General features: G+C 41.6%; 1 protein-coding gene across 1 annotated transcript; it reads left to right on the forward strand.

Annotated features, from left to right (window-relative positions):
• The first annotated feature begins 2319 nt into the window (after positions 1-2319).
• rhd (Rh blood group, D antigen) lies at positions 2320-58966 on the forward strand. The gene is made up of 10 exons (XM_072548346.1): positions 2320-2532; positions 6694-6880; positions 17551-17701; positions 22377-22524; positions 26541-26701; positions 31717-31854; positions 33656-33789; positions 35921-36003; positions 45835-45908; positions 55975-58966. The coding sequence occupies exons 1-10, from the start codon at positions 2391-2393 to the stop codon at positions 55999-56001; spliced, it is 1245 nt and encodes a 414-aa protein (XP_072404447.1). The 5' UTR covers positions 2320-2390; the 3' UTR covers positions 56002-58966.
• Positions 58967-60123: the final 1157 nt, after the last annotated feature.

Below are 60123 nucleotides of genomic sequence, written 5' to 3' on the forward strand. Positions count from 1 at the left end.
GTGGAGTTCTCGCACGGAAAAGAACATCCTCCTCCCGTGGCAGCCCCCCTCCTCCTCCCCAGTGCCCCCCCTCCCTCCCAGTCCTTCTCCTCCTCCTCCCCAGTGCCTTCTCCTCCCCACTGTCCCTCTCCTCCTCCTTCCCAGTCCCTCTCCTCCTCCTCCCCAGTGCCCCCTCATCCTCCCCAGTGCCCCCTCCTCCTCACCACTGTTCCTCTCCTCCTCCTCTCATTCCCCCTCCTCCTCCCCCCACTGTCCCCTCCTCCTCCTCCCCAGTCCCCCCTCCTCCCAGTGCCCCCGCCTCCTCCTCCCCACTGTCCCCCTCCTCCTCCCCAGTGCCCCCCCTCCTCCTGTCATTCCTCCCTCCTCCTCCTCCTCCCCACTGTCCCCCCTCCTCCTCCCCACTGTCCCCCCTCCTCCTCCCCAGTCCCCCCTCCTCCCAGTGCCCCCGCCTCCTCCTCCCCACTGTCCCCCTCCTCCTCCCCAGTGCCCCCCCTCCTCCTGTCATTCCTCCCTCCTCCTCCTCCTCCCCACTGTCCCTCCTCCTCCTCCCCACTGTCCCCCCTCCTCCTCCCCACTGTCCCCCCTCCTCCTCCCCAGTCCCCCTCCTCCTCCCAGTGCCCCCGCCTCCTCCTCCCCACTGTCCCCTCCTCCTCCCCAGTGCCCCCCCTCCTCCTGTCATTCCTCCCTCCTCCTCCTCCTCCCCACTGTCCCCCCTCCTCCTCTCCACTGTCCCCGTCTCCTCCTCCCCACTGTCCCCCCTCCTCCTCCCCAGTGCCCCCTCCTCCTCCTCCCCACTGTCCCCCTCCTCCTCCCCACTGTCTCCTCCTCCTCCTCCTCCCCACTGTCCCCCCTTCCCATTGTCCCCCTCCTCCTCCCAACAGTCCCCCTCCTCCTCCCAAGTGCCCCCTCCTACTCCTCCCCACTGTCCCCCTCCTAATCCTCCCCAGTTCCCCCTCCTCCTCTTCCCCATTGTCCCCCTCCTACTCCTCCACAGTGCCCCCTCCTCTCCACTGTCCCCCTCCTCCTCCCAACAGTCCCCCTCCTACTCCTCCCCACTGTCCCCCTCCTAGTCCTCCCCATTGTCCCCCTCCTACTCCTCCCCAGTGCCCCACTCCTCCTCCCTACTGTCCGCTTCCCCCTCCTACCCAGTGCTCTCCTCCTCCTCCTCCTCCTAGAAGACTGCTCCTCTTTCCCAAGTGCCTCAGCATCCAGCTGTTGCCTGCTCTAATTGTGCAGCAATACAGAGCAGACCAAGATCACCTGGCATATTCTGTTAGGAGCAACATTCCCACAAATAGGTTTTCATCAGCATGAACCTCCATGGTGTGTGCATAGCAGTGACTTCCAAGACCGGAGGTTAATGCAGTGAAAGTGCCGGAATGCTGATCTCCATGCATGAACCCTCAAAGTAGCTGCAGGGAATGTTGGTCCAGACTGTATTGGAGGGCCCCTCCCTTGACCGGCCCAAGTAACAGAACGGTAAATTCAGCAGCCCTATTGTTGGCTCCACCACACCCTGGTCAAAGCATTAAATCTGTGCTCTGCATCAGTTAATGGAAAGTGTAGCCTGCCATGTTGCCATGAGCCATGGTCTCAGCAGGTAAAGCACCCAGTTCTCCAAAAGCATCAGGTACCTGAGAGTGCTCCAGAGAGAGGTGTCCGTTACTAGGGTAATGAGCACAAACCTTGAGGAAGTGGAAATAGTGAGCAAAGATGATGTGTCCTTTAATCGAATGGAATTTCTTCCTAATGATGAATTTGGCAATGTTGTGATACGAGCCTCTCAGTGCCACATATGTGCACTCGATGGTCTGAAATACAGTTGTATTGATTTTGAAATATAACTCTGTTTCCTTCACCACAGAGAAGCTGCTGTTGAGTTCCTCAAACAGTTTCTGTGTTTGTTTCATATTTCTAGCTTCCACAGTATTTTGCTCTTATTTGTTCTCCCTAAGCTGAACCCTAAGCACCTTAATTTGTTCCTGGTGGATGATCAGAAAGGTACATAATGTCCATTATCCATGTAGCAATTATCAAAGTCAATAAAATGTAACAACAAATGGATTTGCAGTTTAAGATCCTAAATACAAACTTGTATCAAGAGATATTAAAGGAGATGACAAATATTAAGTATGATTTGATTAAAAACATAAATGGGGCAACAAACATATTTTACATGATAGTTAATTTGTTCAATGTGCTCATAACTTTGCATCTGAAAAGTCACAGCCCCTTGAAGATATAGGTGTGGCTAATAAACTTATCTAAAAGCAGCTTTCGCTCATGACTACGTAATAATAAACGGGCAAAATACGAGGACGTTACACATATTCATTTTATTGACATTTAATCGAAAGGAAAAAGTGGCTCAAATATTTAGAAAATCCACAATGTCTCCAAAATTAGGTCCAAACATTGGGATTAGCTTTGCTTTGCTGGCTCTGAGTTTACAATGTATAATCATAGTATTATTTGTATTATATTTGGATTACCCTGAATATAGCTCAAAGAAATACATTGCGACATATGCAGGTAAGTGTACTTTAAACTATTTTCTTTGCAGTTAAACTCTTAAGTGTATGTATTTTGTAATGATTAGTGCTATGAATTCCTATCCAATAGAAAATGGATTATGATTAACAAAACTTAGCTCATGCGGGAACCATCCTAACTGTCAGATATAGGAAATCTACAACCACACTATTTGGGTTAGATTTGGAATTTAATTTAAGAAGGAAGTGCTCTAACATTCTCCAGCACCATCATTGACTACTAGCAGGCTTTCGATACAGTTAATTAAGCCCCCTTTATGTGAAGGTCCTCTACATCTGAAGCTGTATTGGATTATTATTGCAAATTATGCAGTCAAGAACAAGTATAAATTTTGAGGTAAAGATCGGGATGCATGCATCAAAAATACTTGAATTAACAAAGGAATCAGTTCATATTGCTCAGAACAAAAATAAGTAGCTGTAAATATAAAATGTTGTTCCCTGTTTGTACACATGGCCACTTCTTTAATATTAATTAGTTAATGAAGAAAAAAATATAGCTTTGGAATAAAGGCAATAAGATGAGAACACAGAGATCAAGACTAATGTTTCCTGAACTTTAAAGTTGTTGTTAAAGAGATGACAGTGGCAGACCTTGACATCAAGGCTGTATTCGACCGCATATGGCTTCAAGGAACCCTAACAAAATTGGAATCAATGGATATCAGGATGCAAATTCTTCACTGCTTGGTGTCACATGTGGCACATAGGAAGTTGGTTGTGTTTGTTGGAGGTCAGACATCTCAGTTCCAGGACATCTCTGCAGGAGTTTCTCAGTGTAGTGTCTGAAGCCTAACCATCTCCAGCTGCTTCATCAGTGGTCTTCAGCCCCCATAAGGCCAGAAGTGGGGATGTTCATCAATGATTGCACGGTGTTCAACACCATTCACAGCTTCTCAGATACTGAAGATGTCCGTGTTCAAATGCAACAAGATCTGGACAATATCTTGGGTTGAGAAGTGACAAGTACCATTCACAACACACAAATGCCAGGCTATTTCCAATAAGAGCTGAAAATGTGTTGCTGGAAAAGCGCAGCAGGTCAGGCAGCATCCAAGGAACAGGAGAATCGACGTTTCGGGCATAAGCCCTTATTCCAGCAACACATTTTCAGCTCTGATCGCCAGCAACTGCAGTCCTCACTTTCTCCTATTTCCAATAAGAGACAATCTAACCACCACCGCTTGACATTCAAAGGTGTTACCATCAATGAATCTCCCACTATCGACATTCTTGGGGTAACCATTGACCAGAAACTCAACAGGCTTTGCCACATAAACACAATGGCTATAAGTGCAGGTCAGGGGCTAGGAAAGAGTTCCCCTCATGCCTGGATGGTTGCAGCTCCAACAAAACTTAAGAAGCTTGACACCATTCAGGAAAAAGCAGCCCACTTGATTGGCACTACATCCCCAAGCATCCACTCCCTCCACCACTAACGCTCAATAGCAGCAGTTCGTACCATTTATAAGATGCACTGCAGAAATTCACCAAATATCCTTAGACAGCACCTTCCAAACCCATGACCTCTTCCATCTAGAATGACAAGGGGACAGATACATGAGAACACCACCACCATCAAGTTCCCACTCACCATGCTGATTTGGAAATATATCAGCAATCTTAGAATTCCCTCCCTAAGGGCACTGTGGGCCAATCTACAGCACATGGACTGCAGCAGTTCAAAAAGGTTGCTCACCACCACCTTCTTAAGGACAACTAGGGATGGGTAATAAATGTTGGCCAGCCAGTGAATATAAAAGAAAATACCACTCATTGAAGTATTTAATGTGCTGATGCTTATGCTTATGTTTATGTAACATTAGCCCAATACAACATTTGGCTTTTCTTACTTCCACATTTTCTTCATTTTTGTGTTAAAGTTCTCTTCTCCTTTCTGTACATCTCTTTGCTCTTCATATCTTCTTTGACTGACATTTGTTAAGTAGGAATGTATATGGCTCACTCTCAAACTTCTTGCTATGTGCAATGGGGAATAACCCAACATCAATCTTTCCCTGATGCACAGCTAACATCATGAATTTTTTATGCTTATGCTCTGAATTATAAGTGAAAACTTTGTTTATTGTTGTTAGTTGGAAGAACTCATTGGAACAATACTTCTTGCACCACCACTATGTTCTTTAGGTGTCAAGCTTCAAAAAGTAGTTATATATCCTATTCCAGCATTATTTCTTAATTCATAACATTAATACAGAAAGGAAATTGCACTTAGAAATATGTTATGAACTAAAATGTTACATCTGTAGAGTGCCTTGGGCTGTTTCCTTACGTTAATTATTTAATTACCTTTCATATAGTCAAAGAAAACAACAGTGTGTATATAATTAAATAGATTGAATAGCAATCTCCAGTGATTGGAATTATTTATAAACTAGAAAACAAATTTTAATTACTATAGATTAAAGCACAGGACCAATGCCATATTGTTTAAATTACTGGGCAATACAAGTCATTTGAGTTAAAGTATATATTTTATGGTATGTTCTATAAGGCAACATATGAATAACAAGCCAGATCATTATGGGATGTGGATTTTCTCCCAGTTATATTCAAAAAGCAATTGGAACTAAAATCATAGGAATTCAAGCAGGTTTTAATATGCTCATGTGTTTAAAAAATAAATTAAATCATCTCCAAACCCAAATGTAATGTCAGCAGGTTGGTGAGCTGGTTTGGCTAGTTTATGGCTTGCTGTGCACCTCATGACTTTAAAACTATATTCCATACTGTTTTAAACATTATCCTGTCAATATCATGTTACTCGTAGCTGAAAGCAGCAAAAGTAAGGCACAGAAATGAAAATGTTTCAAATCTAGGATATAAATGGAGATGTTTGAGCGTTATGTACTGACTTCTGACAGAATATGTTTGGGCGAGACTACTAAGATCAGTAGCTCACAGCAGTGACTTCCAAGATATGATAAAACCAACCCACTAGGTCTAGTATCAAAATAATTGGGCGTTAAAATCTGGAAGTTCTGATAAGAGAAATCCACAACTGCTTCCTTTTTAAACTCATGTTTTTATTTTAATTAGTTAGATTTTAATATTTAAACAGGAAGTATCAGAAATGGAAATTAGAATAGCATGAGAAGAATTAGAAATCATGAAGTAGTTTTTAGCCATATCGATTTACATAATTATGTATTATTATTGCAAAAGTTTCACAGTTACATATCACCAAGTCAAGTTTGGAAGCATTTCTGAGGAGTTCATGGGCAGGCAAACATGACAGCCAATTTGAACAAGCAAAATCCAACAATATGGGTGAATGAGCATGAGCTTTGGTGGTATTGCTTGAGGGGCAGAATGTTAGTCAGGGCTTTGGGAGAACTATTTTCTCCACTTCAAACACTGACCTTGAGATCTTCAGTGTCCACCTGATCCATAGATTTGTGGACGATTAAGAACACAAGTTAATTGCCATTGCAACAATAAACATTGGTACATAGAGCATGTTCACAATGGAATCCAGGTTCAGCATTAACTGCTGTAGACTTTAGGCAGATTCCTCTTTCCTGAAGGTGTTGAGCTTGGAGGGGGGAGTGACAAACACAAACCTCACCACCATTTTGCCTCTAATGGAATTATGTTTGCCATGGGAAGGTACACGGTCAACTTTCTCAGCTCACTGTCAATAGTCACCCTTAATTGACCAATTGAGAGTCTCTGCTTGATGTTGGAATTCACTCAGCTGTGGCCAGTCTTGCCTGCCTTGTGGTGTGCATAACCCAGAGTGAAACTGTGAGAATAGCTTGTCAGTTAGTGAGGGAATTTCCTCAATCAGTGCCTATTTCTGGGTATCCTACCAATGTCAACCATGATTTCCATTGTGCAAGAGCTACAAGCATTTGACAAACGGACAGCTCTTCCTGGGCAGGTGAAGGGTGGCCAGTGGTGCCATTAATGGTATTAGATTTGGTGAGTCTTCCCTGGCTCTCCAACTGGATGACAAAACTCTCAGTCCATCAAGTTTCTATTCGAGCGAATCTTCAGAATTTTATAATATAGATATGAAGATAATTTTGGTTCACACAGACACACACACACAAAACTATGATGATCTCAAAAAACTCAAAGTACTGCATTTCCCTCTTCCTCCTTTTTACAACAACAGTATTTCAAGATGTCAATACAATGGTCTTTCTTGGCTTTGGCTTCATGACTACGTTCCTGAAGAGATACGCACGGAGTGGCATTGCTTTTACCATGCTTCTTGCAGCCTTTGCACTTCAGTGGGCCACAATCCTAGAAAGTTTGTTCTTTGACTCTAAGAACTCGAAGATACGAATAAACATGACCAGGTAAAAGTTTCTTTGTACCTCATTATTAGAACAGACTTTAAACTAATACTTTGTTCGGAATGTGAAAATTCTCAGTAAATCTACGTTTTATATTTTTGTTTCGTTACACCTGTAGCCTAAAGTAAATTGCATTGGAATAGTAAATAATTCTATCTGTAATGGGATTATTTGAGAATGCAGCCATTTTGAGAAGCTCTAAGACAGCACGCTTGAGCTTCTCTTGATCAGGTCTTTGTTTTCCAAGGAGATCACCTGTATTTAAGCTCGACAGGACTAACTACATTGATATCTCCTGCTGGGCAGAAAATGTTGACTTGTAAAAACCGAAAGCACTGGAGAAACTCAGCAGTGAGTTTTGAGAAGGTTTGTAGCTCAGGTTTACGTTCTGAATGTAGGTTTGTTTGCTGAGCTGGAAGGTTCATTTCCAGACGTTTTGACACTCTATTAGGTAACATCTTCAGTGGGCCTCAGGCAAAGCACTGTACATGATTCTTGCTTTCTATTTATATGTTTGGGTTTCTTTGGGTTGGTGATGTCATTTCCTGTTCGTTTTCTTGGGGGTGGTAGATGGGGTCTAACTCGATGTGTTTGTTGATAGAGTTCTAGTTGGAATGCCATGCATTTAGGAAATCTCATGCCCTAAGATGGATGTGGTGTCCCAATTGAAGTAGTGTCCTTCCTTCTCTCTATGTAAGGATACCAGTGATAGAGGGTCATGCCGTTTTGTCGCTAGTTGGTGTTCATGTATCCTGGTGGGTAGTTTTCTGCCTGTTTGTCCAATGTAGTGTTTTTCACAAAACGACATGACCCCCCCCCCCCCTCGCCACTAGTATCCTTACATACAGATAAGGAAGGACACCCCTTCGACTGGGACACCCTATCCATCTTAGGGCAAGCCAAATAGAGACATGCACAAGAATTCCTAGAAGCATGGCTTTCCAACCAGAACTCTATCAACAAACACATCGAGGTAGACCCCATCTACCACCCCCTGAGAAAAAGAACAGGAAATGGCACCACCAACCCAAAGAAACCCAAACATAAATAGAAAGCAGGAATCATGTACAGTGCTTCGCCTGAGGCCCACTGAAGATGTTATCTAGGAGGGTGATGAAAAGTCTGGAAATGAACCTTCCAGCTCGGCGAGCAAACCTATATCCAAAAACTCAGCAGTTCCGGCAGCATCGGTGGAGAGAGAATCAAATTTGATGTATTATTGTTCTGAAGAGGAGTCATATCGGATTTGAAACATTAACTTTGTTATATGCTGTCAGATCTGCAGCATTTTTCCAGCATTTTGTTTTTATTTCAGATCATCAATATTTTATTTTTATGTTATGTTCACTTAATACTTGATAGTTGGAAGGTTCAATAAGATTGCTTATGATTCTTGACATTGAACAGATTCATATGCTGGATCAACTGTGACCAATATGTAATGAAATTCCTATTAAAATGTCTGAAACAATTCCTCTTCTGACAGGTTTCTTCCTTAGCATAATTCCCAGTACACTGGGAAAACATTGCTGAACCATGGGTGAATATTTGTTCATAGCATAGAATCCCTACAGTGTGGAAACAGGCTATTCAGCCCAACAAGTACACACTGATCCTCTGAAGAATATCGCACCCAGACCCATTCGTATATATTATTACTCCACATTTTCCCTAATACACCTAACCTACACATCCCTGATAACTATGGGCAATTTAGCATTGCCAGTTCACCTAAACTGCACATCTTTATACTGTGGGAGAAACCAGAGCACCTGGCAAAACCCATGCAGACATGGGAAGAATGTACAAACCCCTCACAGACAGTTGCCCAAGGCTAGGATCAAACCCGTGTCCCTGGGACTGTGAGGCAGCAGTGCTAACCACTGAGCCACAATGCCACCATTATGTTTGATGAAGAAGGATAAAATATATTATTACCACTTTTTAGCATGATTACAATTGAAATGTTGCATACGTACGTCTTAATTTATCTGGTATATTAATGACATTGCTAACTGCATTTCCCATTATTACAGGGTAATACAGATAGCAATTAGTGGAAGCTGTATGCACTCAGTAAACACAGAGTTGGCATGAAATAAGATTAAGCACAATATTGGAGATACCCTGCATCTCTAGAGGTTCTGCTGTTTTTGTTTTAGCCAATAAAATCTGTACACTAGTGATGGGAATTTAGAAAAATTGTCCATGGTTTTGTAAAGACTAATCGACAGCCTTTCTGGTCTTGAAAAATTTATGGGTGGAATTTTTCCAGCCCCTGAATGATGTGGACAATAGCAAGTTCGTTGGGAAAAAATTAGATTTTCAACTTAGAGAAATGAAGTTGGATTTTCCACCCAATGTTTGAACGGTGAGGCAAGAATCTTGCTAGTGAGTGACAAAGACTCATTCGCACGAATTAACATCTCATTGTCACCTTTATATGCACTTTGCACATGCAGCAGAGAGAAACTAAATGCCAACAATTCCTCAAATGAAAGTCAGAACAGGTACCCAGCAGCTCCAGCTCACCGTGGTCCTCTGCCATCTTGGCCAGCATTGCCCAGCATCTCAGAGCATGCTCATTGGGTAGCTATTACCAACACCACTTGTTCAGGGTAGTAGGCAACAGATATGATGCATGAGCCTCACCACATCATTATGGCACACGTCTGACTCAGAATACAGACATCTACTTCAATGCTGCACTTTCAAGTGCATCGCCACTTGTATTGTAATGCCATTGCTGCCAAGCTGACTTGCATGCAGGTCATTGAATGGTGACATTCCTGATGAAGGGCTTATACAGTCATAGAGTCATACAGATTACAGCACTCAAACAGACCCTTCGTTCAACTTGTCCATACTGACCAGATATCCCAACCCAATCTAGTCCCACCTGCCAGCACCCAGCCCATATTCCTCAAAATCCTTCCTAGTCATATACCTATCCAGATGTCTTTTAAATGTTGCAATTGTACCAGCCTCCACCACATCCTCTGGCAGCTCATTCCATACATGTACCACCCTCTGCGTGAAAAAGTTACCCCTTAGGTCTCTTTTATATCTTTCCCCTCTCATCCTAAACCTATGCCTTCTAGTTCTGGACTCCCCCACCCCAGGGAAAAGACTTTGTCTATTTACCCTATCCATGTCCCGCATGATTTTATAAACCTCTATAAGGTCACCCCTCAGCCTCTGACGCTCCAGGGATAACAGCCCCAGCCTGCCTCAGTCTCTCCCTATAGCTCAAATCCTCCAACCTGGCAACATCCTTGTAAATCTTTTCTGAACCCTTTTAAGTTTCGCAACATCTTTCTGATAGGAAGGAGACCAGAATTGGACACAATATTCCAACAGTGGCCTAACCAATGTCCTGTACAGCCGCAACATGACTTCCCAACTCCTGTACTCAATACTCTGATCAATAAAGGAAAGCATACCAAAAGCCTTCTTCACTATTCTATCTACCTGCGACTCCACTTTCAAGGAGCTATGAACCTGCACTCCAAGGTCTCTTTGTTCAGTGACACTCCCGAGGACCTTACCATTAAGTGTAAAAGTCCTGCTAAGATTTGCTTTGCCAAAACGCAGCACCTCACATTAATCGAAATTAAACTCCATCTGCCACTCCTCAGCCCATTGGCCCATCTGATCAAGATACTGTTGTAATCTAAGGTAACCTTCTTCGCTGTCCGCTACACCTCCAATTTTGGTGTCATCAGCAAACTTACTAACTATACCTCTTATGCTCACATCCAAATCGTTTATATAAATGATGAAAAGTAGTGGACCTAGCTCCGATCCTTGTGGTCCACTGGTTACAGGCCTCCAGTCTGAAAAACAACCCTCCACCACTACCCTCTGTCTTCTATCTTTTTGAGCCAGTTCTGTATCCAAATGGCTAGTTCTCCCTGTATTCCATGAGATTCAACCTTGCTAACCAATCTACATGAAATCTTGTTGAATGCTTTACTGAAGTCCATATAGATCACATCTACTGCTCTGCCTTCATCAATCCTCTTTGTTACTTCTTCAAAAAACCCAATCAAGTTTGTGAGACATAATTTCCCACACACAAAGCTATGTTGATTATCCCTGATCAGTCTTTTCCTTTCCAAAAACATATACATCCTGTCCCTTCTGATATGTCAATTCTCCTGCTCCTCAGATGCTGCCTGACCTGCTGTGCTTTTCCAGCATCACACTTTTCAACTCTAACTTGAATGTAGGCACAGTTATCTGGCTCATGGCTTAGAGTAACTGGTTTCTCAGAGCCCTTTGCTTGCTGACTTAGCACTCATTCACTTTATCTCTAACTGGATGCTCAAACATTCCTGCTTTGCCTTTTTGCATAATACTGCACCATTCAAAACTTACAGATTCATCATACATCATCTTGCTTTCCCATTTATTAGTGCACAAATCAAGGCAGCTTGTCATACTAGTCAACAGTAATCTATTAAGGAAGCAGACATGTTGCTTTATGATAATGGTGCCTCAATGTTATACTGCAGCATGTGTCAGCAGCTTACATGGCAAACACACAGTATGTCCGTCAACCAAATAATCAAGTATCAAAGTCAGGAATTCTCAGCCAGGTCAAGGTGGTCTGTCATCAGTCGGTAAGTGTCAGCAAAGGAAATCAAGGATGTGGCTTGTCATCAGTCCAGGGACCTGTCTGGTCAGTAGGTGTTTGGAGCTGGTACAGTCAAAGTTTCCATATCATTAGAGACCAGGGAGTGGCTCACAGTCAGTCCTGAACAATAACAAGATGTTATGCTACTGTGGGCAATAGGGAAAGAGTAGCAACCTCTTTAACGGAGTTCTAACATGGTATAGCATTAAGGATGTGAAGAACTTGATTCTTGTAGCTGCTCTTACAGCTGATCAGGTAGATAATGATGTAAAGTTGTAACACGTTTAGCATGAATTTCTATTTCCAATGAAGAGCCAACATGCACGTTTGTGCCCTCAGAAGCTTCTATTTTTTCATTTCCCTCCCATTACATTTACTATGAAGGACTATTCGCAAAGACTGGCAGTGATTTACCTGGTATGTATCTGGGCTGTAAATGTGGCTCCAGTGACAGAAAACCTATAAGGTCCTGAAAATGCTGAGTATGTCTGCCTTTGGTAAGTACAAGGTGGCACAGGAATGGGGCTACCTAAGTGGGTAGCATAAAATAGTGCGAGAAAACTGCTAGAGCTCACGGAGAGAAACATATGAAACTCTCTGAAAATATGGTAAAATTCAGCTCAGTGTTACAATCTTGGAGTTTCATTTCCTCAGATGAAAGCTAATGCCAGAGATGTTTTGAAAAATATTTCTTCAAACTTATGTGTAAAATATAAACATTTCCACGTTAGTGTCAGAAATTCTGAGAAGTTGCAACATCCCTTGGAGTTCACTGCTATCTGTACTCCAGCTAAACCAACACATATACTCTTCAAATACTGATGATATCCATGTTCAAAGGGGGCAAGACATGGACAATGTACAGGTTTGGGCTGACAGGTGGTAAGTAACATTCATGCAACACAAGTGATTGCTAATGACTATCTCCAACAAAAGAGAACCTAACCTTGCTCCTTGGCATTCAATGACATTAGCATCACTGAATCTCCCAACATCAACATCCTGGAGGTTGCCATTAACCAGGAACTGAACTGGACTTGCCATATAAATACTGTGACTAGGAAAGAAGGTCAGAGGCTCAGAATTCTGCACTGAGTAATCTACCTCTTGACTCCCCAAATCCTGTCCACTATCTACAAGGAGATAGTGAGGACTGCAGATGCTGGAGATCAGAGTTGAAAATGTGTTGCTGGAAAAGCGCAGCAGGTCAGGCATCATCCAAGGAACAGGAGAATCGACGTTTCGGGCATCAGCCTTTCTTCAGGAATGAGGAAAGTGTGTCCAGCAGGCTATGATAAAAGGTAGGGAGGAGGGACTTGGGGGAGGGGCGTTGGGAATGCAATAGGTGGAGGGAGGTCAAGGTGAGGGTGATAGGCCGGAGTGGGGTGGGAGCGGAGAGGTCAGGAAGAAGATTGCAGGTTAGGAAGGTGGTGCTGAGTTCGAGGGTTGGGACTGAGACAAGGTGGGAGAGGATATGAGGAAACTGGAGAAATCGGAGTTCATCCCTTGTGGTTGGAGGGTTCCTAGGCGGAAGATGAGGCGCTCTTCCTCCAACCGTCGTGTTGCCATGGTCTGTCGATGGAGGAGGCCAAGGACCTGCACGTCCTTGGTGGGGTGGGAGGGGGAGTTGAAGTGTTGAGCCATGGGGTGGTTGGGTTGGTTGGTCCGGGTGTCCCAGAGGTGTTCTCTGAAATGTTCCGCAAGTAGGCGGCCTGTCTCCCCAATATAGAGGAGGCCACATCGGGTGCAGTGGATGCAATAGATGATGTGTGTGGAAGTGCAGGTGAATTTGTGGCAGATATGGAAGTGTCCCTTGGGGCTTTGGAGGGAGGTAAGGGGCAAGTTTTGTATTTCTTGCGGTTGCAGGGGAAGATGCCGGGAGTGGAGGGGGGTGTGGACCTGACGAGGGAGTCACGGAGGGAGTGGTCTTTTCGGAACGCTGATAGGGGAGGGGAGGGAAATATGTCCCTGGTGGTGGGGTCCGTTTGGAGGTGGCGGAAATGATGGCGGATGATACGCTGGTCATGGAGGTTAGTGGGGTGGTAGGTGAGGACCAGTGGGGTTCTGTCCTGGTGGTGGTTGGAGGGGCGGGGCTCAAGGGCGGGGGAGCAGGAAGTGGAAGAGATGCAGTGGAGGGCATCATTGACTACGTCTGGGGGGAAATTGCGGTCCTTGAAGAATTTCCCCCCAGACTCCTTCTTCAAGGACTGCAATTTCCCCCCAGACGTAGTTGATGATGCCCTCCACTGCATCTCTTCCACTTCCCACTCCCCCGCCCTTGAGCCCCGCCCCTCCAACCACCACCAGGACTGAATCCCACTGGTCCTCACCTACCACCCCACTAACCTCCATGTCCAGCGTATCATCCGCCGTCATTTCCGCCACCTCCAAACGGACCCCACCACCAGGGACATATTTCCCTCCCCTCCCCTATCAGCGTTCCGAAAAGACCACTCCCTCCGTGACTCCCTCATCAGATCCACACCCCCCACCAACCCAACCTCTACTCCCGGCACCTTCCCCTGCAACTGCAAGAAATGCAAAACATGCGCCCACACCTCCCCCCTTACCTCACTCCAAGGCCCCAATGGACACTTCCATATCCACCACTAATTCACCTGCACCTCCACACACATCATCTATTGCGTCCGCTGCACCCTATGTGGCCTCCTCTATATTGGGGAGACAAGCCGCCTACTTGCGGAACGTTTCAGAGAACACCTCTGGTACACCCGGACCAACCAACCCAACCACCCCGTAGCCCAACACTTCAACTCCCCCTCCTACTCCACCAAGGACATGCAGGTCCTTGCCTCCTCCATCGACAGACCATGGCAACACGACGGTTGGAGGAAGAGCGCCTCATCTTCCGCCTGGGAACTCTCCAACCACAAGGGATGAACTCAGATTTCTCCAGTTTCCTCATTTCCCCTCCCCCCACCTTGTCTCAGTCAAATCCCTCGAACTCAGCACCACCTTCCTAACCTGCAATCTTCTTCCTGACCTCTCCGCCCCCACCCCATTCCGGCCTGTCACCCTCACCTTGACCTCCCTCCACCTATCGCATTCCCAACGCCCCTCCCCAAGTCCCTCCTCCCTACCTTTTATCTTAGCCTGCTGGACACACTTTCCTCATTCCTGAAGAAGGGCTGTTGCCCGAAACGTCGATTCTCCTGTTCCTTGGATGCTGCCTGACCTGCTGCGCTTTTCCAGCAACACATTTTCAGCACTATCTACAAGTCAGGAGTGTGATAGAATACTCTCCACTTGCCTGGATGAGTACCTCTCCAACAACACTCAAGAAGCTTGTCACCATCCAGAACAAAGCAGTTTGCTTGAATGGCACTACATCCAGAAATTGTCACTCTCTTCACTAGTAATGCTCAGCAGCAGCAGCAGTAGTGTATAGCATCTACAAATGCAGTACAGAAACTCACTAAGGCTCCTTAGACAGTACCCCCTCAACTAATGACCATTACCATAGAAGAACCAAGGGTAGCAGACGCATGGGATCACCAAACCTTGCAAGATCCCCTCCAAGCCACATACCATTCTTAATTGGAAATGTATTGCCTGTCTTTTAATATTGCTGGGGCAAAATCCTGGAACTCCCTCCTAATGGCCCTGTGGATGTACCTGCACCAAATGGACTGCATTGGTCCAACAGGCAGCTCACCACCACCTTCCCAAGGGCAACTAGAGAAGGGAAATAAATACATGCACAACTAGTGTCACCCACATTCCATGAGTGAATTAAAAAATAAGTTTCAAAAAAGTGAATCTGCAACTTCGATCCCCACCAGAAATACTTGATCAATCTGGTCCAATGCAAGTGAATATTTTGAGGTTGGAAAAGTCTCAAGCTTGTTTTGAAGCCATCTATGTGGGAATACTTTTAATTGGCAGAGTTTTAAACAGGAAGGCAACATTTCATCAGAGTTGGAAATCTGTGTAGAGAATTTAAAAGTTATGTTGTACAGAGTTCAAAGGATGAATTCAGTATAGATGATTACACTTGCCAGACAGGCATAGCTTTGAGGTGCTGTTTCCATACAGTTCTTGCCTGATCATTGCAAAAGAGACAGCAGAATATTACCAGGTAAAGTGAAGGGCTACAGTTTAAATTTCACTTCTTGAAATAATTGGGCAGAGATCAGGGAGAACCACATGTAATGTTGGACCTTGGTCTTAGACTATCTAATGGGCTATCCAATGAAGTCTCACTTTTATCCATAATGCTAAATCTGTGAAGCTTCACATTGAACATTATGAATTTCTTTCTCCTGATTTTCTCACTATGTCCAAAGGTTGACTTTTTGAGATTTTCTTCTATGAACTGTTCTATGAAGAAGTAAATTCACCATATTATGCACCAAACGAACAGGATTGCACAAATGTGGAAACAATCTCAATTGGTTGTGCTTATAATTGGTATTAGGACAGAATTAGCAACACAAGAACATTGGAAATGCAACAAAACACTGGAGTGGAGTTACACTACAGCTAAATTTAGATTTAGATTTAGATTTAGGTTTTATTGTCATGTGTACTCAAGTACTGGTTACGAAGAATGCAGTGAGAAGTGCACAATGCTGCCACACGCTGTGCCATCGTAGGCACAAACTTTTAGTTACAGAAGTAGAAAAATAAAGAAATAACAAGTTCAGTACCACAATCTTCTTTGTATAAAGTGGAAAAGTAAAGAAATAAAATTTTAAAAATCAAACATTATACTCCATTCTTAAGCTGTCGGCCTGCAGATGCTCCAAGCTGGGCTTTCCCCAAGAGTGCTTGCGTTCTCCTGCATTGGGCATGCTTTCACTCACACTGGGGTAAGACCCGCCTGTGTTCACCAGTTGCCCTTGCTGCCAACCACTGCTGCTGACCTCCATAGGGCACAACAGGCCTCACCATCTCCTCTCACAAGGCTTCAGCCAAGACTGCTGACTTGCTGCTGCTGCCTTCCTTGACTGCCCCACCATTGCTGCCATTTGGTCCCCTGCTGGGCCCCAGCTGCTGCCAGGTTCCATTGCGACTTCAGCTGCCTGGCTGCAGAGTCCTGCTTCAGCACTGCCAACTGTGACCAGCCGCCTTGTGGCCCACCATGAAAGTCCCCCAGCCACCGCCATTGCTGCCTCCACCCCTGAGCTCCAAAGGACAATGAACCAAAAGAGAAAAGAGAAAAATGAGAGAAAAAGAAAAAAGAGCAGTTGCAGCAATGAGCCTCAGTAAGAAGGCCTACTCTTTTGCCATCTTGGATTTTGCAACCTAGAAGTAACTGTTTGGAAGTACTGCAGAAAAATTGCAGAAAATAGTGTACATTTTATCAATATTTTTCTCATCTTGCACTCTATTAGGACATTTCACAAGAATAACATGAGAGGAGGCTTGACAGGAGAGCACTGATTGGTTAGATGCGCACTCTGATTGTTTCATTGCAGACATTAAGAACATGTATTTGCACTGTGCCTGTTTCAACTCAACAAATTTGGTGACATTCATTCAAAGATTCATTTCTCAGGGCAATGCACTGACCAATCAGCGTCAAAGTTAATCTGCTGATTTAAAATTTAAACTCGGCCTGGTAGTGAACTCTTAAATCAGCATTAATGAATGTATTCTCCATGTCAATACTCTTACCTCTCGTGCAATGTAAATGTCAATTTGCCGTTGAATTGGTATTCTTGAGAAATGTCCAGATGAGTATAAGTTAAAAGGCTTCATCAAAATATGTCTTTTTTCAGCACTATTTAAACTAGAACTGATAAGGAAATCTCACACCACTTTGCTTTAGCATACTCAATGTGAAATGAGGATCTGACTCATTCGCCAATACTTGCATTGATGCGTTGAACAATGGTGCTTTAAAATGAAACAGCCGGTTAAAGCTCAGTAAAATTACAATATATACTTTCAACTGGTGTAGCTCAAAAGACATCGATGCATTTCATGTTGTCCCGATATTCATTCATTTGCCTTTGATTCATTTTTATGATCGCTTATCTTGGCTAATAGAATTTACTGTTACTTTTAGCATACTCCATGCAGACCTGAGTGTAGTGTCTGCATTGGTCTCAATGGGTGCTATACTCGGAAACACCAGTCCTATACAGTTACTCCTGATGGCCATCCTGGAAGTGACATGTTTTACTACTAATAAGTGGCTTCTGATGTATTTGTTTCAGGTAAGTGGACAAAGTGAAGTGAAAAGCTGCATTTGGAAGGTTTCAATTGAGATATTAATTGCATTTAATTGAAAAATTACAAGGGCAAAAGAAGTCTAAATTCTCCCTACTGTGGTATGTCAATGTGTTTTTATATCTAACATTGTCCTGGTTCAATTTCTCTGTAGGTGATAATAGGACATTTGGTCCTTTGCTATATAAATATCAGAGGTTCATGGAGAATAATATTATCTGCAGAATAGTATTCTTTTCAATTATCTTACCTGACTTTTCACCTCATTGCTTTAGAGTCATTTTAAGGAATGATTTCACAGGCACCAATGATTATGGATATGTTACTGAAGTGATCCAGCATACAAATTCAGAGACTGATTGTTGGTAAGTTGAGTGACTCACTTACAGAGCAGAAGGAGGCTATTTGGCCCATCATTTATTGATTAGTCAACAAGGATCTGACGACACTAATTCCACTTTCCAGTTCTTAGTGCATAACTCTGGAGACAGTGACCACGTAAATGAATATCTAAGTACGACTTGCCAGTTGAGAGAGTTTTTGACTCAACCACTATCTTTAGATAGTGAGTTCTCTATTCACCTCTGCTCTTAGCCAGCCACTTTTAACCTTAAATTATGCCCCCAAGAATAGAAGACCAGCTCTCTACAAAATGGAAAAATGCCTTGAATTCCATCCCATTCATGTAGCTCAAAAGCCTATCCACTTCGATGTGGTCCCCTTTCAATATTCAAGAAAAACAGCCCTGCAACTTCAAGAAGTAGGTACTGCAGATGCTGGAACCTTTTCTAAAAACCTGAACCGCTGTTATCCTCAGCACATTCAATCTTTTCTCAATCTTAGACCCTCCAGCCCTGGCAACATTCTGGCAAATCTCTTCTGCACCCTCTCAAGTATAATCACATCCTTTCTATAAGGTGTGACCAGAACTGCACACAGGTGTCCCAATTGTGGCCTAACCAGTGTTTTATACAATTTTGCCATATACCCCCTGCTCTTGTATTTCATGTCTCAAATAATAAAGACAAATATCCTCTTTGCCTTCTTAGCCAGCTTTTCTACAAGCCTTGCTACCTTCAGGGAGCTGTCCATATGACTTTGACCTTCTGTACCTTCCTAACATTCATAATGTAATCCCTTGCTTTGTTAGTCCTCCCCAGCAGCTTTATCCACACCTTTCTGGGTTTAATTCCATTTGCCACTGGTCTACCACCTGAGCAGCCCGTTGATATCCTCCTGCAGTTTACACCTGTCCTCACTGTTTATAACCTGACCAATTTACACATTGTAGAATCATAAAGTCATACAGCTTGGAAACAGACCCTTTAGTTCAACAAGTCCATGCTGAGCATAATCCTAAACTAAACTAGTCCAACCTGTCTGCTCCTGGCTCATATCCCTTTAAACCTTTCCTATTTGTGTTCTTACCCAAATATCTTTTAAATGTTGTAATTGTATCCGCATCCACCACTTTCTCTGGGAGTTCATTCCACGCACAAATCATGCTTTGTATAAAAGATTTGCCCCTGTGTAGGTTTTAAATCTCTCTCCTCTCACCTTAAAAATGTGTCCCTTAGTCTTGAAGTCCCCCATCCTAGTGTAAAGCCAACTACTATTAACTCTATCTATACCCTTTCATTATTTTATAAACTTCTATAAGGTCACCGATCAACCTCCGTTAATACATTGGATGTAGGGAACATCCAATGTATTAGTTTCATCAACGCTCCCTGGTGACCATCTCAAAAGATTTGATCAAATTTGTCAAACATGATCTTCCCTCCACAACTCCATACGGTCTATCCCTGATTGTACTATATCTATTTGGGTGCAGACATATTCTGTTCCTCAGAATTCTTTGTAATTACCTCCCACCACTGGGTTAGATTGATGTAATCTCCTGGATGCAATTTAAGAAATTGTTCCCTCCCTGCTTAGCACATTAAAACTATCTCAATTAATATTTGGATTGCTAATATCCCCTATCATGACCCTCTTATTATTCTTCCACTTCTCTGAAATTTGATTCCAGATTTATCTTCTATTTTTTGCCAACTGTTTGGAGACCTAAACCACCCAACCATTAATGTGTTTGCATCTTTTGTGTTTTTTATTTCCACCTGTATGGTCTCATTTGATGATAAATCCAAGATATCATCCTCCCTCTCTGGGTTAATTGACTCCTTGAGCAATAATGTAACATTCTATTCTCTTCTCCCCCACCCCCTCTGTATCTTGTCAAAATATTCTATAATCTGAGCTGCCAGTCCATCCATCTTTCAGCCAAGTCTCAGTCATAACTATAACATCATCCTCCTACGTTCCTATCTGTGCCTGTAGCTTGTCTGCCTTATTCCTCCTGCTCTTTGCATTAAAACACATTCCATCTAGCCTTGCTATATTCACTTCTTTCTTATATAGCCTATATTTCCTCTGCCACACTTAGTTGTGTTTTAACTTCTAATTTCATAACAGCTACTCTCCCTTTTAAACTGCTTCCCATCCCCCTGCCAAATGCAGCACAGTGGCTCAGTAGTTAGCTCTGCTGCCTCACAGCACATGACCCGGGTTCGCTTCCAGCCTTGGGTGACTGCATGTGTGGAGTTAGCACATTCTCTCATGTCTGGGGTTCCTCCAGGTGCTCCGGTTTCCTCCCACAGTCCAAAGATGTGCAGGTTAGGTGGATTGACTGCGGGAAATGCAGGGTTTCAGGGATATGGTAGGGAAGTGAGTCTGGGTGGGATACTGTTTGGAGGATTGGTATGGACTCGATGGGCCGGGTAGTCTGCTTCCACACTGTAGGGATCCTACCATTCTAGGATTCTCTAATCCAATCCACTTTAAAATCTGCCCCAAAAGCACTAGCTAATATCCCCAGAAGGGTGTTGGTCCCATTCCTGTTCTGGTGTAACCTATCTGAGTTGTTCAGATTCCACTTCTCCCAGAAGTGCTCTCCATGCCTGAAACGCTGAGTTCAATGTCATCTCTTCAGCCACGCATCCATCTCCTCAATCCTTCTGTTCTTACACTAACTAATGTGTAGCACCGGGAGCAATTCAGAGGTTACTACCATTGAAGTCCTTCTTTCCAATTTTTTTACCTAACTTCCTAAGATCTTCTTGTAGCAACTTATTTCTTTCTTCTTATGTCATTGGTTCTAATATGGATTACTACCTCTGGCTGTTGACCCACCACATTTAAATTGCTCTGTTGCCCTGATACCTGGGAGGCAACATATAATCAGAGGATTATAGAGTGCCTACAGCGGAGATTGTAGCCATCCGGGCCATCAAGTCTGCACTGACCCACCAAAGAGCATCCCACCCAGAACCATCCTCCCCCCTGCCAGTCTATCCCATAACCCGACATATGCCATGGCCAAGCCATGTAGCCTGTACGTCCCTGGACATTGTGGACAACTTAACATCGCTAATCCACCTTACCTGCAGGCTACCACTGCTGCCTCACAGCGTCAGGGACCCGGGTTCAATTCCAGCCTTGGGTGACTGTCTGTGTGGAGTTTGCATATTCTCCCCATATCTGTGTGGATTTCCACTGAGTGCTCCAGTTTCCTCCCGCAGTGCTAAACACCAAGTCACCAGGACTATCCTGGAGTCCTGTCTACAGTTGTAAGAGCACTTGTTTACTGTCACACCTCACTGGCATACTTCACGGGAAATCATGTTCTGATGTTCCCGGAGTTGTCACAAAATTTTTCAAATAAGTATGCAGTATTCCCAAATTTACCTGTTGTTTAGATTCAGATTGACATGAGGCATGGATTGGAGTTAGTATTTATTGCAAAATGTAAAGATCCTAGCTACAGGTTAACAGTTATGAACTATCAACATATAACTCCACTACTCTAAACTCTAAACCACTTATAAAATTCCCCCTCTACACACACATAAGACAGGTACAAGAAAAGCATTGGTGATATGGGTGAAGGGAAAACAAGTAAGGCAGCTTAGTGATCCCATTAGGTTTTCTGAGATGTTCCTTTTACTACTCAGAATGCTGCTCCTCACATCTCCTGTGTCTCACCCTGTGGGTGGCTAATAAATCTCCATTTGGTAAGGGACCAGTACCATATTGTCACCCAGCATCATTATATCAGCAGAGAGTCTTGAACCTATCCACTAGCTATAAACCTCTCAGCCCATGAATTCACAGGATGCCCCCAACAGTTTGTAAGCTGGAAAACCCCAGAGCCCAGAGGCACCTCTTGTACAGGATCACACCCCTCAGATTGCCATGAACATTAAAGGGGTCATCATTTCCAACATTGTCACTCTCTGCCTCAAAAGGCTGTGGGTGCCAGATCAATTACATTTCCAAAATGAGCTAAGGACAATTTAGTGTGGCAGGCTATCAAGGGAACAAGAGTGAGTAACGAGTTGGGGCACACATCAGCCATGATCTAATTGAATGGTGAAACAGGCTTGTGGTCCGAAATGGATTAGAGTCCTGTGGCCATGTACTTTCCAAACTGGGCTGACAATCTGTCTTGATGTATCTCATGGGTAAGTCCTCAGGGAGGCTGGAAGTGGAACTGATGCTACTTATAATGTTGCTTTGCAATAAGAGAAATAATATTCAAAATTAATTCATCATTTAATTGAATTGGAAGCAGAGTTAAGTTCTCGTGCTCTTCCACTACAGTTTGACCGCAAAACTAGTGCCATGCATCTGCACCTTTTCGGAGCTATGTTTGGATTGACGGCATCACGAATTCTCTATCGCCCGGGGCTACGAAAAGGCCATGAAAAAGAAGGATCGTTGCCAATATCTAACCTCTTTTCCATGATTGGTATGTACCAATTTGGGGGTCAGTTAGCTGAGTTGGTGAACAGCTGGGTTGCAATACAGATAGTGTTGGACTCAACTCCTGCACCAGCTGAGACTACCATGACGGTCTGTTCTTCTCAACTTCTCTCCTTCCTTGAGATGTGGTGAGTCTCAGGTTAAATATCAGCAGTTATCTCTCTCCAAGGAGAGAAATTTACACGTTGGCTTTGAAACTCAAAGATACCTTCATGGATAGAGAGTGTGGTGCTGGAAAAGCACAGCAGGTCAGGCAGCGTCTGAGGAGCAGAAAAATTGATGTTTCAGGCATAAACCCTTCATTTCCTGCTCATTGGATGCTGCCTGACCTCTGCTTTTCCAGCATCTGCAGTCCTCACTTTCTCTTATATCTTCATGGATACCCATCAGTTATTTTAAGGTCTGTTTTTCATCTCTGCTACTCGCTGCAGGTGCTTCATTCCAGCTGGCACCTCCATGTGCAGGATGCATAATATGTGATTACCTGTAAAGCAGGTTAGGACAACTTACTTGAGGTTGTGATAATTGGTTTCCAATTACACTAACTTCTACCAATTATCATTCCCTAAGGGAAACTTTAACTCCCTCCAGTCAATGAAGTATGGTTGAGTGATTCAAATGGAGGTAATTGGTTGACTGCTCCACTGCTATTTTTTTCTCAGTGCTTTCTTCATAGAGAGGCCTCATTATGCCTGCAAATTGGAGAATTAACATTAATATGGAAACCTGATTTCAATTTCACTGCCTATTTCATGAAATAGCAAAGAAGATGCTCTTTCTATACAATCTGAGACAATAGAAAGTGTTTGAACAAGTTAAGTGTTGAAATTGTTTTTGTGGAGAAGGAATGCTCTGCCTATTTTATCCACCCAAGTTCCCTCAGCACATGATCACAACTCTTCTTTTTACCTCTGCCCTAAATATACCTGTTTCTCCTTGGTCACTCCTTGGCCTCCCTGTTGATGCCTTGGCTTAGTGATAATGAGCTGCTATCTATTGTCACATTCAGCCTCTTAGACTGCAAGGGAGGGTTTGACTGTAGTGGAAGTGGGTAAAAGAGCAGTTAGTGGTGCTACATGAAGAGAGATGGTGATGTGTCCTGAGTGAGTGAATGGCAAGCACAGAGACGAGGGATTAATAGTTTGAGACAATGAGTAGACTTGAATCATTTAATATTGAGAGTTGTAGTCCATGAGCCTTGGTAAGATGTGTGTTCAGTGGCAGATTTAGAGTGAGGATTGGCCCTGTGGGTGTGAGATACCAGAGAGAAGATGTGGAGAGTAGAAGATCGTTGACTTTCTTCCTGCATTGTTCAGTGTTCTAATTCACTCAGGCCACAAATGGCCAGACTGGTTGGATCCATTGCCTTTTGTAACAGTCAGCTGGAAAAAGGACTGTCCTCCTTTACACCACACTGTTCACCATCACCTCCAGGACCCTGCCTGGGAAACCGGGAGTGAGGTTTTCTCTCCTCTATTGAATGTTGAAGTTTGCATACCACAGGCTGAGGGGTAATTCCTGGCTTGCAGCATCTGAAGTGTGTGTGTTGGACTTTAAGTTTGGTGCCAGAGGCATAAATGGTGGTGGCAGTGATGACTACATCCTGCTCTCTGGCCATCTGATTCCCCGAGAAAGGAGCCCCAGAGCCCAGTTGCATACCTATTGAAGTAAAGAATGGAAAATTGCTTGAATAAAATCATTGAACCATGGAGGACCAGATGCCATGAATTCTTATCCAACAAAACACATCCAAAAAATTCAGTCCAATGTCTCAGTATAATGGGAAATAAATACATAGTATGCATAATTTTTTTTTTATTATTGATAACTCACTGTTTGCATTTTTTAAAAGTCATGTATTACGTTGAAAAAAAAAGTTTAATCAAAATCAAACCATGTCCTTCACCCTGCAGTGTGGAAGAGCCATTATCATATATTGCAATGTGGCAAATATGTCTGCAGCCCTGCACATTATATTTCACATTTCAAATTGTCAAAAGAACTAAATTATGAAATAGCTAATATAATAGCTATAATAATAACTAGGCTCACTATTGTTTTTGGAAACATATCTATACATTCCTAAAAACAAGGGAAATGATAAAACCTGTCATGAGGCTTTTCTTTACATAATAAGAGGTAGCTAACAGGTTGAGGTTTTATGTAGTACATTAAGAAATGTAATAATTTTGGCCTGGATTTTGCAGCCAGTCTCTAAGCAAAGGCAGTTGTTGTCAATCTCAGACAAAGCTACCAACAAAGGTCTGATGATCTCTTTGGAGTGAATTTCACCTTTCCCAAAGTAAACTTGATTCTGGGGCCAAGTCAGGGAGATCACCAGAGTCCAGCAACAACGAAGTCATCAAGTTGGGCAAGCAACCAATCACATGAAAGAAATTCCATCAACATCAAATCAAGTTTGAAAGCACTGACCAGGCTTGTAGTATTGGTTTACCAAATGTGAAATAAAGATTGGGAAATACACAGAGGATACCATAAAAAATAAAACATAATAAACATGCTTTAAATAACACGAAACATAAATGTATATTTTTGGTCCTAGTGGAGAAATTTGACATTCTATAAATATAAAATCAAATTTTCATGGTTGAAGTGGTGGTTTTGCAACATAAAAGAACAGCCTACATAGTTAAAAACCTACGTTATGCCTCACTGAAGAAGATGTAACATTTTGAAGGGTTTTTACAATGAGCCTTATACTACAAAAATGGAAATTCTCACCACTTCAGTGAATTTTAATTGATTATAAGTCAACAGCTTAGCCTGCAGATGAGTGGAGAGTCACTGAGAGGAACTACTGGATGTCTGTATTTAATTGCATGTATGAGGGCTCCAGAAGGTCCTGCCAGTTTCAGATGAATAACAAAAATGAATGCTGACAGTTTCACAATCATTCATACTGAGAAATCAAGCCAAAATCAGTTCTGGTCTCATGAGAAAGTAATGTTTTTTGGAAAATGGAAAATATTTAAACACAATGAACAGAGACTAAATTAAAAATGAGACACTTCTCCACTAGTTAATTACTTATTTTTTATATTCTGGCAAGAAAGGAGGAGTTGTATTTCTATGACTTCAGACATATCTGAAAATATTTCATATTCACAGAATCTAAATAATAATTGTGTGGGTAAACATAGCAGCCATTTTCCTTACAGCAAGATTTTGTAAACAGCAAGATGCTTTTGGCAGTATTCGCTAACAGAAAAATGTTGGTCATTACATGAAAACATTTCCCGGCTTTTAATTATGCCAATAATGTTTGGCACCACCCTTTGGACCACTGCACAACAGATAGGACACAGATCAATGCTTCCATCTGATGGTGTTTCACAGCTGTTTATCAAATAGAATTATTCCAAAACAATCTGCATTTATCAGATTTTAGAATCCAGTCCTATCCCTTTGGCTACAATCAGGTTTGGTTTTACTTTTGTATGCTTCTAATAACTTTTCAAAATTTACAAAAGGGGAAAAGAAACTGTAAAATGTCTTTAAAAACAGCAATATTATTATAAGTAAAGGAAACAGTCAATCAAGGCACATGTATGCAATGAACTGCCAGAAGAAATGGTAGAGGCTGGTGCAATTACAACATTTAAAAGACATCTGGATGGGAACATGGAGAGGAAGGATATGGGCCAAATGGTGGCCAATGGAACTAGATTAACTTAGTATATCTGGTCAGCATGGACAAGTTGTTTCCATGCTGTACATCTCTGCGACTCTATGATTCTATAAATGAACAAATTCAGTAACTTTCCAGGAAACCCGTAAAGTTACTGAATTTGTTCATTTATAGAACCTGTAAAGTAGTGTGTGATAGTCCACTTGCAATAATATATTGAGAAATATTTGTTACAAGTAGACAAAACAAGATATGTGTTTACAGTTGTTCTTTGTGCTCTTTCTCTACAACTGACATATTGAATATCTTGCAGTTCTAAGTCCACTGACTAAAATCTGTCCTCCTGTCCACAGGTACATGCTTTCTGTGGATGTTCTGGCCCAGTTTTAATGCAGCACTTCTCGATGTGAATAGTGAAAAAGCTGTTTTCAACACCTATTATGCTTTGGCTGCTTGCACTGTTGCAACGTTTGCAATTTCCAGTCATATCCATAATGAAGGGAAAATAGACATGGTAACAGAAGACTTTTCATCTACTTCACTTAACTGTGTTTATCAGCATTCTAGCAGTGACAACCATTCCGCTTCCTCCGTATAATTACTGTACTACTGTTGCACAGTTATTATTCTGGGTTGTAAACAATGAGCTTGCGTGGGATCACAATGCTTCATTATTCACTCAAAGGGAAAAGTATATACCATTAGAACACTGCTTAAATAATAGATTTGCTTTAGACTTTTGAGGTAGGCATGCAATTCATTCCAGTTTTAAGCAGACTAAAAGCTAAGGTGTATGATCAATGTATTTGTCTCCAAAAAGTACTTTATTGCCATGCCAAGATATTACATGCTTCTATTGTTTCTTTGCAAGCCTTACGTTTAAGTCCCAAAGTAGCACATTCTGTTCATTGGGACAGGGAAAAATACTCAGTCTCATGTTTTCCCTGAAAACCTGTGCTACATACTGTTTTTAAAGCTATTTTATAGAAGTCAATGTAGAGTTTTACTGTCATAAAACAATCCTGATGATGAGTCCTATTGGTCTTAAATGTTAATTCCATTTCTCTTGAAACTGCTTCAGTTTCTCCAGTAATTGCTGTTTTTATTTCAGATCTCCAACATCTGTCATATTTTAGCTCTCTATAGAAATCTTTAGAGCCCTACTATCTCATTTCATAAGAATTGCTTTCCACACAATTCTTGGAAACAAAAACATATTATACTGGAATAAAATGAACCAAGAGCATCTGAAAGATAAAGAATTGTCAATAACAAACAAGACCAGTTCTGAAGAAGGGTCACTGGACTTGAATTGGCAACTCTGCTTTCTCTCCATAGAAGCTGCCAGACCTGATGAGTTTCTAAAGCTATTTCTGTTGTTGTTTCAAAGCTTCAGCATCTGCAATTCTTTGTTTTGTTAAAAAATGACCAATATCTGGCTCTGTGGCAGAGTCTTGTCTGAAATATTAACCAATGTTATCTCTTCAGACTCTGCCTTTCTTTCAAATCTCTATTGTTGGCCATTGTTCTTACTGACATAATTTTTATTCATGCGGAGATGTTGAAACTAATTACAAGACCAAATTGAGCATTCCATCTGTTTCAGTTGCTCCTGAATGGAGTGTTGAGGTGGTGTCACAAACTCTTCACAGAACTCACAATTTCAAGTACCTCAGTTTATTATAAAAAGAGGATTTCTTCTCACAGTTACCTACAAACGTTAGAATAATAAGCAAGAGTAGCCCCTTGAGTCTATCCCACCATTCAATAAGAACATGGCTGATCTGATTGTAACTACAAATCCACATTCCTGTCTACCTTTGATATCATCATTCCCTTGCTTAACAAGAATTCATCTACCTCTGCTTTAAAAGGATTCAAGAAATCCATTTCCATCACTTTTTGAGGAAGAGTTCCAAAGGTTCACAATCCTCTATATAAATAAAAGATTCACATTATCTGTTTTAAATGGAGAATCCTTTAATATTTAACAGTGAGCTCTACATATATATTCTCCCAGCTGAAGGAACAGCCTCTCTGTATGCCCCTGTCAAGCCTGCTAAAGATTTTATGTCACAATCAAGTAATTTTTTATTCTTCTGAACTCCAGTGGATGTGGGCCATTCCAGACATTGGTCTAATAAACTGTTTCCAATGTATTCAAATCCTTTCTTCAATAAGGTGACCAATACAGTATTCAGTACTCATGGGGTAGTCTCACCAGTGACCTGTAAAACTGAAGCATAACCTCTCTACTTTTGTATTCAATCCCGCCATGATAAATAATCACAATCTATTAGCTTTCTGCATTAGTTACAATCCCTGCATCCTAACCTTGTGTGATTCACGCATGAGGAGAAAGTGAGGACTGCAGATGCTGGAGATCAGAGCTGAAAATGTGTTGCTGGAAAAGCACAGCAGGTCAGGCAGCATCTAAGGAACAGGAGTATCGATATTTTGGGCATAAGCCTTAAGAAGGGCTTATGCCCGAAACGTCGATTCTCCTGTTCCTTGGATGCTGCCTGACCTGCTGCGCTTTTCCAGCAACACATTTTCAGCTCTGATTCATGCAAGAGGACACTCAGAAACCTCTACATCTGAATCTGCACTTCAAGGTCTCTTTGTTCAGCAACACTCCCAGGATCTTAGCACAAAGTGTACAGGTCCAAAACAATTACAAAAACTGAGTCTCTTGTGCTCCTTCTCTTTGGGTCCCCTTATCTGTCTCATGTGCAGTCATACTCTCCCGTCCCTGAACACTGACCAAATGAGACAATCCTGCATTAATTGACATGTTTGCCACTTGGTACAAAGAGTCCAGGCATCTTTCCCTATTCCCCATCAGGAGTGTCTATTGTTCAAGCTCTTGTTCATAAACCCTGAACCAAAGTTTCTCGAATTTCATATTGTTGCCACAGGCATATTTGCTTTGGTCAAAACTGACAAGCTGCAACTCTGATGCACAATTTGTCTTGCCCCCTTTTCTAAGGAACTACTTTATTCAATTTTATGTTCAGTTATGTTTTCATATATTTTGTTTTATTATTTGTCACCAATTGCTATTTTCTGTTGAACTTCAGGAATATAATAGATCTTAGTTACTTATTAGATACTCACCAAGTAACCAGCTTCTTCTATTGTCGCACACTAAAATCAATTCCTGAGGCTGAAAAAAAATTAGGAAAAGCAAAACCAACAGAACACCTCTTTACCTCCCTCCTCTTAACCCTCTTAACCACTTAACTCTGGCACTCTATTCTAAGTCAGCCTTTAGTGCTGAATTGCACAAAGTTGACTGCGTGAAAATAAAAGCAATCCACCAAAGCGGAGGAGGTTTAGATAATGACAAGCTGAGTCACCCAGGTCATAAGTATGGCGATACCTTTTACTCTCACTCTGTGTTAGATTGGTTGCCAGGGCAGTGCTAATTTGTTCTGTAATTGTTTCTGACATCACTGCATTACAATGAGACAATTGACCAAAGTACCTGCTCCTATTCACTATCAGGCATCATCCACTGGAAGTCAGGAAGCTGTGTGAGGACAAGATGCAGAACGTGTCCACCCTGTATATAAGCAGTTCGCTCACACTCGTGCATTGAAGCTCACATATGTACAGGACACCCTCAGTTTTCTGAACATCAATTATCCAAATTTTGGATTATCTGAACAAGTTCTCAAGGTCCTGTAAATGCTTCCTTTGTTTATGATCAGATCAGTTCGTGGGTGGCACGGTGGCACAGTGGTTAGCACTACTGCCTCACAGCGCCAGAGACCCGGGTTCAATTCCCACCTCAGGTGACTGACTATGTAGAGTTTGCACATTCTCCCCGTGTCTGCGTGGGTTTCCTCCAGGTGCTCCGGTTTCCTCCCACAGTCCAAAAATGTGCAGGTTAGGTGAATTGGCCATGTTAAATTACCCGTAGTGTTAGGGGCAGGGGTAAATGTAGGGGAATGGATCTGGGTGGGTTGTGCTTCGGCGGGTCGGTGTGGACTTGTTGAGCCGAAGGGCCTGTTTCCACACTGTAAGTAATCTAATCTAATCAGTTATCTGAACAATTAGTTATCCGAACAAAATACTCTCAGCCCGTCTCGTTCGGATAATCGAGTTTGTTCTGTAGATGACAATTTCGTGAGGTACCGAGTGTATCTTGTGTCTTTGGAATTATGTGCCAGGAAGGAGCGCCTTCTGCAAGCAAGAGAAATGACTTCCAGGAAAAATAAAATTTCTGAGTCGAGAACATTCAATCAATTTTGGCGTGGAAATTGAGTATTCTACAAGCAGAGATGCTGGTAAATGTGGCAAAAGCTATCTCCACCAGGTTTCCAACTAATCATAATTCCTATCATTTTAATATAATTCAAATAAAATGAGTCTATTCAGTGTAGGTGACAATTTTATTCCAAAAAATAAGGTAGGGAACAAAGTAATAAATTGATTTGCCTGGTCAATGCTCACATTCCTGGCCTATACAGAAATATCTCTCACTCAGGATTTGGGATGAGATTATGGCAAGACAGATCAGCTCGGAGAGCAGTGCATGATGGGATTTCTAGCCCCTTCATTTGAATTCCTGTTCTTTGAAGTCTTGCTTTACCTCTTGTGATCTAAAACTTTTATTTTCATCTTTTTCTCGCTTTTGCTCTTCATTGTGACTCCACTACCAGCTTTCTCTCCATGTTACTCTTTTAGATTCTGATGTTTTCTCTGTGCTGTGTGTCCCATTTGTGACTTATCAACATACTTCTGTGGACCGCTCTTTCTTTCCAATAAATAATTTACACGTCATTGATTGCACAGAGTTTTATTTAATGATCAATTTTTTTATCTAACATCTGGAAAGGTGCTCATAAGTTATAACATTTTTGGTTAATAGTTTTTTGATGGTCCAGAACTTGAGAATTGTTGAAAACAGACAATTTCGTCAAAGATTTTTATCTGGCACTCATCAAGATAATTCACAAGAATATCAGTTTTAAATCTTCCCCTTCAATTCATATTCTTGTGAACTCTACTGATGAGCATAAGACAAAAGTCAAACAAAATGTGCCTTTTCACCTTTTTTTGGTAAAGACAAACTCTATAATATTTGAGAAATATATTAGAATATTAATATTAGCAGTGCACCACCACTTCCACTATGACCCTTCACAATGTTACAGCTTGTATCAGTGGACCAGAGCTTTGAGACTTTCAGCTTTTGAGATTTTACAGAGAGCAGGCAAGAGTTGTTGAAAAAAACAAGAGTAGAAAAACTCTAACAAATTAAACACAAGACGCTAATTTATGAGAGATGAAGGAGACTGATCCGAAGCAATTTTGTTGCTGCGGTTTGCTGTACCTAAAAATGAATAGTTAGCAACCTTTGTTGATTTTGGACACAATTTTAAATAATATATCCAAATCCATGCCATGAAAATTTGAACAACAACCTATGTACAGGATTCTATCTTTCTACATCCAGTGTTTAAAATCATTGTTCAGAAATAATGGATGTATTACACAAATCTTTTAATCATGTCCCTACAGTCACATATCCGCAATGCTACGCTGGCAGGAGGAGTTGCTGTTGGGCTTTCTGCTCCTTTGATACCATCTGCTTACATTGCAATGATAATCGGCTTCATTGCTGGTGTTATCTCTACCCTGGGGATGAAATACTTGAAGGTAATATTGAAACTAAATCAGATATAAAGCATTTATACAGGTTCCTCTTTAATTCTGTTGTCATTTAGTGTCTTTTTCAAACACCAAGAGTGAAAATTGAGTTTGCAGGACTTGCAAGACCAGCAGTTTGCAGTGCAAAGTCCTGCAAAACCCAGGTTGTTAAATGAACCTAAAGTCTCACAAATGCAGTGCTGTGAGCAGTTCTGGCCACCTCCTCTTAGAAAGGAAATATTGGCCTCAGAGGTGTGGGACATAAATTTGCTCGAAAATAAATGGACTCCCAATCAATCTACATGGAGAGATTAAACAAACTAGGGATGTATTCTCTGAAATATAGAAGCCTAAGGAATGAGTTTTTATTAACTCATTCATGGGATGAGGGCACCGCTAGATAACCAGCATTTATTGCCCATCCCTAATTACTCAGAGGGCAGTTAAGAGTCAACCACATTGCAGTGGGTCTGGAGTCACATGTAGACCAGACCAGGCAAGGATGGCAGTTTCCTTCCCTAAAGGACGTTAGTGAACCAGATGGGTTTTTCCCAACAATCAGTGATTTATTTCTGGTCATCACAGACTTTTGATTCCAGATATTTAGTGAATTTAAATTCCTCCATCTACCATGGCAGGATTTGAACCCAGGTCCCCAGAACATTACCTGGGTCTCTGCGTTAAAAGTCCAGCAATAATACCTCTAGGCCATTGCCTCCCCGTTAGTTGATTGAGCATTCAAGTTGGTAAAGGTAACAGACAGGGTAGGTTTGGAGAAAATGTTCCCATTGAATCCACGACTGGGGAGGTGGCCATAATAAGAAAACATTACAGCCAGATCTTTCAAGGGTGAAATTAGGAACCTGAATGGGGAAGGGATAGACATTTAGAGCTCTCTTATGCAAATGAAAATTGATGAAAGAACAATTGTTAACCCGAAAACTAAGATTAATAGATTTTTATTGGTCAAAAGTATGAGAGTATGGAGACATTGTGCATGTATAGAATTCACTCACCACAATCTCTCTAAGTGATAGAATAGACTCAAGGGACTAAACGGTCTACTCTAGTTCCTTAATTCCCATTCTGTTAACATGACAGATCTTATATTAACTGGCCCATCAAAATTCAAGAATACATCTTTTAGATGTTTGTAAGCCACTTACTGAATTTTCTGGAAGCTACTGTTAGTACACAGATGGTTATCAGAACAGTTTGGAGAAAGTCTGCTTAAGAAGCTCTCTAGCTAAGCAAGCCAAATGCATAAACATATGTCAATGTAAGAATGCATTCATCCATGCAGACTGCAGGGCCTGGTTTTGATCTCTGGTTTCTGTAGATTTGGCTCATCATAATTGAACTGCTGTACTAAGGCACAGAGAAGGAAAGCAGTTGACAAAACACCTACTGTTGATTGATGTTCAGTGACTTGGACTGGAGAGTGTACAACTGTGGGGAGTAGGCATATGTTCAGCCCCGGCACACATCCAAAGTTGAGCTACCTGCTAATACTCACTGTCAAAGCTTACATGTGACGAATGGGCAGTTGGGTCAGGAACCAGAGGGTTGCAGGCATATGTGAAGTTGTACACCTGCAAGAACAATACTTTGAAGAGAGGGAGGAAAAACCTAAAAAGATATTTTTTAAAAAATGCTTTCACTGTCAAACTAATGATACTCACATGGTCAAGGTTCCACTATTGCATTTGTCAGGGTTAATTTTCGATAAAGTGCTCTGAAGTGTAGCTGCTGTCTTTGCTTGTTTACATATATATGTAGACCATGTCTAACATTTTAGCATCTTTTCTAGGGCAGATTGGAATTATATTTGAAACTCCATGATACTTCTGGCATTTTATATACCCATGGCTTACCTGGAATTATGGGATGCATAGTGTATGTTGTCCTACTTTCAGTGCCCTCTGTGAGTGAGGATTTGCAAAGGTATGTTTTCAAAGGTAATGCTAAAATAACTATCTGAGACATCTTGCTACATACGTGTCTGAGTGCATGATGCATTCATACACAAATGAATTTATTCATCATTTAAATGAAGGAGTTATTACATTAAATCTCTTTGAACTCCGTATATATGACCTTTCTCTCACATCAGTATGATTCATGTTGCTTTCTAAGAAACATTCCACTTTCATTTTCAGCAAGTTCTGTGTCATTCTCTCTTTTCATATTTTTTCCAAATTTATTTTTAGTCTAGTTTCCCTAAAGTAGAGAATTCTTCAGTTTCTTTTCCTATTTCATATAATTTTACATTGAAGAATTGAACATTTCTGCTTTTAGCATTTATGTCAGAAATAAACGCTTTCAACTGAAACAGACTGTCCATAAAATTGTCACAGACTGACCAAGTAAACATGTTGGTCTTTGAATTAGATTTTAGTGTAATTTTAGTAAGTTATTTTATTTTCAATTGGTCTCAATATGATTTCCATAAGTGACCCACTTCACACGTGATTCTGTAACTTTGGAATACATCCCTCACAGAAAATAATAGTTTTACAGAAAGACAAGAGAACAATGTTAATTTACCTCACTCTGAACAATTGGGTGAGTTAATAAGTGGTAAGTCCAGGTGGTAAGCAAATACCCCTCCAAATATACAGTTGTGTTTGGAGATATGGAGGGCAATAGTCTCACCTGCAGGAAATATTGGCTTACTAATCATTGAACATTTGATTGTCAGGTGCAATTGGATTTTCTATACTAATTTGTTAAATAAATTGGTTTCTGCTCAGGTGGAAAATAAAAGTAAAGGTTCACAAACTCCCTTTCTTGAAACGTGGATCACAATTGCTCTGGCAGAGGAAAGAGAACCTGACAAAGTAGAGGTCCAAGATGTTCCTGAGCAGGAGGGTCAATTCTCCAAGATTTAATAGCAGTGGAAACCACCTTTGAATTTCACCTTAGCATAGAATCAGAAAGATGTGTTATCTGAGTCAGTATTAGTGTTCCATCAATTCATATTGGTGAGTGCTGAAATTTCTCTTTTGTTCCCAGCTTAACCATGTTTGTTGGTTGTATTGTTTTGTTTTTGAATTCAATCTTCAGTTAAAAGATGATCAGCTATATTAGGCTTGGGGCAACACAACAGCAACCAGATGGAGTTGTCATAAGAATGGACCAATTCATAGCTGTGGGAAAAACCTCTAATACCACTATGGGCTAAACTGGTAGAGCTTGGAGCACCTCTCTTTTAAAATTAGATGGAAAAGCCTTGGTTGGGGTTTGGGTAGTAATCTTTGGTGAGAGCACTACACAGATACTAACTATAGTCATTGCAGGGAGAGCAGTTTACTACATTTGATTGATAGCCTGTGGCTGGTGACAGGAAACGGACTGACTACAGATTGATTAGTAAGTTAGTTCCTGTCCACAGTCTGTGCATTCACTCTTGCTCCATTGCTGCTTTCTGTACCTTCTTCTTCTCCTCATCTGAGACCATATGTTTAAAGTTCAAAGAGTTGAGACCATAAATATTACCTGTTGCACCATCCTTAAGTCATAGCTATACTTAGTTCATTTGGCAATGTGCCACAAAATCTAGATTGCTTTGCTAAATCGATTAAATTGGAGCGTTCTCTCAAAAAACCAGCACAGGTACATTGGGGCAAATGGCCTCTTAAATCTTCTAAGGTTCTCTCATTCTATGCAAAACCTGATATAAGCTTTATAGCAAAAAATGACTTTAAAGTTGCAGAATTCTAGTGATCCTGTTTAATACTGGCACTAGGAGTAAAGTTGAAGAGATATCCTATTCTGCAGCAATCATGTAATTTTCATTAGCACAAAACATGATGTATTTATCTTCCATCTAACCATATTCTAATTAGTTTATTGTGATTTCTATGGTCTCTGATTCCTAAATAAGAGTGTAATTTTCCAAGTCCACCAGTCCAGCCCAAATTGAAAATACACATTTATGCCATAGAACTTTTCATTTTAATGTCTGCCTGCATGACCAATTTTTCTTGATGACTCCCCAACAATTCTGTAGACTTGTAACAAGTACACTCACAGGTTTCTCAATTTTATACTCTGTGGATTTTTCTGTTTTCAGAGTTAAGGTGTCGCATGCAGACTACTGGCAAACAGCTCTGTTTGTTACCATGACAATGGGCAGTTTAACAGGATTTGTCACAGGTGAGAGACAGCTGTCATCCATGAGTGATGCAATAGAATCTGGGTACAGAAAATGATCTAACTACTTCTGAGAGATTAAGATTTCTCCAGCCTAATGATTTTCTAAATATTTTAAAACTGTTGTCAAGCAAACAATGAATGCTGAGCGGGTTTGTGTAACTGCCAACATTACATCAGCATTACAGAATTGTTAGAATGAACGTCTTTTCCCGACAGAATTTTATGGCCACAACAACTTGTATTTAGATGGCAGCTTTAATATAGAAAAAGTCTCCAAAAGTGCTTCACAGGAGCTGTCTATGTGGACAATGAGACAAATGTAAGAATTTACAAAGCAAGTGTTGCCTTTGGCAGACCTCAAAGATAGCCTGGGAATGAAAAGGAATAATTCTGCCTCCCTAACTGAGAGTTTGTAATGCCTGCTCTGCTACACACCCACAAGACTTGGGCAATGTAGCAGCATCTTACCAAGAAGCTCAATTAATGTCATAGCAGCTGCATTCAGAATCATCTGAAGATCAGATAACAATGTGAAATACCAGATACTCACATGCTCATTCAAACTGGCATGCCAAGTCTCCATACCATTTTGAGACAGTCACAACTGAGTTGGCCTGGTCATGTAGGTGGAATGCTAAAGTGAATTCTTCATTACAGAGCTTGTGTCTGGGAGTCAATACAGTGATACAAGTTTCACTTAGGAATTTTGATAAGAACTTCAAGCCCTGGAAGAAGTCTGTCCAAGATTGCAGAACCTAGCACAACAAAAATAGAAATGGTAAGTGGCGTCCTTCCAAACCAAAAGCACATCAGGCAGAGGGAAAGCAGAGGACAAGAAATCTCAAGTCAGCAACTCATCCAAACTTCAATCATCTGTTGTATCCTGTTCAATGTTTAGCAGAATCCTCTGGGCATAGACTGGCCTCAGTGGTCACTTAGGATCCATGGGAACCCTGCCAACATCCAATCACTTTCTGAAAAAAGAACAAAGTTTGACACTGAGCTGCATGAGGTGTTATTGGGATTTGGTCAAAGAGGTAGATTTTAAGTATTTTTTTAGCTTGTAAAGAGGGAAATAGAAGGTATTTCTGAAATTGCAGAACTTAGGGCCTAAACAGCTAGGGGAGTGGAAACCAGAGAAAGAGTAATTAATGTCTGGAATGCTCAAGAGGGTAGAAGTGAAAGACTGCAGATATCAGATGGTTTTTGGGCTTTATCAGCATAAAGAGATGAGATCGCGCAGGAATTTGAAAATAAGGTCTCATCACTGATGTAGAAAACTCATGTGAATCATCTTGGAAGATTTTAGTAGATTAAAGGCGTGTGTAAACACACATTATTGTGGCCATAAAATTCAGTTAGGAAAAGACCTGCATTCTAATAATTCGAAGATGTTAACATAACGTTGGCAGTTACACAAAACTGGCCAGTATTCAAAGCACTGGGTGAATGTGACTTCATGCAAGTTAAAAATCACATAACACCAGCTTATAGTCCAACAGGTTTAATTGGAAGCACACTACCTTTCAGGTGATGAAGGAGCGGTGCTCCGAAAGCTAGTGCTTCCAATTAAACCTGTTGGACTCTAACCTGGTGTTGTGTGATTTTCACTTTGTACACCCCAGTCCAACACCGACATCTCCAAATCGTGCAAGTTAGGACAAAAACAGTGCTAACATGGAAGATCTCAAATTCATGGAGGATAGAATGTGGGAGACCAGCCTGGAGTGAATTGGAATAGTCGAGACTAGAGGCCACAAGGTTGTGGCCTTTTTGATGGGTTTTCAGCAGCAAATGAGGAGAGGAGGGGTAAGTTTGAGCACTGTTATGGTGCTAGAAAAGGTGGTTTTAGTGATAATGTGGATTCGTCATTGGAAGCTCATCTTGGGTCAAATCTGAAATCAAGTTGTGAAGAGTCTTATTCTGCAACAGGCAGTTTCCAGGGAGTGGGATGGAATAGGTGACTCACGAATGGATTTATTTTTATTGACGAGTGAATAGCTACAATATTCTGTGTGTTCAGCTGGAGGTAATTTCCACTTATCCAGTACTGGATGAAATAGCCTGACAGTTTAGATACAGTGAAGAGGTAGGGGGTAGGCGGTGGTGAGTTAGATCTGGGTGAGGTAGTGTGCACATGGAACTGCCACTCTATTTTCAGACAGTGTCACTGAGAGGCAGCAAGTAGCTGTGAAATAGGAGGGGGCTGAGATCGAAGAACACAAGAGATAACGACAGTCGTAGGAAGAGAGGTCATTGCAGATGATTTTCAGGCTGTGGCTGGAAAGGTAAGACTGGAAGTGAGTGAGTGCAGTGTCAACTATATTACAACAGTAGAGAAGCTTTGGAGGAAGATGATACAGTTAAACATGTCAAAGACTGCATACAGGTTGAGTAGGATGAAGAGTTTTTGATAAGAAAGTAATCACATTGTATCTTTTACTGGATTAGATTGAGGACAATAAAAGTTGTGAATTCTGGTGATGACATCTTTGAAGGAACTCTTAGGATTGTCTGATCAGTCAAAGTGAAAGATAGACTATCGTTGATGGTGGAGTTCAGGTAATTGGCTTAGTTTTGTGGTACGTTCTCTCAGAAATGGAAAGCTTATCTTTGCATGAGGATAATAGAATGTGAAAAGCAGAGAAAATTCTTGTGGATTTTGACAGAGGTAGGTTGGATGGTGACAATATACTGGATTAGTGATGCTGGAAGAGCACAGCAGTTCAGGCAGCATCCAACGAGCAGCGAAATCGACGTTTCGGGCAAAAGCCCTTCATCAGGAATAAAGGCAGTGAGCCTGAAGCATGGAGAGATAAGCTAGAGGAGGGTGGGGGTGGGGAGAGAGTAGCACAGAGTACAATGGTTGAGTGGGGGAGGAGATGAAGGTGATAGGTCAAGGAGGAGAGGGTGGAGTGGATAGGTGGAAAAGGAGATAGGCAGGTCGGATGATCATCGAGAGTTGGACAATGTATTCATGGCTCCTCGGATGCCGCCTGACCAACTGTACTTTTCTAGCATCACAATTTTTTATTCTAATCTCTAGCATCTGCAGTCCTCACTTTCTCCATATTCATGGGATTAGGACAGATGACACTAATATTTGAATTGAAGTACTGATCTCAGAAGAAATAGTGATAAAGGTAGGGTGGTGTTAATGTGAAAAAAACAAACTATAGCCTTAACAAATGAAATGCATTCCAGAATGAAAGTTCCTTAATTTGATTGTGTAGGAATTGTAGCAATACATGAAAATCGATGGAAGAACATAAGTAATTAATTAATAAAAATGTTGTTTGAATTATCATTTAAACATTGTAAAACTAAAGGATTCTTAATTGCGGAGGTTTCAGTGATTTTCAAGTTTGCAGGTTGAGAGTCAAGGCGGAGAAACTTTCAGTTTCAGCAGTATCTAGAGAGTACACAGAGGAACCTTGATTATCTGAACAACACAGATGGGGAGTATATTGTTGGATAATCCATTGTTTGGATAATCAAATGCTGGATAACACAGTTTAGCCAAGCAGCGGGACCTTCAATCTTGCTGGATACTCCAAAATTCGGATAATCGAATGCAGGATAATTAAGTTAAAAATCACATAACACCAGGTTATAGTCCAACAGGTTTAATTGGAAGCACACTAGCTTTCGGAGCGACGCTCCTTCATCAGGTGATTGTGGAGGGCTCAATCGTAACACAGAATTTATAGCAAAAATTTGCAGTGTGATGTAATTGAAATTATACATTGAAAAATTGATTGTCTGTTAAGCCTTTCATCTGTTAGAATACAGTGATAGTTTCACTTCTTTCATGTGTAAATCACAAAACCCTTTATTTTAAAGTTGCATTCTCGGGTTAGCTGTTAACAATGGTGATAGCTAGACAATATGTTGAAGGTGTTAGCCCCCTGTGTTCTCTGTCTATGACCTGATGTTAGGATTGATTCTAATCTAAAAAAGTGAGATAACAGAGTTTTACATAAATTCATGCAGTTTTTGAGCTCAGAGTTCTACATGAATGTATGCAGTTTTTGAGCAAAGTGCAATGTAACTCTGCAAGTACAAATTCACCACACAAAATATATGTGTGCATATATTGTCTGTCTGTGTGTGTATGTCTGTCTGGGGTGGGGGTTGTGAGTGTGAGAAAGTGTGTGTGTGTGTGTGTGTGTGTAGTGAGTGCAGAGTGTCTTAAATCTGTGAGGGGGTGCATGTGTGGGAGTGTGTGTGTCTATAAGGGTGTGTGTGGGTGTCTGTGTGTGTGTCTGTGTGTACCTGTGTCCGTGTATGTGAGAGTGTGTGTGTGTAGGAATATCTGTGTGTGTGTATAGTGCAATGGTGGTCACCTGTAATGTGACATGAACCCAAGGTCCTGGTTGAGGCCCTCCCTATGGGTACCGAACTTAGCTATCAGCCTCTGCACGGCCACTTTCCTCTGCAACCTGTCCCGAAGTCCACCTTGGAGGATGGTCACCCGAAGGTCCGAGGTTGAATGTCCTGGACCACTGAAGTGTTCCCCAACTGGGAGAGAACCCTCCTGTCTGTTGATTGTTGTGCGGTGCCCATTCATCCGTTGTCGTAGCCTTTGCTCGGTTTCCCCAATATACCATGCCTCCGGGCACCCTTGCCTGCAAAGTATAAGATAGACAACGTTGGCTGAGTCACATGAGTACCTGCCATGTACAAGGTGTGAGGTGTTCCCATGCGTAATAGTGGTATCTATGTCCACACTCTGACACGTCTTGCAGCGTCCACCGTGACAGGGTTGTATGGAGTTGTCCTGAGAGCCGGGCAGTTTGCTACGAACAATGATCTGTTTGAGGTTTGGCGGTTGTTTAAAAGCAAGTAGTGGAGGTGTGGGGAAGGTCTTGGTGAGGTGCTCATCCTCATTGATAATGTGTTGCAAGTAACGAAGAACATGGCATAATTTTTCAGCCCCTGGGAAATACTGAACAACGAAGGGTACCCTGTCAGTTGCAGCACGTGTCTGTCTCCTGAGGAGGTCATTACAGTTCCTTGCTGTGGCACGTCAGAACTGGCGGTCGATGAGTTGAGCATCATACCCGTTCTTGTGAGGGCATCCTTGAGTACTTCCAGGTGTTCCTCACGTTCCTCCTCATCTGAGCAGATCCGGTGTATGCGTAGGGCTTGTCCGTAGGGAATAGCTGTTTTAATATGTTTTGGTTGGAAGCTGGAGAAGTGAAGCATTGTGAGGTTGTCTGTGGGTTTGTGGTAGAGTGTGGTGCTGAGATGTCCGTCCTTGATGTGGTGAATTTGTATTTGCAGAGTTACATTTCATTTTGCTCAAAAACTGCATACATTCATGTAGAACTCTGAGCTCAAACACTGCATGAATTTATGTAAAACTCTGTTATCTCACTTTTTAGATGAGAATCAATCTAAACATCAGGTCATAGACAGAGAACACAGGGGCTAACACCTTCAACATATTGTCTAGCTATCACCATTGTAAACAGCTAACCCGAGAATGCAACTTTAAAAAAAAGGGTTTTGTGATTTACACATAAAAGAAGTGAAACTATCACTGTATTCTAACAGGTGAAAGGTTTAACATACAATCAATTTTTCAATGTATAATTTCAGTTACATCACACTGCAAATTTTTGCTATAAATTCTGTGTTACGATCGAGCCCTCCACAATCACCTGATGAAGGAGCATCGCTCCGAAAGCTAGTGTGCTTCCAATTAAACCTGTTGGACTATAACCTGGTGTTGTGTGATTTTTAACTTTGAACACCCCAGTCCAACACCGGCATCTCCAAATCAGGATAATTAAGTTTCCTCTGCATTTAGCAACTGAACCACATTGTTTTTGTAACTTATTAAAGCGACACAATTCCTCCCTCTACTGGTCATTTTGATCATTGCACCAGAGTCTATCTCAGTAAGTTTTACAGTAATTGGTGATGGCTTTGTTCAGAAAGGTAAAAGTTAGATTCATAGAGAGGTACAGCATGGAAACAGACCCTTCAGTCCAACCTGCCCATGCCGACCAGACATCCCAACACAATCTAGTCCCCCGTACCAGCACCCGGCCCATATCCCTCTAAACCCTTCATATTCATATACCCATCCAGATGCCTTTTAAATATTGCAATTGTGCTCACCTCCTCCACTTCCTCTAGCAGCTCATTCCATACATGTACCACCCTCTATGTTGCCCCTTGGTGTCTTTTACATCTTTCTCCTCTCACCTTAAACCTATGCCCTCTAGTTCTGGACTCCCCCACTCCAGGAAAGAGACTTTGTCTATTTATCCTATCCAATAAACCTCTATAAGGTCACCCCTCAGCCTCTGATGCTCCAGGGAAAACAGCCCCAGCCTGTTCAGCCCCTCCATATAGCTATCCCCCAACCCTGGCAACATCCTTGTAAATCTTTTCTGAACCCTTTCAAGTTTCACAACATCTTTCTGATAGGAAGCAGACCAGAATTGCAAGCAATATTCCAACAGTGGCCTAACCAATGTCCTGTACAGCCGCAACATGACCTCTCAACTCCTGTACTCAATACTCTGACCAATAAAGGAAAGCATATCAAACACCTTCTTCACTATCCTATCTAGCTGTGACTCCACTTTCAAGGAGCTATGAACCTGCACTCCAAGGTCTCTTTTTTCAGTTACACTCCGTAGGACCTTACCATTAGGTGTATAAGTCCTGCTAAGATTTGCTTTCCCAAAATGCAGCACCTCGCACTTATCTAAATTAAACTCCATCTCCCACTTCTCACCCTTTGGCCCATCTGATCAAGGTCCCATTGTAATCTGAGGTAATCTTCTTCGCTGTCCACTACACCTCCAATTTTGGTGTCAGCTGCAAACTTACTAACTATACCTCTTATGCTCACATCCAAATCATTATATAAATGATGAAAAATTGTGGACTTAGCACCGATCCTTATGGCACTCCACTGGTCACAGGCTGAAAAACAACCCTCCACCACCACCCTCTGTCTTCTCTACCTTTGAGCCAGTTCTCTATCCAAATAGTTAGTTCTCCTTGTATTCCATAAGATCTAATCTTGCTAATCAGTCTCCCATGGGGAACCTTGTCAAACGCCTTACTGAAGTCCATATAGATCACGTCCACCGCTCTGCCCTCATCAATCCTCTTTGTTACTTCTTCAAACAACTCAATCCATTTTGTGAGACATGATTTCCCATGCACAAAGCCATATTGACTATCCCTAATCAGTCCTTGCCTTTCCAAATACATGTACATCGTGTCCCTCAGGATTCCCTCCAAGAACTTGTCAACCACCGACTTGCTCACTGGTCTATAGTTCCCTGGGCTTGTCCTTACCACCCTTCTTAAACAGTAGCCAACCTCCAGTCTTTCAGCACCTTACCTGTGACTATTGATGATACAAATATCTCAGCAAGGGGCCCAGAAATCACTTCCCTAGCTTCCCTCGGAGTTCTTGAGTACACCTGATCAGGTGCTGGGGATTTATCCACTTTTATGTATTTTAAGACATCCAACACTCCCTCCTTTGTAATATGGACATTTTTCAAGGTGTCACCATCTATTTCCCTACATTCTATATCTTCCATGTCCTTTTCCACAGTAAACACTGATGCAAAATTCTCATTTAGTATCTCCCCCATCACCTGCAGCTCCGCACAAGGGCTGCCTTGCTGATCTTTGAGAGGCCCTATTCTCTCCCTAGCTACCTTTTTGTTCTTAGTCCTTTTTCTTTAAAATAAACTTTTTTTTAGAAATATTTCATCAAAGTTTGAAGTCATGAACATGAAACTGGACTTTGTCTTGTTGTAAAAAATCTAATTGGTTCACGAATGCCCTTCAAGAAGAGGTCTGTCAACATGATCCAATCAGGTTCAGTAATCACAATGAAACTCATTGATATGAGGAAAATCAGTCAGACCTATCAGCCATAAAATCAATCTAAAACTAATGTAATGTCAGCTCAGACAACTGTGAGAAATCCTCTACATCAAACTTGCTGATAACTTGTTCAAAAGAAGACAACGAAAACAATTAACCATATTTATTGCAGTATTTTTCTTAAGATTAAATTTTATATTTCCGGACTGGTCCAAATCCGGATTGGATCCACCGAAGATTCCCAATTCCCATTCCTCAACATTAACCTTTCTCCAAATGACATGCAGACCAGAAAAAAAAAACACAATACTAGTAATAATTTTGTAACTAGTGAGGTGCCATGTGGATTAGTGCTGGGATGACAATTATTAACAACATATATTAATGACAGAAGTGAATACACCATCGGCAAGTTTGCAGATGATACAAAAAAGGAAGGCAAATAGTGAGAATGACATAAAGAATCTACAGACGGATAATGTCAGGCTAAGAGGATGGGAAAAAAACCTGGTCGACACAATAAAACATGGAAAAATATAAGCTTATGAAATTTGATGGGAAGAATAGAGGAGCTGAATAGTTTTCAAATGGAGAAATCCTTTTAGAAAGCTGAAGCGCTGAGCGATTTGGGGCTCTTTGTGCATGAATCACAATAAGCTAAGTCAGCACATAATAGCGAAGGCAAATGTTCTGTTGGCATATATTTCAAAGGGAATGGAATGTAAAAATAGGGAGGTCTTGCTAAAACCATGCAAGGCACTGGTCAGACACAGCTGGAATACTGTGAACATCTCTAGTTCCCTTGTCTAAGGAAAGATATATTGACATTGGAAGCAATCCAGAGAAGGTTCACTAGGCTGATATCAGGTATGCAGAGATGTATGAGACATGGGCGTCGCTGGCTGGCCAACATTTGTTGCCTGCCCCTAAGGTGCTTTTGAATTAAGTGGCTTACTAGGCCAATTTTCTTATGAAGAGTTGTTGAGTGGGACCTGAGGGCATAGTCTCAAAATAAGGGGTCGCCCATTTAATACAGAGATGAAGGGAGTGTTTTCCTTTCAGGGGGTACTGTCTGTGGAATTCTTTACCACAGAAGGCTATCAAGGTTCTGTCATTATATATATTCAAGAATAAGATAGATTTTTAATCAGCAAGAGAATCAAGGGTTACATTAAAAAAGTAGGTAAATAGAGGATTGTATGATCAGCATTGATCTCAATAAATGGACCAGATCTGAAAGGCCTATTACGACTTTTCAATCTAATGGCTATATATTTCAAGTTTTTATGTTTGGAATAGACCTTCCTGGAAGAACTATTTTGAAATGAAAACTCTTAAAAAAGCATTTTGTTTTTACCAATGGCAAATGAAGGTGGGATCCAAGACACCTGCCTCACCTGTTCATGTGAAAATCTGAACGCAGAAAAACATACACATTGATTCTGTGCTGCAGGTATACCCACAACTGAAAGAACAATCAGTGCGAATGGTTTTAACTCACTTGGGAGGGATAAAGCTAAATTAACCTAAAAGTAAATTATATTTTTCAGAAATCTCTCGAGACATCTGTTGTTCTGTGACCTGGTTTGAAGTCCATCGATTGTTGATATCAAGCAAATGTTGTATCCATTCCTATTGCAAAAAAATTCTATAAACAGTAATCAATGGTCAGTTGTACTGGTTTTCGATTATTCTAACTGAAAGAAAAATGTTGACCAGAACACTATGGGCCAGCTCTCTGCTTTGTGTGACATTAAAATATCAGCAATTTCAAATATCAAATAGATGCAAGGAACCACAGTTTAATATTTTATCCTAATTATGACATCTCTGACAATGCAGCAAAATGTTGGAATATTGGTCCAGATACTTAATTCTTGAATGTAAGTTGAATGTAGTTTCAAAACCATTGCGTTTGTGCCTTTAAGGTTACAAGCTTACAACATTTTGTTTTATTCACAGGTTTTATCCTGAAGTTAAATATTTGGAAGCAGCCCTCTGATATGAAATGCTATGATGACCAAATTTATTGGGAGGTAAGGAGCAAACTACCTGTGTTGGACAGAAATGACAAGAATGTTACTGAGATCAAAATGAGATTTCACTCACAAATTCAAAAATTAACATTGAATACATTCTAATTTTGTGAATAATAATTGACCGTTGCGGCAGTACAATTCTGGATGTGAATTTCCAATTATTTGATATTCTTTGACTTGATAATTCATCAGACGTTTCTTCTCTCCCCTCCCCCAACTCCAGTGGGAGGGTCTGTTCTTAACAGTCTGTCAGTTAGACACACCATTGTTTTGTCTTTCTCACATTCCGCCCACTTAACCTGCACTGTCTGTATCCTTTCTCCCCCAGCAATCCGACCCTCCTCAAACCCCCCACCCCCGAACTACAGCATAAAACCTCCTCCTCCACCCTTCATGTCAGCTCTGATGAAGTGTCATCTCGATGGGAAACCTTAGCTTGCTCTCTCTTCATGGATGTTGCCTGACCCACCGTGATTTCCAGCATCTTTTGTTTTTTTAATTCTTACCAATGTTTTAAACAACATCTTTATCTTCCTATTTCTCTTATTTCTTACCTCATTCTGCACCCCAATCAATGGGCAAATTACTTGATCACAGACTCTCAACGGCATTGTTCTTTAACCAGAGTGAGAGATAGATGACTATGATTGTCTCTGTCTCCATCTGGGGAATTACCTTGCATCATTTCACATCTCTCAATAGTCATGCAGCTGAGGTCAGTAATTCATTGCTGGGGGGAAGGGGACAAACTGGAAGTTTAAGAAGGAAATTGAAGGGAAAGTTAGCACAAGGAAGTCAAGAAAGACAACGGTATCAATGAAGCAGAAAACTCAAAAAGGGATCATGCCGTAAGGTTGAATGAAATAGGGATTGATAGGAAGGGTGAGGGCAGTAACAAATTAAAAATACTATATATGAATGCACGAAGTATTAGAAATAAGATGGATGAGCTTGAGGTTCTTTTGGAAATTGGCAGCTATGATATTGTGGGGATAACTGAGACGTGGCTTCAAGTGGACAGGGCCTGGGAAATGAATATTCAAGGCTACACGTGCTATCGTAAGGACAGACTGACGGGCAGAGGGGGTGGGGTGGCCATGTTGGTAAGGGATGATATTCAGTCCCTTGTGCGGGGGGACCTAGAATCAGGGGATGTAGAGTCAATATGGATAGAGCTGAGAAATTCTAAGGGTAAAAAGACCCTCTTGGGAGTTATCTACAGGCCCCCAAACAGTAGTATGGATGTAGGGTGTAAGTTTAATAAGGAGCTCAAATTGGCCTGTCGCAAAGATGTAACTACAGTTGTTATGGAGGATTTCAACATGCAGGTAGACTGGGAGAATCAGGATGGTATTGGACCTCAAGAAAGAGACTTTGTGGAATGCCTCTGAGATGGATTCTTAGAACAGCTGGTGCTGGAGCCTAGCAGGGAGAAGGCAATTCTGGATCTGGTATTGTGCAACGAACCAGAATTGATCAAGGACCTCGAAGTGAAGGAGCCATTAGGAGGTAGCGCTTCAATCTGCAATTTGAAAGGGAGAGGGTAGAATCGGTAGTGACAATATTTCAGCTGAATAAAGGGAACTATGGAGCTATGAGGGAGGAGCTGGCCAAAGTTCAATGGTGCAATACCTTAGCAGGGATGACAGTGGAGGAAAATGGCAGATATTTCTGGGTATAATGCAGAAGATGCAGGATCAGTTCATTCCAAAAAGGAAGAAAGATCCTAGGAGGAGGCAGGGGTGGCTGTGGCTGATGAGGGAAGTTAAGAAACATATAAAGTCAAAAGAGAAAAAGTATAACACAGCAAAGATGAGTGGGAAAACGGAGGTCTGGGAAGCTTTTCAAGAACAACAGAGGATTACTAAGAAGGAAATACGCAGAGAAAAAATAAGGCATGAAGGTAAACTGACCAAAAATATAAAGGAGGATAGTAAAAGCTTTTTTAGGTATGTGAAAGGGAAAAAAAATGGATAAGACTAAAATTGGGCCCTTGAAGACAGAAACAGGGGAATATATTACGGGGAACAAAGAAATGGCAGAAGAGTTGAATTGGTACTTCAGATCTGTGTTCACTGGGGAAGACACAAGCAATCTCCCTGAGGTAACAGTGACTGAAGGACCTGAACTGAAGGGAATTTATATTTGCCAGGAATTGGTGTTGGAGAGACTGTTAGGTCTGAAGGCTGATAAGTCCCCAGGGCCTGATGGTCTACATCCCAGGGTACTGAAGGAGGTGGCTCGAGAAATCGTGGATGCGTTGGTGAGTATTTTCCAGAGTTCGATAGATTCAGGATCAATTCCTGCAGATTGGAAGGTGGCTAATGTTGTACCACTTTTTAAGAAAGGAGCGAGAGGGAAAGCAAGAAATTATAAACCAGTTAGTCTGACCTCAGTGTTAGGAAAGATGCTGGAGTCTATAATAAAGGATGAAATTATGACACATCTGGATAGCAGTAACAGGATAGGTCAGAGTCAGCATGGATTTATAAAGGGGAAATCATGCTTGACTAATCTTCTGGAATTTTTTGAGGATGTAACTCTGAAGATGGACAAGGGAGATCCAGTAGATGTAGTGTACTTGGACTTTCAGAAAGCCTTTGATAAAGTCCCACATAGGAGATTAGTGAGCAAAATTAGGGCGCATGGTATTGGGGGCAAAGTACTGACTTTGATTGAAAATTGGTTGGCTGACAGGAAACAAAGAATAGTGATAAACGGCACCCTTTCGAATGGCAGGCGGTGACCAGTGGGGTACCGCAGGGATCAGTGCTGGGACCGCAGCTTTTTACAATATATATTAATGATATAGAAGATGGTATTAATAGTAACATTAGCAAATTTGCTGATGATACAAAGCTGGGTGGCAGGGTGAAATGTGAGGAGGATGTTAGGAAATTACAGGGTGATCTGGACAGGTTAGGTGAGTGGACAGATGCATGGCAGATGCAGTTTAATGTGGATAAATGTATGGTTATCCACTTTGGTGGCAAGAACAGGAAGGCAGATTACTACCTAAATGGAGTCAAGTTAGGTAAAGGGGCAGTACAAAGAGATCTGGGTGTTCTTGTACACCAGTCAATGAAGGCAAGCATGCAGGTACAGCAGGTAGTGAAGAAAGCTAATAGCATGCTGGCCTTCATAACAAGAGGGATTGAGTATAGAAGCAAAGAGGTTCTTCTGCAGCTGTACAGTGCCCTGGTGAGATGACACCTGGAGTATTGTGTGCAGTTCTGGTCTCCAAATTTGAGGAAAGACATTCTGGCTATTGAGGGAGTGCAGCGTAGGTTCAGGAGGTCAATTCCTGGAATGGCGGGACTATCTTATGTTGAAAGATTGGAGCGACTGGGCTTGTATACCCTTGAGTTTAGAAGACTGAGAGGGGATCTGATTGAGACGTATAAGATTATTAAAGGATTGGACACTCTGGAGGCAGGAAACATGTTTCTGCTGATGGGTGAGTCCCGAGCCAGAGGACACAGCTTAAAAATAAAGGGTAGGCCATTTAGAACAGAGATGAGGAGAAACTTCTTCACCCAGAGAGTGGTGGGTGTGTGGAATGCTCTGCCCCACAAGGCAGTGGAGGCCCAGTCTCTGGATTTGTTTAAGAAAAAGTTGGATAGAGCTCTCAAGGATAGTGGAATCAAGGGTTATGGAGATAAGGCAGGAACAGGATACTGACTGAGGATGATCAGCCATGATTATAATGAATGGTGGTGCAGGCTCGAAGGGCAGAATGGCCTACTCCTGCACCTATTGTCTATTGTCTATTGTCATTGAGATGCAGAAATAAATGAACATTGTCTGGCAGCATGTAGTAGTGCTCCAAACACTACACTATTGTCTATGCTTCTGTAAGGAAGTTTCTTGGTTATGTTTGCTTTTAACTTTAATCATGAATTTGAACAAAACCATTTGATTTAGTGGTTCTCACACTTTGCTCTCACACTCAGGCCCCATCAACCTTGTCTGATATATTTTACCTCAGTACCTTGACTGATCTTAGCAAAAATAGAAAGGATGAAATTAATCTTAAGCAGCAACAAAAATAGGCAAGCATGCATCAACAGTCTACTTTATGTAGTTTCCAGTTTTCTTTCCCATTGACTTCAATCTATCTCTTGCTAAAATTTCTGTTCTTCTTCACATGAAGATTTGGACAGATAGGAGTAATCCATCCAGTCCCTCGAGTTTGCTCTGCATTTAATAAGTTCATGGATTCATCTGATTGTAACCGCAAATCTATGTTCTTACTTTTCCCTACAATCTTTCAACTTCTTACTCATCAAGAATCTATACAGCACTGCCTTACAAATATTCAGACTCCCTTCCACTGCCTTTTTTGGAAGAGAGTTCAAAATACTTATAACCCTTTATGAGAAAAATAAAGTTTGTCTCATTTCTGTTTTAAATGGACAATGCCTTCTTTTAAACAGTGTCCTCTAGTTATAGGAGAAAGTGAGGACTGCAGATGCTGGAGACCAGAGTTGAAAAGTATGGTGCTGGAAAAGCACAGCAGGTCAGGCAGCATCCAAGGAGCAGCAGAATTGACGTTTCGGGCATGAGCCCTTCTTCAGGAATGAGGCTGGTGTGCCAAGCGGGCTGAGATAAAAGGTGGGGGTGGGGAGGAAATTTGGGGGAGGGGTGCTGGGAATACGATAGGTGGAAGGAGGTGAGGGTGAGGGTGATAGGCCGAAGAGGGGGTGGGGGCGGAGAGGTCGGGAAGAAGATTGCAGGTCAAGAGGGCGGTGCTGAATCCGGGGGTTGGGACTGAGATAAGGTGGGGGGAGGGGAAATGAGGAAGCTGGAGAAATCTACAAACATCTCGTGTGGTTGAAGGGTTCCTAGGCGGAAGATGAGGCACTCTTCCTCCAGGCGTCGTGTGGCCAGGATCTGGCACCAACCCAACTGCCCCGTGGCTGGAACCAACCCAATCGCCCCCTGGCTTGAACCAACCCAACCGCCCTGTGGCTGAAACTAACCCAATCACCCCGTGGCTGAAAACTTTAACTCCCCCTCCCACTCCGCCAAGGACATGCAGGTCCTTGGTCTCCTCCATCGCCAGACCCTGGCCACATGAAGCCTGGAGGAAGAGCGCCTCATCTTCCGCCTAGGAACCCTCCAACCACACGGGATGAATGTAGATTTCTCCAGCTTCCTTAATTCCCCTCCACCCCACCTTATCTCAGTCCCAACCCTCGGATTTAGCACCACCCTCTTGACCTGCAATCTTCTTCCCGACCTCTCCGCACACCCACCCCCTCTCCGGCCTATCACCCTCACCTCCTTCCACCTATCGTATTCCCAGCACCCCTCCCTCAAGTTTCCCCCCACCTTTTATCTCAGCCCGCTTGGCACACCAGCCTCATTCCTGAAGAAGGGCTTATGCCTGAAACGTCGATTCTCCTGCTCCTCGGATGCTGCCTGGCCTGCTGCGCTTTTCCAGCACCACACTTTTCAACTCCTCTAGTTATAGACTCTCCATGAGAAGAATCAACTCTCCACAATCACCCTGTTAGAGTAATAGAGTCATAGAGATGTACAGCATGGAAACAGACCCTTCGGTCCAACCCGTCTATGCCGACCAGATATCCCAACCCAATCTAGTCCCACTTGCCAGCACCTGGCCCATATCTCTCTAAACTCTTCCTATTCATATACCCATCCAGATTCCTTTTAAATGTTGCAATTGTACCAGCCTCCACCACTTCCTCTGGCAGCTCATTCCATACACATACCACCCTTTACATGAAAATGTTGCCCCTTAGGTCTCTTTTATATCTTTCCCCTCTCTCCCTAAATCTATGCCTTCTAATTCTGGACTTCCCCACCCCATCCTATCCATGCCCCTCATGATTTTGTAAACCTCTACAAGGTCACCCCTCAGTCTCTGATGCTCCAGGGAAAACAGCCCCATCCTATTCAGCCTCTCCCTATAGCTCAAATCCTCCAACCCTGGCAACATCCTTGTAAATCTTTTCTGAACCCTTTCAAATTCCACAACATCTTTCCAATAGGAGGGAGACCAGAATTGGACACAATATTCCAACAGCGGCCTAACCAATGTCCTGTACAGCTGCAAATGTCCTCCCAACTCCTGTACTCAATACTCTGACCAATAAAGGAAAGGATACCAAACGCCTTCTTCACTATCCTCTCTACCTGCGACTCCACTTTCAAGGAGCTATGAACCTGCACTCCAAGGTCTCTTTGTTCAGCAACACTCCTGACGACCTTAACATTAAGTGTATAAGTCCTGCTAAGTTTTGCTTTCCCAAAATGCAGCACCTCGCATTTAACTGAATTAAACTCCATCTGCCACTTCCCAGCCCATTGGCCAATATGAACAAGATTTCTTTATAATCTGAGGTAACCTTCTTCACTGTCCACTACACCTCAATTTTGGTGTCATCTGCAAACTTACTAACTATACCTCTTATGCTCGCATCCAAATCATTTATATAAATGATGAAAAGAAATGGACCCAGTACTGTTCCTTGTGGCACTCCACTGGTCTCAGGCCTCCAGTCTGAAAAACAACCCTCCACCACCACCCTCTGTCTTCTACCTTTGAGCCAGTTCTGTATTCAAATGGTAAGTTCTCCTGTATTCCGTGAGATCTAACCTTGCTAACCAGTCTCCCATGGGGAACCTTGCCAAACGCCTTACTAAAGTCCGAATAGATCACATCTACCGCTCTACTGTCATCAATCCTCTTTGTTACTTCTTCAAAAAACTCAATCAAGTTTGTGAGACATGATTTCCCTTCACCCTAACAGGAATATACTTTCTCTGGATTCTCATTATCTCATTTCTGAAAGCTTCACATTTTCCAAACTTCCCTTTACCTGCAAACATGTGCCCCCAATCAGCTTTTGAAAGTTCTTGTCTAATACCATCAAAATTGGCCTTTCTCCAATTTAGAACTTCAACTTTTGGATCTGGTCTATCCTTTCCCATCACTATTTTAAAACTAACAGAATTATGGTCGCTGGTCCCAAAGTGCTCCCCCACTAACACCTCAGTCACCTGCCCTGCCTTATTTCCCAAGAGTAGGTCAAGTTTTGTACCTTCTCTTGCAGCTACATCTACATACTGAATCAGAATTTTTTTTGGATTAGATTCCCGTCAATGTGGAAACAGACCCTTCGGCCCAACAAGTCCACACCAACCCTCCGAAGAGTAACCCACCCAGACCCATTTCCCTCTGACTAATGCACCAAAAATGGCCAATTCACCTGACCTGCATATCTTTGGATTGTGGGAAAAAACCCACGCAGACAGGGAGAATGTGCAAACTCCACACAGTTGCCTGAGGCTGGAATTGAACCTGGGACCCTGGTGCTGTGAGGTAGCAGTGCTAACCACTGTGCCAACCTTCTTTGTACACACTTAACTAATTCCTCTCCATCTAAACCCTTAACACTATGGCAGTCCCAGTCTATATTTGGAAAATTAAAATCCCCTATCATAGCCACCCTATTTTTCTTACAGATAACTAAGATCTCCTTACAAATTTGTTTCTCAATTTCCCTCTGACCATTAGGGGGTCTACAAAACAATTCCAATAAGGTGATCATCCCTTTCTTATTTCTCAGATCCCCCCAAATAACATCCCTGAATGTATTTCCGGGAATATCCTCCCTCAGTACAGCTGTAATGCTATCCCTTATCAAAAACGCCACTCCCCCTCCTCTCTTGCCTCCCCTTCTATCCTTCCTGTAGCATTTGTATCCTGGAACATTAAGCTGCCAGTCTTGCCCATCCCTGAGCTATGTTTCTGTAATTGCTTTGATCTCCCAGTCCCCTGTTCCTAACCATGCCCTGAGTTTATCAAATCACCACATATTCTTCCAAACCCCAGTGGTTACACCTAATCTTTCCTCATGAGACCACCTGCCCATTCCAGATTGGTCCAGTGAAAGTTCTCTGAACTGCCTACTTACACCATTCTTTAAATACGTTGACCAAAACCGTGCACAGTAGTTCTAATGTGGTCTCACCAAATACCTTTACAACTGAAGGACCATCTCCTGACTTTAGTATTTAATTGTATTGTGCTTATGAAAAATGATGACACTCTATGAGCTTTCTAATTACTTGCTGCACCTATGCCTTTTATGGTTCATGCGCTAGGACACCCAGGTCCCTTTACATATCACAACAAAACAATTTGTTTGATTAGCACCACATCTACAAACATTTAGTCCTTCCACTGGTGTTGCTCAACATTGGCAATGGGTACCATCTACAAGATGTACTGCAGAAATTTATGAAGGCTCCTTAGACTGCACCTTCCAAACTCACAACCATACCACCTAGAAGGATAAAGGCAGCAGGCACATCTGCAAGTTCCCTTCCAAGTCACTTACTACTCTGACTTGGAAATATGTTGCTGTTTCTTCAGTGTCACTGAGTCAAGATTCTGGAACTCTGTACCTGTGTCAAATGTACTGCAGCAATTTACGAAGTCAGACGCCCAGTACCTTCGACAGGATAATTAGGAATTGGGCAATAAATGCCAACCCAGCAACACTCATACCCCATGAATGAATTTAAAGGTCTATCAGAACCCAAGCATTTATCAATTCACTGTGCCATTAATTTACTCAGTACCATCTTGTACATCCTTCCTTATAAAATGTTCGCAGAAATTCCTCCTATCTATCTAGCTTTCTTTCACACTCTAATCTTTCCCTCATTAACTTTCTGATCATCATTTGCTCTTTGCTTCCCCTTTATGTTCTCTGAAGTTGAACAGTTATTTGTGCCACATTAGCTCATCAACTGTGCAGCACCCACTCTCATACAAATAAGCTGAACAAACCTCAAACCTCTTGGACCCTTTCAAAGCCTGAGGCTCCAATGCTCCTGTCCTCTGGGTCCCCTTATCTGCCTCAAACTTTAACTTGCTATTTTTCCTTTTTTGTCCTCCATGGAATACTGGGAGAACTAGCTATTTGGATACAGAACTGGCTCAAAGGCAGAAAACAGAGAGTGGTGGTGGAGGGTTGCTTTTCAGATTGGACCAGCAGTGTGCCACAAGGATAGATGCTGGATCCACTGCTTTTCGTCATTTATATAAATGATTTGGATGCAAGCATAAGAGGTATAGTTAGTAATTTTGTAGATGACACCAAAATTGGAGGTGTAGTGGACAGCGAAGAAGGTTCCCTCAGATTACAACGGGATCTTCATCAGATGGGCCAATAGGCCAAGGAGTGGCAAATGGAGTTTAATTTAGATAAATATGAGGTGCTGCATTTGTGAAAGGCAAATCAGGGCAGGACTTATACACTTAATGATAAGATCCTGGGAATGTTGCTGAACAAAGAGACCTTGGCGTGTAGGTTCATTGTTCCTTGAAAGTGGAGTCAAAGATAGACAAGAGAGTGAAGAAGGCATTTGATATACTTACCTTGATTGGTCAGTGCATTGAGTGTAGGAGTTAGGAGGTCATGTTGTGGCTCTACAGGACATTGGTTTGGCAACTTTTGGAGTACTGCATGCAGTTCTGGTCTCCCTCCTATACAAGGATGTTGTGAAGTTAGAAAGGGTGCAGAAAAGATTTACGAGAATGTTGCCAAGGTTGGAGCAATTGAGCTACAGGGAAAGGTTGAATACGCTGGGGTCGTTTTCCCTGGAGCGTCAGAGAATGAGGGGTGACCTTAGAGAGCTTTATAAAAAGCTATGAGGGGCATGGATAGGGTAAATAGACAATGTGGAGAAAGTGAGGACTGCAGATGCTGGAGAGTCAGAGTTAATAAGTGTAGTGTTGGAACAGCACAGCAGGTCTGGCAGCATCCAAGGAGCAGGAGAGTTGACGTTTGGAGGCATAAGCCCTTCAACGTGAATGACACAAAAAAACAAACAGCCAGAGTAATATATGAATGAACTGCAGGGAGATTAACCTTTTGTTATATCTAATTTTTCTTTGTAAGGAAGAATTCTGTGAAGAACAATTTTTCTGTGAGCCATTATGCTGTAAAGAATTAATGGCTGCTGTAAACTGGGCTCTAAGTAGTTGACAATGGAGCTGATTCATTTTTCTTTTTTTATATAGTTTCCACACTTAGCAACAATAATTTGAAAACATTCACCAGCATTGTTGCTATTTGGGCACAACAAGACTACAGATGATAAATAATTTCCAAAGGGTTGAAGTAATTTCACAAGAAGTGTACAAAAGAACAATGGACTCTTGAATTTAAGCAACCAATAAAGTATGGCTTTGTCTGCTGATACCACTGCCCAAATGTAATATGAAACATGTCCATGCATGTTGAAAACACACTGGACTGTATAAGCATTTTTCAAAATGCAAGAGCTTTATACAATACTTGGTTGTTTCTGTTTTTGATTAAGTATTGTATTGATTGTGTGAAAATATGCATTTTCTGATCATGTGAAACTTTGTAAGCCAGCATTAAAAATGTTGAAGAAATTTTGATGTAGTAACTATTTGGAAAAAGTGAATCTTCCTTCATGGAGTATTTAACAAATGCAATAGGCACAGCTAGTCATACAGACCAGAAGTTTACATGCTCAAGATTCCATGGTCTGTGCTGTTAGAAAATGTCATCTCAGCCAACTATATGGTTTTGTAATACCTCTTAGATCCCTTGGAAAGGAATAGAAAAATCAGCTTGTGTTATTATTTCTATCCAGGATTTTTGGTGGAAAAATATCCACACAAAAAAAAATCAATCCTTCACATCCAAATAATCTGCCAAAGGCAACTGTTTGGGTTCACTTATTTAAAAAAATGTGATTTGGTAACATTAATTTTTTTATGTGAATGATTCCCCCCCACCCCCGCCAAAAGTAGACAGTATAAATTTTACTAATCTGTCCACCACTGGCTTTGTGGGCCAACAGTATACAAGAGAGATTTGGAAATGAAGGACAGCATACCATGTTTTACAAATAATTTCTTTTAAATATTTTCCACACCTGAAAAACCGAATCTGAAATAATCCAAAGTAGACAGATATTCCAAATTTTTGACATTTCCGTAGTGCAAAAAGATCTAGACCAACTGCACAAATTCACAAAATGCATTTTTATATTTTTACAAATACAACACCATCCCTGAAAACTGACACCAGTTTATTTTCCTGGTTTATCTGAAATAAAACTAGTAAAATTGAGAATTTTACAGATGCTACAAGTACAATCAGAAATGCAATAAGATTCAATTATTTCAATTCATAAGCCTGACCCAGCCATATACCCACTTAACATTGAACCCAACATCACTCAACTCCAGAAGTGTTCTTATTTATCTTTTATTTGGTAAGATAACAGCAGCATCATTGTTATATCGTGAAACAGATTTTCCCGATTTTGATTCTTATCTGCAATGTAAGTCACTTGAAAAAAAAGAACATATGGCTTGCTTATGTGATGCAAATGTTCTTATCACATTTTAGAGTCTTTCTGTAGTATTGTATTAATTTCAATCCAACTGCAGAGGTTGGATTGTAGATAAAATGATGACATAATATGTGATTATTTGTCAGCCAAAGATTTGACATGGAATATTAAGTGTGGGGTGATGTTACAGTTCACTTGGAGTCAAAGTTGCTGTGTCAACATACACTTTTAGTTGTTTTCTCTTACTGCATAATTGATTTCTGTTTTATTACTTTCATATAGCATATGCAAGCATAGATATTGAGAAATTGTGCTGCTTCATTGGGTCCATTGTATTAGCATAACATGATATACACCAGAGGTAGAGAGAAATTATGCTATCTCCCTGCAGTTCATTCAATCTTTGGAATTGGGTGTCAATTATACTCAACAGCTGAGCATCTATATTCAATTCAAGACAGACGTTGATAGATTTTTGGGAAATTGGAGAATTTTGAAATAATGGAATAGCATGGGAAAGTGGATTTGAGGTAGAATATCTGCTATTAAGTGGCTGAGCGGGTTCAAAAGCTTTATTTTAAATGCGCTTATGTGCTCATTCACAACTTCTCCTTATTCTATTAACAATCCAAGCTGACTTGTAAAATACTTGGGAGTGCAGTGGAGCCATTTTAGATTTAAATTTTTATTGTCACGTGTAGAGAATTACAGGATTAGAGTGAAAAGTGTATCATGTTGCAACACATGGTACCATCTTAAGTACAAAGGTACCTAGGTACAAAAAAAACTTAGGTACAAAGTAGCAAAGGAGACAAAGTTAGAGAAGGTTAAGCATTATCTTCATATAATAAGCAGAAAAATAAAGAAACAAGGTCATAGTTAACATTTACCAGATAAGTTTAGTGTAGGAGTGGCCCATACATGCTTGTACCAAAATGGCCTACAAGGATTATGTAGAATGATGCAGCTTGTCCCAGCATTAAAACACTAAATGGCTGAAAATAGATAAACGAGACAAAAAGCCTTTTGATAACAGCATGCCTAAAGACAAACAAGTGATGAATCGCAGCCACACTAATGAAAGTATAATTGGCCCAGTAAAAACATTTAAACCTCAATGTGAGGATTAATTAGCTTTAGGACTTCTCTTATACCCTGAACAAAAGAGACTGTTCACAGCCCACCAATCACAAAGTGCTACCAACACTAGTTGTATAATTTTACACTTAATAACTAACATCATATCAGAATTCAAGCTGTCCTTAGACATAAGCCAGCCTGAGACAGATCCGAAGGAGTATAGCTTGTAATTTTGGAATGCGAATGAATAGGATGCATAGAAAGATCCAAGGCCTAGAGATTATTGTGTCTGTTAAACACTATGAGACCATGGGAATCTGAGGTTGTCCGCAGGGATGCCCATCATTGACTAGGTGTCCCTTAGGATTGGATATATGAAGAAAGAAGGAAGAACAGTTTTTGCTGTATTTGATTATTGTAACAAAATGTATAAGAATATTGCTTTTTACTGTAAAGACTGCATGTCATTGATCTCTTCTGTTCTAAGCTAAAGACTAAGTGAATAATTAAGTTTGTATGTCAAGGCTAGATTTGGGGAAGATCCTTTGGCCCTCTCCTTGCTTTAAGTGGTTTCTACTTAAATAAAAGTCTTCCACGTGCCTGAATCCTGCCTGCCTCCTGAGTCTTAATCCACGACTGGGGATTACGCTTCTATATTTTGTTTCAGGCTTACCATCTTGAAACTACAAAATAAATTTACTTATGATTAGTCCCCTGAGCATGCCAGGTACTGGTCTATGTTAGACTTCATTGTTCCCCAAGTAATTTCCAGGAAAAAAAGATGGCAATATATATGGCAATTTGCAGTTTGGCATCTTTTTGTGGTATAAAATGAGCTCATGTATCAGCAAAATATTTGAATTGATTTTTAAGACTGATCAGCTGCAAGGTAACATTTTTACAAAATGCTTGGTCCTGTTATATAATCTGGGACAGATTACACATCCAAACAACTTCCAGTGACATGAATGCTTTCTCGTACAGGTCATCTCAGCAGGTCAGAAATGGTTAATTAAGAATCGGGCTAAAGTGCTCCTAATTTCAAAGTCATTCTCAAGTCAAAGTGAATATTATCTGCCATATTTTCACTCATTCACTTCATACAACCAACTGCTATAATGGAATTAATGAGACTGATTTGACAAACCACCTCTTCTGAACACAAAAGTAAAATACTGAGAACACAAAATCTTTTGGAAAAAAAGTACTCATACAAAGGTCCTGGGGTGTATTGCTGAACAAACAGACCTTGGATTGCAGGTTCTTGGTTTCTTAAAAGTGGAGTCTCAGGTAAATAGGATAGTGAAGGCAGCATTTGGTATGCTTTCCTTTACTGGACAGAGCATTGAGTATAGGAGTAGGGGAGGTCATGTTGCGGCTGTACAAGACATTGGGTTAGGCCACTTTTGGAATATTGTGTTCAATTCTGAACTGTCTCCTATCGGAAGGATGTTGTGAAACTTGAAACAATTCACAAGGATGTTGCCAGGGCTGTAGGGCTTGAGCTACAGGGAGAAGCTGAATAGGCTGGGGCTGTTTACCTTGGATTATCAGAGGCTGAGGGGTGACAGTACAGAGGTTTATAAAAGCATGAGGGGCATGGATAGGGTAAATAGACAAAGTCTTTTCCCTGGGTTAGCAGAGTCCAGAACTAGAGGGGCATAGGTTTAGGATGAGAGGAGAAAAAAGGGTTCTAATGGGCAACTTTTTCACACAAAGGGCGGTGTGTATTGAATGAGCTGCCAGAGGAGGTGGT

This window comes from Chiloscyllium punctatum, chromosome 27, assembly GCF_047496795.1.
Source record: "Chiloscyllium punctatum isolate Juve2018m chromosome 27, sChiPun1.3, whole genome shotgun sequence".
Taxonomy (NCBI): Eukaryota; Metazoa; Chordata; class Chondrichthyes; order Orectolobiformes; family Hemiscylliidae; genus Chiloscyllium; species Chiloscyllium punctatum.

What these genes read in the sequence shown, in the direction of transcription:
- rhd (XM_072548346.1), top strand. Translation starts at nt 2,391, where the DNA reads ATGTCTCCAAAATTAGGTCCAAACATTGGGATTAGCTTTGCTTTGCTG. An exon ending in ATACATTGCGACATATGCAG is followed by an intron (nt 2,533 to 6,693) that starts GTAAGTGTACTT and finishes TTACAACAACAG; the next exon opens with TATTTCAAGATGTCAATACA. An exon ending in ATACGAATAAACATGACCAG is followed by an intron (nt 6,881 to 17,550) that starts GTAAAAGTTTCT and finishes TGTTACTTTTAG; the next exon opens with CATACTCCATGCAGACCTGA.